Source organism: Moschus berezovskii, chromosome 21, assembly GCF_049115385.1.
Source record: "Moschus berezovskii isolate FMDL1 chromosome 21, NW_MosBer_1.0, whole genome shotgun sequence".
Classification (NCBI taxonomy): domain Eukaryota; kingdom Metazoa; phylum Chordata; class Mammalia; order Artiodactyla; family Moschidae; genus Moschus; species Moschus berezovskii.
Genome location: NC_142480.1, coordinates 33,793,261 through 33,865,349, shown reverse-complemented (window position 1 = coordinate 33,865,349; position 72,089 = coordinate 33,793,261).

Sequence of the window (72,089 nt, the reverse complement as noted above, 5' to 3'; positions counted from 1 at the left end):
CAAGCTAGAATCAAGATTCCTGGGAGAAACATCAATAACCTCAGATATGCAGATGACACCATCCTAATGGCAAAAGCCGAGAGGAATTAAAGAGCCTCTTAATGAAGGTGAAAGAGGAGAGTGAAAAAGCTGGCTTAAAACTCAGCATTTGAAAAACTAAGATCATGGCATCCAGTCCTATCACTTCATGGCAAAATACAGGGAAAACAATAAAAACAGTGACAGATTTTATTTTCTTGGGCTTCAAAACCACTGTGGATGGTGACTGAAGTCATGAAGTTAAAAGATGTTTACTCCTTGGAAGAAAAACTATGACAAAACTAGACAGTGTATTAAAAAGCAGAGACATCACTTTGCCTACAAAGATTCGTATAGTCAAAGCTATGGTTTTTCCAGTAGTCATGTATAGATGTGAGTGTTGGACCATAAAGAAGGATAAGTGTCAAAGAATTGATGCTTTTGAACTGTGGTGCTAGAGAAGACCTTTGAGAGTCCCTTGGATACCAAGGAGATCAAACCTGTCAATCCTAAAGGAAATCAACCCTGAATACTCATTGGAAGGACTGATGCTGAAGCTCCATTTTGGCCATCTGATGCGAAGAGCCAACTCACTGGAAAAGACCCTGATGCTGGGAAAGATTGAGGGCAGCAGAAGGGTGCAACAGAGAATGAGATGTTTTGATGGCATCATTGACTCAACGCACATGAGTTTAAGCAAACTCCAGGAGATAGTGAAGGACAGGGAAGCCTGGAGTGCTGCGGCCCATGGGGTTATAGAGTCAGATACAACTGAGTAACTGAACAACAACAACTTGATGGCATGATGGGACCTGACCACTTAATGGGATCACAGCTGCACCATCTCCTGTATCTCAGACTGACATTGGAGTTGGTCATCAGCTACATACAGCCACTCCGGGGTCAGAGGCTATGAAAGCAAGGGGAAAGGAAGGTCTACCTGTTAAGTTCCTACTATGCCAGGTACTGTGATATCTGTTTTATATCTAATTTGGTATTTACTCTTTTTGTAATATGTTTAAAGTTAGATTATACTCATAGATGATTAAATTCAAGATCATGTTGTGTATGTGATATAAAGCGTGTAGCATGAAGCCACTAGCTGAGGCTCAGAAAGGGGATATTATGGACTGAATATTGTATTCCCCCAATATTCACATGTTGAAGCCCTAACGGTATTTAAAGGTAGGACCACTGGGTGGAAATTAGGGCTTGACGAGGTCATGATGGGATTAGTACCCTTATAAGAAAGCCCTTTCTCTCTCCCCTCACCACCCCATCCACCTCATGTTCCCACAAAGATGAGATCATATGGGCACACAGTGAGAGGCACCATCCATATCTCAAGGGGATTCACCTCGCCAAAAACAAACAATGTTGGTATCCTGATCTCGGACTTCCAGCCTCTAGGACTGTGAGGAAATAAACTTCTGCTGTTTGAGCCATCCAGCATTTTTGTCATATCAGACTGAGCTGACAGAGGATTTAGTTAGCAATATATTTAGAGACAGTTAGAAATAATCTGTGGGACTTGAATTCTATTCCACAAAATATGGAAGATGGTAGAGAGTAGGAAAAAAAATGTGAAAGAAAAAAATTAATAATTTTAATTCATTGATTTGATGCCAAGAAATTAAGAGAAATCCATAGACATTAGAAATCTTAAAGGGCGAATCTTGAGAGATGTGAAAGCACTGAAGGAGGATTTGGCCATCTGGCATCTGCCAATTGTTCATGGCCTACAAAATTTTAACTTACTGAAAAAGTTGAATGTAGACCAGGGCATATCAAAGAAGGAAGGTCAGATCAGAGACTCATCCAAAAAAATTCAAGGCCCTAGAAAGGAAGTAGTTACGGAGTGTAAACCTAACACACACACACACACACACACACAGAGGAGACCATGGTGATAATCACCTTGGCTCTAGGGAAAAATGGGGAAAATATTTTGTCTCTCCTGAAATTTCATGAACACCTTTGTGCAGGTGAAGGCCAAAAATCATATGTGCATTCTTTACCTCCACTGCCCAACAAACACACAAACTAGAAATTGACTTTAAAATAGTTCTGAGTCATGCCTTAGACAATTTGTGTAGCTGTTATCATGGTTCCGCATGTGAACCCCTGGAAAGCTGAGATAAGGGCAAAGAACCATGCTGGGCACTTGAGAGAATGAGAGTGAAGAAAAGATGAAGTAAAAATTAATGATCTCAGTAATGTGCCAGATGCTCTATGCTCACCATTCTATTTAATTCTCACATCTACCTGAGGGATAAACAGTGCCTTTTCCACTTAAAGATTAGGTCACTGACATTCAGAGAGGGTAGGTAACCTGCTAAGGTACACACAGCAAGAGCATGGTAAGCCACAGAGATAGTCCAGTTCTATGCCCTTCAGAGTCTTTCATTTATAGCAAAAACCATATATCATGATAACAGTTATAGTGTGTACACTAAAACTTAATGAATGAAGAGTGTGTATGCCACACAGATATCATTAAGATCTAAGTGGGCTTTTGTTTGTTTGTTTTACTGCCATATTGTCCTCGGGCAACACTGGAAAAATCTTTAAAAATTCCAGGTCGTCAGGAGGTCATTTTAGTGGTTCTGGAAATTGTAAAACAAATGGTTGTGAACAGGCTTTTTAAACTGTTTCTTGGCAGGAATTGAATAATCAAGTGCAATGGATTTAATTGATTACAGAAGCATGTTCCTTTGAGCTGATGCAGCAACTGCTTTTGGTTTGTTTGTGGCTTGAAATGTGAATTGATGCAATAGGTCTAGCCATGCTAGGGTGTTCCTGTTGGAAAAGTCTTCAGTGAGAAAAACTGGAAATATTTAAAGTAAAGTGAATTGTTTCTTAAGGGATACCTTCCTAGTATGTAAAAGTGACTGCTTTCCATAGCCTCCTTGCTTAAGTCTTACCCTGATTCTTTTTTTCCCTGTCTTAGGACTTGATTCTCTGAGTAGAGAATGAAGACCAGACAACTGCTTATGATTCTCAGGTCTGCACTAACTACAGCCAACCCTTGAACAACTCAGAGGGGAGGGAATTATACTGCCTGGTGTATAATGCCCCAGGCAGTATAATTCCCATGCATTGGAAAATGCATGTATAATTCACCCAGCCCTCCAAACCCATGGGTCCTGTGTGTCTGATTCCACATCCACAAAACCAACCATGGATCAGGTAATAGTGTAGTATTTACTACTGAAAAAAATACCCAGATAAGTGGACCCCTGCAGTTCAAATCCAGGTTGTTCAAGGGTCAATTGTAGTTGTGCGAGTTTGGTCAAGTGGTTGAACCTCCTGCCTCAGTCTTCTACTTTCTAAAATGGAGGAAATAATAGTACCTACCACCTTATGTAACGTAATGATTGAAGAAGTTGATATCTCAGTATATTACCTGGAACTTCCCTGGTGATACAGTGGATAAAAATGTGTCTGCTAATGCAAGGGACACAGGTTTGATCCCTGGTCCAAGAAGATTCCACATGCAAGGGAGCCACCAAAACTGCTAAGCCTGTGCTCTAGAGCCCATGAGCTACAACTATTAAGCCCATGTACGGACAACTACTAAAGCCCATGCACCTAGAGTCTGTGCTCTACAACAAGAAAAACCACTACAATGAGAAGTCCATGTACCACAGTGAAGAGCAGTCCCTGCTCGCTGCAACTAAAGAAAGCCCACATGCAGCAACGAAGACCCAGCACAAACAAAATAAGTTAATCAATTTAAAATATATATGTGTGTGTATACATATACATATAAAACCTGGAACAAGGCAGATGGTCAATAAATATTGATATTTTTAGTAATAATAAAAATAACAGTTTCTCTTGAATGTGATGATAACACCTCACATTACTGAAAATTTGTGTCCATAACCCAGTTGGGACTGGCTGTTGGCAATTCTTTGGGATTTATAAAGAATGTGAGAAATCAGAAAAACTTTTGGGAGAAAAGGGACTCAGGAAACTATCTTCTGGGACCACGGATGTGCATGTCTAGAAGACATCTGGGGCAATGACTGAGGCTGATGTGCTATTTGTTGGCTCCATATATTCCAGTCTGACCTGTGCTAGTCTGCTGTAGGCTATCATAACAAACTGTGGCTTAAGCAACAAAGACGTATTGCCTCACCATTCTGGAGGCTAGAAATACGAAGTCAAATGTTGGTAGGGTTGATTCCTTCCAAGAGCAAGAAGGGAAGGGTCTGCTTCAGGATCCTGTCCTTGACATCCAGGTGACTGTCTTCAAATTCACATGGTGCTCTCTTTGCATCTTCATATTGTCCTCCCCCCATGCATGTCTCTGTGTACAAATTTCCCCTCTTTATAAGGACATTGTCCTATTGGACTAGGGACAACCCTTGTGTGCTAAGTCACTTCAGTTGTGTCCGACTTTTTGCAACCCGATGGACTGTAGCCCACCAGGGTCCTTGGTCCATGGGATTCTCCAGGCAAGAATACTAGAGTGGGTTCCCATGCCATCCTCCAGGGGATCTTCCCGATGTAGGGATCAAACCTCTGTCTCTCATGTCTCCTGAATTGGTAGGTTGGGTTCCTTACCACTAGCACGACCTGGGAAACCCCTCATTTTAGCTCAATTACCTCTGTGAAGACTCTATTCAAATAAGGTAGTATTTTGAAGTGCTGGAGAGTTGGACTTCAACATATTAATTTGATGTAGACATAATTCAACCCTTGGCCCTCAATGTTCTTATCACATGCAAATATATTCATCAAACCCAATATCCCCTCAAACCCTAACCTATTCCAGCAACAACTCAATATTATCTAAATATCTTAATCTGGAAGGACTGATGCTAAAGCTGAAACTCCAATACTTTGGCCACCTCATGCAACGAGTTGACTCACTGGAAAAGACTCTGATGCTGGGAGAGATTGGGGGCGGGAGGAGAAGGGGACGACAAGAGAATGAGATGGCTGGATGGCATCACCAACTCAATGGACATGAGTTTGAGTGAACTCCGGGAGTTGGTGATGGACGGGGAGGCCTGGCGTGCTGTGATTCATGGGGTCGCAGAGAGTCGGACACGACTGAGCGGATGAACTGAACTGAACTGAACTGAACTGAATATTACTTAATATTAATATTACTTAACATCACTTATCTTCCCTGGTGGCTCAGAGGTTAAAGCATCTGCCTGCAATATGGGAGACCTGGGTTCTATCCCTGGGTCGGGAAGATCCCCTGGAGAAGGAAATGGCAACCCACTCCAGTATTCTTGCCTGGAGAATCCCATGGACGGAGGAGCCTGGTGTGCCACGGGGTTGCAAAGTGTCGGACACAACTGAGCAACTTAACATCACTTAATATTATCTAAATCAGATAAGGGCAAAACTCAAGGTGTGATTTATCCTGAGGCAAAATTCCTCTCCAAATGTGAACTTGTGAGGCAAACACCAAGTTATAAGGTCAGGGGTCAGAGTACATGTATAAAAACTAACAGGTGCAAACACTGGCCCATAGGAAGTCATGTGGAATGATTCCTAGGTCAGATTTGGGGAATAGATTGAATTTACTACTCTTTTCCCCTTAAGACTTTCACTACAAACATTGAAGGTAGGAGTTCAAAAGAGAGATACAGGAAACTATATACTGAAAAGCTTGATGCGTATATATAGAATAATTTTCCTACTATGGAATGTGGAGCCTCAGAAAAAGTAACTCACAAAAGACTGGATGACAAAATTATGGACCACTGTAGATAAAGGGTTTATTTCTGCAATGAACAGAAGGAATGATCATGTAATTGTGAAGTACCTAAAACCTCAAAGTCCAACTCACAGCCTTTCTTTCTAAACAACACAATTTCTTACAGAAACCACCAAAACTACCTAATATACAATTTTGCCCACATAATCACTCTGAAAGCATTTATGTAATCAAAAGCAACCTCTGGGAATGGAAACTGGAATCTGGAAGTGAAACTCAAGAAAGATTTCATCATTGCACAAACAATTTCAAATTAAGCACTAATCAGAGGGGAAAATTAGGTTTATTCACAGGGGCCACTCAAAATAACCCTCTTAATAATGTAGAAATTGGCTGTAGCTAAAGTCCCACAAGTCTAGACACAAATGCATTTAAAATACAGCAAAGCCAGTCAATAAAAAATGTAGCAAATACAAGAAGTCAATGTAAAATAGATTTCCCAGATATGAGGAACACGATTCCGGGATTGTAAGCAAACTGCTCAGAAAAAAAAAAAGAAAATCTGTGATTTAGCAGAATTTCAGATTTATAAGAAATGTCTTTGCTTTTATTAGTGTCTTGGTCTTAAAATGTCATTTCATATTCTTCCTCTACTAATCAGGTAGATGCTGAAACATCTATCAAAAACAAAAGGATGATTAGGAACTGAGGACATATTTATCAAACTAAAAATATTTTTTAAAAGAAGAAAGGGAAAAAGAGGGCACAAAATAGTAGCCAATCTATCTAAGGTGTTGTTAAACTCACTTGGAGTTGAATTCAGATAGGCTAGAAAAGTATAAACAGAATTAGCAGACTGCCCCCACCCACAACTGCCCACAAGCTCAAGACAAATTTTGAGACAAAGTATTTGTGACTGATTCAAGTACAGGTTTTCTGGTAAGAGGGTCTGGCTTCCTGGGTGTAGACAGTCAGAGATAGAGCTGCGACTAAGATCCCTGTGAGTAGCATTCTCACTCGTCACTTGAGTATTCTGACTCTGTCCTTTGCTTTTTTAATCTTCCTTCTCCTTCTCTACCAACTGTTTTTCCCTCCTTTGCCTTATCCTCATGCCTCCTTGGCTCAAGACCCTTGTGCCAACACTGTTTATTCCTGCAGATGGTCAAAGAGGTTGCTGACCTCTGCCTTTTCTCATGAAATTTTCAAACACACCTGCTCCTGTGCCTTGCAAATGAGCCCTATCTGAACCTTCAATTACACCAAAGTGCCCGGCATCCCTAGCTGGACAATATCTGGTCTCCAGGCAACCAAAGAGGAGCATTCTGTCTTCAGAAAAACTACTAAGTGCTCTCTTGCCCTGAGAGTCCTCTTACATTGAGGAAAAGGGTTTGGACAAGATGCAAACCAAACTTCATACACTGGACCGACTCTCCCTGGTAGTAAGTGATTTTGAAAAAAGAAAAAAAGAAGAGAGTAGTTAGAGAGGGCTTCAACTCTCATTCATCAACACATGAGTAATACAGATTGTGTTAGAGATAAATAATTGGTCGAACTAAAGCTGCTGTGGCTAACTTAATAGTCATTAGCCTCACATGGCCATTCAAATTTACATTTAAGTTCTATTTCTCAGCCACAACAGTCACATTTCAAGTTCTCAGTAGCCAATGTGGGCTGGTGGCTACTGCATTGGATAGTGCACGTAGCATTTCCAGCACCATGGAAAGCTCTACTGGACAGCACTGGAAAGGCCTGCAGATGCCGGAAAAAGAGGAACAGAGAGACAGAGAGGAAAAAAACAAAGGATGCTTTGCCTGATCATCCCTTCTATTCACTGCAGAAATAAACCCTGTATCTACAGCGGTCCATACTTTTGTCGAGCCTTTTGCAATTCACTTTTTTTGAGACTCCACATTTACTCTTTTTGAGACATCAACATTACTTACTTCCTTTGGGGAAAAGAGGAGAAAAAGAGAAGGAAAGACAATGATAAAAAAGAGGAAAGAAAAAAAATAAATAACTGAAAGAGTAAAACTGCAGGTCTGAGATTGAGACTTTTTCCTCCAGGCTTCAGACACTCTGAGAGTCATGTGAATATGTTTAGAGAAGCACATTTTCCTAAACACTTGATTTTAAGAGGCTGTCTTGGGCGTAAGTAAAGTCAGTATGGAGACTCACCTACATGGGAAGTTAAGAGTTTTTGCAACCAATTAGTTGCTTTGAACTGAATCTACTCATTTTCATTTAGATGTTTCCTTACAGCCTACCAATAAGCATCCTATACCACTTCACTCTAAATTCCCCTAAATCTGCGAATGACCATGGAAATGAGGCTGGAACAGCACATGTACTAGAAATGAAGAGCATCACTGAGAATTGAGAGACTGTATCTAGTTTGGAAGAACCCAAGGGAACTTCACGAAAAGTAATCAGAGTGAGTAGGGAAGAATACATAATGCAAAGTGTTCCCTCCAGGAACCTTACTTCTGCAAGAACAAGAGCATTTCCCCGAAGGACATGAGCAATGTTGATTAACTGTTCACCATGCTTCTCCAAGGCACCAACCGGCTTTTAAGTCACACATTCCTGTGGGTTTAACAGTGGATTCGAAATAGGAACTATGAATCTTCTCTCAGGCTTTCTAAATTTGTAATGAGATGCAGACAATATTACGGTTGTTGTATGACCTGACTCTCGTAGCTCAGTTGATAAAGAATCTGCCTGCAACGCAGAAGACCTGGGTTCAATTCCTGGGTCAGGAAGATCCCCTGGAGAAGAGAATGGCAACCCACTCCACTATTCCTGCCTGGGAAATCCCATGGACAGAGAGCCTGGTGGGCTACAGTTTATGGCGTCATAAGAGTCAGACATGACTGAGCAACTAAACCACCATCATGGCTGGTGATATCTGCTTATAATTCAATGAGAGGTTTGTCAAAAGTGGATTGGTTAGCATCTCAGGGGTCTCAGCATTTTTGACCCTCTATTTTATGTAGTCAACCACAAGACCGACCAAGAGCAAAACTTCTGGCAGCCTTTGAAAATATTTGCTGAAGTTAGTTGCAGAGCATAGGCCTGGCTTATGAATAAACAGTAATAATAAAGATATAATATTCATTTATAATACCTTAAAATTAATGAACCTTTGTCTTAGCTATTTCCTCAGAGGGCAGAAGAGGTCAAAGATTTCCTGTTTCATAAAATGGAGAGAACCACTCCTATTATACCTCAACCGTGATGGAAGGAGAGGAGGCCTCTATCCTTCACCTCTGTACCTTCAGTTCCAAAATCCATTTTGCATCAGCCTGTCCCTTCCCTGTGGCTTTCCAAAGAGAAGCTCTGGGATTTCTCAATTACCAACAGATGCCTTTGATATAGACATTCCCAGTCAAAATGATTTGTCCTGCTCCCTATTATTACTGGGGCTTCCCTGGTGGCTCAGACAGTAAAGAATCTGCCTGCAATGCAGGAGACCTGGGTTCAATCCCTGGATCAGGAAGATCCCCTTGAGAAGGTAATGGCTACCCACTCAGTATTCTTGCCTGGAAAATCCCAAGGACAGAGGAGCCTGGTGGGCTACAGTCCATGGGGTCACCAAGAGTCAGACAGGACAACCATTATTATTAGCCCTGATATCTTAACATCTTTCAGGAAGATTGTCCCAATGTTGAATGTCCAGTCCAGGAGAGGCACAGGACACTGAGGTTAGAGGAGGGACCCTGCAGCCACACTTGATGTGTGAATTCTCTGACCTCTTTTCATGTGTGGGGCCTTCAGTAAGTCATTTAGTCTCTCTGAACTTCAAGCTCCTTCTCTGAAGAAGAATGTTGTTAGGAGAACTGAAAAAGTATCCCTAAAGTACTTAGAACGGGATAGAGAGAAAGTTAAACAGACAGACAGATAGATATAGATAAATGTAAGTAGGTAGAAAGATACAGCTAGACAGACAGTTGAGGAGTGTAGTCAAAGTCTGGCATTTATCCTTCATTTATTCATCTCCCCCAACATGAGCAGCGCTAAGGGTACAAAGACAGCGAAGACATAACCCATGCACTTAGGCAACTCAAAGAGTAATGGGAGACAGACATTTATAACACATTACAGTGGCTGTGATCGAGTCAGAAACTAATTACTTTAGGAGCACATAAGAAGAAGTAATTAATTCTCCCTGAGGCTTTACGGAAAGATTCATGGACGAACCTGTGCTGCCGTGCAATGCCACTAAACATCCAGAAGCCTCTGGGAGTGAAGTCAAGGGCAAGGTGAGCAAGGACCAGATACAATAAGCTCATAAAGGACACCTCTCCTAGTACAGTACACCCAACGAAGTTATCTGCTCACACATATCCTCCCCAACTGAACCACCCCTTTGCCTTGTTTCTGCCACCAGCACTTCAAGAGTTAAAGCTCCTCTCCAGGACTGTTGCTTTGAAAGCAGCCTTTATTCCTCTACTGAGCAGTCAGTTGTTAGACGCACAAGAGGCCATACATTCAAGTACACACACACACCCCTAAACGAATGTACAGATGCATGCATGTATGTACACAAACATGTGTATATTAACTAAATAATATACATATATATTAAGTAAGTTTACATAGTATGTATTAAGCACCTGAGTGGGTCGCTCTTTGCTAAGGCTCAACAGATAAAGATCAGTATAAGACAAGTGTCCACATAAAGTCTATCCTACAGTGAGATATACGGCCCGCCACACACGTGCACCGCTGGTACAAACGGGAAAGAGGAAGGCATTCTGCAATATCGTCTAAGCTGCTACTTACAAAGTTGGGAAATAGACTGAGATATTTCAGTGTTCTCTACCTGTGAGCACTATCAGCACCAACTAACAGCCATGACATTAAAAGACGCTTACTCCTTGGAAGGAAAGTTATGACCAACCTAGACAGCATATTGAAAGGCAGAGACATGGCTTTGCCAACCAAGGTCCATCTAGTCAAAGCTATGGTTTTCCCAGTGGTCGTGTATGGATGTGAGAGTTGGACGGTGAAGAAAGCTGAGCGCCAAAGAATTGATGCTTTTGAACTGTGGTGCTGGAGAAGACTCTTGAGAGTCCCTTGGACTGCAAGGAGATCCAACCAGTCCATTCTAAAGGAGATCAGTCCTGGGTGTTCATTGGAAGGACTGATGCTGAAGCTGAAACTCCAGTACTTTGGCCACCTCCGAAGAGTTGACTCACTGGAAAAGACTCTGATGCTGGGAGGGATTGGGGGTGGGAGGAGAAGGGGACAACAGAAAATGAGATGGCTGGATGGCATCACCGACTCTATGGATATGAGTTTGGGTAGACTCCGGGAGTTGGTGATGGACAGGGAGGCCTGGCGTGCTGTGATTCATGAGGTCACAAAGAGTCGGACACAACTGAGCGACTGAACTGAACAAACAAAAAGGTAAAATAAAAAAGGAACCACTATTAGATAGTTTGTATCCAATACAAAATCCCTGGTGACTCAGACGGTAAAGAATCTACCTGCATTGCGGGAGACCCGGGTTCAATCCCTGGGTTTGGAAGATCCCCCAGAGGGCATGGCTACCCACTCCAATATTCTTACCTGAAGAACTTCCATGGACAGAGGAGCCTAGCAGGCTACAGTCCATGGGGTCGCAAAGAGTTGGATACAACTGAGCGACTAAGTACAGAACATCCAAAACATACATTCTGTGACCATCAGGAAGCCACTTTCTCTCAGCAGGGCCTCACTGAAGATGGATACTGTCTTCCCAGCCACATGTGCCACTCTAAGAGAGCAATGCTCCCTTTAGGGCCCATGATTATAGAGTGGCATCCTCGTTCAGGGATCAGGAAAGCCACATTCTAAACCAAACATGGCTATAGAAATAGCTGAATGCCTTCTGCCATTTCACACCTTTTTGTTTCCCCATCTAAACATGAAGAGACTATCCTAAATGATCAGTAAAATGATTTCCAATTGTGACATCATTCTAAAGACAGAGGCAACCATTCCTGAAAGCCCACTAAAATGGCACCTTCTTTGCTTCTGTGTTCCTCTTTTCCCCAGCCCAAGTATCCTCATTTTATTGCAGAGCCAGAGAATTCAAACTGCAGATCCCCTTGGGAATGCAGAGTCATCCTCAGACTTCTATGCTTTGGCTGATTCGAAATCTCTTCATCAGTTTATTTTCAAATGTATTTGGCCTGTGAGAAAGACATGAATTTGAGGGGACCAGTGCACAGAATATTATGGGCTGAATGATATTCATATTCATATGTTGAAGTCCTAAACCCCAATACTTCAGAATGTAATCATACTTGGAGCTACGGTCTTTAAATGGGTAATTAGGTTAAAAATAAGGCTTTTAGTGTGGAGCACTAATCCAATATGACTAGCGTCCCTATAGGAAGTGGGAGAGACAACATGAAATGCACAAGCATAGAGAAAAGGCTACATGAGGACGCAGAGAGAAAGCAGTCATCTGCAAGACAAAGAGAGGGACCTCAAGAAAAACAAAACCTTCCAACACCTTGTTCTTGAACTTCTAGCCACTACATTGTGAATTCTAACAATCACTTTTGAGGGGCCAAAACATCTGAATCAATTGTCCCGCATAGACATTTCCCAAATGTATGAATCCTCTTGATGTAAGAAGTGGTGCCTTTGTAAGTTACACTGAACTAAAGCAAAATATTGTATCAGAAGATAATTAGATTCAGTGTGTTCTGAAATCCTCTAAGAAAAGCTGTCCTCCACAGTACATTTTTTTTCCTCTTCTGGGAAACTTTGTTTTAGCAAGTTTTATTCAGACCATCTGAGCTAAAGCACAATTGTGACTTGATTAATACTTACTTCCAAGTGGAAACCACTGCAAAGTTTCTTCTACATTGATTGGTGTCTTCCAGCTGCCTAAACACCCACAATGAATTCACAGAGCATTAGGGATCGCATCGGGGGTTATTTATGGGTGAGGAGCATGCTTATCACCCTCTCTATTGTGCTATCTATATGTCAGAGGATCAGAGACTTATTATTGGGTCCTTTTCAGGCATTATTCCCACCCAGAGTGAATGACTGTTTCTGATTAGTCTTAAATTAGCTTATCTGCAATTTATTTTTTACATGGGATGCATTCATTTGCTTTTGTATGAATAAGAGTCTATACTTATCCATCACCATGTCTTGCCATAAATCTAGACAGAACTGCCTGTGGGCCTGAGCTAGAGCTTAGTCACCAGCACTAATGGGTTACCCAATATGCTCACCACTGAGCGTGAACTCAGTCTCTTATCTGGCTCCACCATGAAAGTAAATAAATAAGCAAAATGCTAAAAATAAATGCAGCCCTATCTTATTCAAAACGTTATCTGCATCAGCTGAAGAAGAATCCAGGGGAATCAGCTCTGTCGTGGAGTTGTTCTGTGGTGTGAAAATCTGTAGGGCATTATGCCTGAGGAGACAATGAGGTACAGAACTGAGATTCCCCGGTATCTGATTAGAATTTACACAATATGAAGTAAATAATGAGCTCCAGAGTCTTAGCTAGACAGGCAACAGACCTAAGTTTTATCATGGGCATGCTGATTTTTAATGAATGGGAATGGACAGATGAAATCAAAATGCAGGGGGAAACATGAAGCTCAGTTAAACTGAGTATCTATTCTCTGAAAGAAGTTACTCTATTTTCCCCAAACCAAGATCTGTAGCTTAGTCTATGAGTGCTACTGAGTAATCAATAATCAAAGACAGGAATGTTTTCAATACCAAAAGCTTCTAAACTAACAAGAAAAAAGTGGATGGATAGAAGAAAATAAATAGAGAAATAGAGTGGCCAATTCTATCTTAAAATGGTTCTTAAATGCAGCCTTACCTAATGCGGCTTGAATGCCATGGCAAAAGAAAAAAGAGAAAAATAACAATAACAACCAAAACAAACAAAAAAATTCTTTTGATTACATTTTCTAAAACATGCAGCTTTTCAAGCTCCTTTCTCTTTGAAATAGCTAGAGTGTTTCTGAGTATACACATGCAATCTAGTGCATGCATTTTAGTTATTCTGTGTCTTTTGTTTCTGTTAGCCTTAGGGTTGTACAGATATCCCTCTAGGTTAATATCTCACTGTCAAGGATGGTGCCCCATTGGGAAGTTCAGTCGCTTCTTTCAGAAGTTCTTTCAGATCTTACCCCTCACTGTCAAAACTTCTGGCATCTTCTATTGCTTTTTCATTCCCTTTAATGTATCTTCTTTTTATTGTTTTTTTCTTCTTCTTTATATGTTTTCCTCTCTTTCCTCCTGCTGTTCTTATTATCTCTAGTCGCAATGGCTCTCATCTTTAGTTTTCTTTGTTTTCTATGTTTCACTGGAAGTTTCTTTGACTCCATCTCAGTTATCTCTAGGATTCTCTTTCAGCACTAGTTTCCCCTCCAATCAATGCCTTTGTTGTTTAAAGCTACAGTGGTCTTCAGTTAGTCTCATGGGCTATTTGCCTTACCATGACAAGAAGGATGACTTGTCTTCTTTTCCAGCAGACCTAACATGCTGCTATCCATCAATCTGGAGATTATTTCATGTATTTATTATGTCAGGGGTCTGTATGATACTAAATAAACAATACTTGACTGAAAAAATCCCAAGGAGATTACTCTCATTCTCTGTGGGGCTCCTATTCCTGGTCAGCAGTATCTGCCAACAGAGAAATCAAGTACTGATCAATTTTATTGTTATTAACTTAAACTGTCAGCATTCATAGAGAATGTGGATCTGCCAATGGGTTTCAAAGCATCAACAGGAAATAGATGTGGATACATAGTGTTTGCTTTTATGTACTACTGACTAGTCATGTGTATGTCTGTAATTGGTGGGACTAAGAATTCTCTACACAGATGAATATACCATGAACTGATTTTATTCTCAAAACTATACAATACTGTTATGACCCCTGAACAGCTCTGAACATACCCAAATTGCTGAGATGAGCTATTTTACTTATTTGGTTGGATGTGAGAGTTGGACTGTGAAGAAAGCTGATCGCCGAAGAATTGATGCTTTTGAACTGTGGTGCTGGAGAAGACTCTTGAGAGTCCCTCGGACTGCAAGGAGATCCAACCAGTCCATTCTGGAGGAGATCAATCCTGGGTGTTCATTGGAAGGACTTATGCTAAAGCTGAAACTCCAATACTTTGGCCACCTCATGCGACGAGTTGACTCACTGGAAAAGACTCTGATGCTGGGAGCGATTGGGGGTAGGAGGAGACGGGGACGACAGAGAATGAGGTGGCTGGATGGCATCACCGACTCTGTGGACATGAGTTTGAGTGAACCCCGGGAGTTTGTGATGGACAGGGAGGACTGGCGTGCTGTGGTTCATGGGATCGTTAAGAGTCGGACACGACTGAGCGACTGAACTGAACTGAACTGAACTGAACTAAGTAAACATTCATCTAAGCTGTTGATTTCTGCAATATAACATAGTTCTGAATGTCCTATTTTTTTTCCTGAATAAGTATTCAGTCAATTTGAATTATAATCATTGTTCAGTCAATGATCACAATCCATGGCCCTCTTTCTGAATTCCCCCTCTTGCCTCTGTCTGAACCTAAAATCCTTAAGCAGCCTTCCTTGTTCTCATTCCTCCAGAAGCAAGAGCAGCAAAGGTGGAAAAACTCTCCTTGAATTAATAACACTGGTGATAGAGGGGCATCCCAATCTTGGTCTAGATCACTTAATAACTCTCATTTCTCAAAGGTGAGCCATGCCCTGTTCCCATCACTGTTGTCCACATCTTATGACATGAGAAAACCTCAAGTTAGGCACATGACTTTGTCCTCTTTTTTGACCTCCTCTTCTATAAATTCTGAGAGCCAAGAGGTAAGCTTTCCCCCCATTATTTTGGGGGGAACAGTACCTCCTATTGAGGAGGAGTATATTTTCCTCTACCTTTCCAATTTCTTCTGAATGCTCTAAGAATTAAATTGACATGAGACAGAATAACAGGAGGAAATCAAATAAAAGTTTAATAACACATATACAAAGGACAGACCCAGGGAAATGAATAACTCACCAAAATGGCTGAAACCCTCACCTTTAAATACTATCTTCAGCTAAAGACAAAAGAGGATGTTGGGCATAGTAGTATTTTGGGACTTTAATGGGGAGGAAGGCAATTCATAGGAAGATGAAAACACAAATGTTTGGTAAACATTTACTGGGACACGCAGAGAAATGGAACACAGAGAAATTTTAATAAACAGGCTTTACTAGGTTCTTCCCTGTCTATCCCACTTAGTACACACTACCATTTTCTATGATGACATCTCCCTTTCTAGAACAAGTCCTCTATCTAAATTCTTTTAGGCAGGTAATGAGAAGGTTAAAGTTTCTTCTTGAGTCACCTTTCGGACCTTGATAGTTTCAAAATGACCTACGTGTCGAAGAGACTTTGGGGATGGCAGATTGTACTCCGCCCTACAGCTCCTTCATGCCCTACTCATCAGTAGAAGCTGGTGAGTCTCCAGCCTTCAGACAAGAAGCAAACATTGGTCTCTCTGTTCAAGAGCTCTCAACTGTAAGAACGTATGTCCAGAGAGTCAGTGCAAAATGAAAATGCAGGACGTCTTGTTTAAAAATTACTAAGAACATTCATGCAGCTACCACAGATTAAACCAAGTTTCCTCTGAGTGCTGGGCCCTGTGTGACTGTACTGGTAGCAACTGATTCACGAGCCCTACCAGCACCTCACTTTCTGTACTAAAATTTCCTCCAATTACTTGTTCTAAGAACAGACCTTCACATGCTCTTTTCCAACTCTTTCATTATACCTCTAACTGAAAAACTGGTTCAGTCTCTCCTAAACTTGAAGTTTATCTGAGAACATCAAATTAAGAACTAAATTTTCTTTGAATTTGGATGGTGGGAATTAATGAAACTTGCATAAAAATGCACAGTATTGTGGGTATGTTTTAAATACTTGCTGATTGCTGTTCTTCAGTCACTAAGTCATGTCTGACTTTTTGTGAACCCATGGACTGCATGCAGCATGCATGCCAGACTTCCCTGTCCTTCACTGTATCTCAGAGTTTGCACAAATCCATATCCATCGAGTCGGTAATGCTCTCTAACCATCTCATCCTCTGCCACTCTCTTCTCCTTTTGCCTTCAATCTTTCCTAGCATCAAGGTCTTTTTCAATGAGTCTGCTCTTTGCATCAGGTGGCTTACGTATTAGAGCTTCAGCTTCAGCATCAGTCTTCCCAATGAATATTCAGGACTGATTTCCTTTAGGATTGACTGGTTGTATCTCCTTGCAGTCCAAGGGACTCTCAAGAGTCTTCTCCAGCACTTGATGATTAGTTTTTACTATGTGATAAGCTACATTTTCTCCATACTCCCTGGCTACCATTACAATCTCAGGGAAAAGGGGGTGGGGGCAGATGCCATCTCAATAAGCAGTACAATATTAGGTGAACAACCCTGCATTTAGCCAAAACAAAAAGAAGGGGACAAACTACCTTTTCTAGTGCAATAGTTCTGGGACTAAAATGGATATAGAATGATGGGCACAATCACACGCACATTCTGATTTTCCCTTTCCAGTTTTCTTTGGAGAGACTCTTGACCTCCTCTCTGTCTGGGACTCATAAGCATGACTGTTGCATATGACAACCCTACATATCCTAGTATAGTTAAGAGAGAGCACAGAGGTAAAATGGAGAGATAGTCCAATTTTACATACCTTGTCAAACATGGCTTTGAGGTGGTATGCACTTGAAGAGTCAGGGAACCTTTTTTGCGGCCAGCTGATGAGTGTGTATATGTCGGGGGGAATGGTGAGGTGATTCTGTGGTAGAGACTATGAGGTGGACAGGCTAAGCCTTGTGCCAGACAGACGACATGAAAGAGACTCAAAGGGGTTTGTGGAGGCCATAGAGAATAGAAAAGGTTAAATAAGCAAGGTGTGAGTCATTAGGCCCTGTCCAAGACAAGAAGGTCAAGAGTTGACTATCCTTAAAAGTCACTGGTGGATGGCAACAAAAGAAGAGGAAAAATAACTTTTCCTCTTCCCTTCTGAGTTCTTGTCTGAAAGTCCTATAATAAAAGACATTTTAACAAGAGAAAAGAAAATAGAAGTTTATGAACATGCATACCTCATATATACATGGAAATTCCCTGAGCTGGCTCAAACCACCAGCTTACATACTTTTATTTTCAGTGGAAAACAGATGAAAGAAAAGATGTGGCAAGGTCAGTCATGGGGAAATGACCAGGGAAAGTATGGCAAACAAGAATAAGTTTTGTTATACAGATTTAAGTCTGCACCTTCTCCATTGAAAAGATTCTCTTGTTATTTAGAGTCATCCTTCTTTTTGGTACAACAAAGGAGATACCCAAACAGATGGAGATGTCCTTTACAAATGCAAATATGCTGTACAAAAGGGTAACTTCTGTTATCAGGGATTCTTTGGTATCTACTCTTTCTCAAAATAATCAGCTCAAAATAACTCCTATGCCAAAGAGGTCTGTGTATTTTGAGATGGCATAATCTGCTACCCTTCATTACAATATCCCATGTACTAAAGTTACAACTCCACAGAAAAATGTGGGCACAGCTAGAAGTACATCTCATGAATACCACCAGTTAGAGGGTCAACTTCTGCTACTTCCACAAGCTCATATAATCTTCTTCCCCAGGAATTCAGATGTTGTTTTTGCAGAGAAGGGATTCAGAATTTGAAATACACCATTTTGCCTAAAGAACCCGAGTTATTCAAAAGAGACGCATTAGTGTAGCCATGATAGAAAGCTAAAATTTAAATAGGGTAAATGCTGAAATAAACAGAAGCTCATTTAAGTCAGCACAGGGGATATTCCTAATAAAAGCCTCAGTGAAAAAGTATGTTTGAGCAAAGAACTAAGCAAGCTGAGGAACTGAGACATGAAAATAAGTATGGGAGGAATATTCCAAAGAGACATAAAAGTAAGTGCAAAGGCCCAAGGTGGGGGAAAATGACTGAAAAGGTCCAGAAAGAGCAAGGAGACCAGGGCAACTAGAGTGGCCTGAAGGGAGGGGGTGAAAAATAAGAGTTAAGGTCATAGCAACAATAGAGGAATCAGCTCTTTTTGCCTCTGGGGCCATTACAAGGACAGTGGTTTCAATACTAAGTAAGAGTACATCATGAGAAATGCCAGGTTGGATGAAGCACAAGCTGGAATCAAGATTTCCAGGAGAAATTTCAATATCAGATATGCAGATGACACCACCCTTATGGCAGAAAGTGAAGAAAAACTAAAGAGACTCTTGATGAAAGTGGAAGAGAGTGAAAAAGTTGGCTTAAAACTCAACATTCAGAAAACAAAGATCATGACATCCAGTCACATCAATTCATGGCAAATAGACGGGGAAACAATGGAAACAGTGAGAGATTTTATTTTGGAGGGCTCCAAAATCACTGCAGGTGGTGCCTACAGTCATGAAATTAAGACACTTGCTCCTTGGAAGAAAAGTTATGACCAACCTAGACAGCATATTAAAAAGCAGATATATTACCTTGCCGACAAACATCTGTCTAGTCAAGGCTATGGTTTTTTCAGTAGTCATGTATGGATGTGAGAGCTGGACTATAAAGAAAGCTGAGTGCCAAAGAATTGATGCTTTTGAACTGTGGTGTTGGAGAAGACTCTTGAGAGTCCCTTGGACTGCAAGGAGATCCAACCAGTTTATCCTAAAGGAAATCAGTCCTGAATATTCATTGGAAGGGCTGATGCTGAAGCTGAAACTCCAACACTTTGGCCACCTGATGATAAGAACTGACTTATTGGAAAAGACCCTGATGCTGGGAAGGATTGAGGGCAGGAGGAGAAAGGGATGACAGAGGATGAGATGGTTGGATGGCATCATCAACTTAATGGACAAGAGTTTGAGTAAGCTCCGAGAGTTGGTGATGGACAGGGAGGCCTGGTGTGCTGCAGTCCATGGGGTTGCAAAGAGTCGGACACAACTGAGCGACTGAAGTGAACTGAAGAAGGAAGCCCTTTAGACGGATGGACTATAGGAGTGATATAATCTGACTTCCACGATGATCATTATAGACTGTAAGAATTAAAGAAGAGGCAAAGAGATTGTTTAGGAAGATACTGTGATAATCCAAATAAGAGATGGTGGAGGCTTGAATCAGGATAGTTATGGTGGAGAAGTAAGAACTTTAATTTGGGACATTTTTACCTGGAGGTGCTGATCATGTATTCCAGTACAATTTGGACCTTCAGCTTCTAGATGGTACATATTTGAAGCTACCTGACTGTGTGAGCTCATCAAAGCAGTGAGTGTAAAGGGAGAAAATAAAGTTAATCTAAGGATTAAGCCCTGAAGTAATTCTCTACTTAGAGGCTAGAGAGAAGAAGAAAAAACAAGACAAAAACAAACACAAAAATGCTATCCAGCAAAGTGGAAAGCAAGCCAGGTAAGTGCTGCTGTTGTGGAAACCAAGTAAAGAAAGACTTTCAAGAAGGAGAAAGATAGTATGATGTCAAATCATACTGGTATATCTAATAAGATGAAGACCATGAATTGATGGGATTTGGCTATTAAGAAGTCATAGATGAATTTAGCAAGATCAGTTTTGCTGCAGTGATGGAGGTGACTGATTGGATGGAATTCAGGAAGAAGTGGAGGATAACTGGAAAAGGCAAATATACACCACTCAAAATATTTTGCTGTAAAAAGTAGGGAAATGAGGAAATAGTCAATTAGGTATCTGGAGTCAAGTGTTTTTATCTTCATGACTAGACAAATGGCAGCATATTGTACATTGATGAAAATTTCGCCAAAAAAAAAAAAAGGTGGAGAGAATTGCTGGACAGGGTAAGAGGAGACGGCAGATACTGTACAAGTAGAGGAGTTAGCCATAAAAAGATGCCCCAACAGAAAGCAGGCAAGTCCTGACATGCTCACAAAATCTCATGAGATATAAAAGGGATACAAACACTGTCACTTTAGTAATGAAATTGAAGAAAATTATTAGAGATTTCCAAAAGCCAAGGAGGCAATGAAGCAAAGGGGCTTAAAGCACAGACTAAGTCAAAAGAATGAGTCCAGCTCTACCATTCTAAACTCAGGCTTCTTTATTGTGAGAACTAAGCATGATACTTAGCTAATTACAGTGTTACAGAGCTTGGCTGCAGTGACTCAGCACCACCCATGCCGTCTCTTCCTTGGCCCATGTTTTTCCATAATTTCTAGCTTTGGTTGCAAACAGGTATGGCTACGTGACTGAGCTCTGTATGTGTGAAAATGGACAGAGTGATAAACGTCACTTCCAGGCCTGGCCCGCTCTAACTTCTGTAACATTCTTCGTCTCTTCTGCTTCCCTCGTCATTCTGTCAGCAAGGGATGCAATGGAGGATTCTGAGGCCCTAGAAGATGGCGGAGGCATTAACTAGAATGAGAGCGGATCCCTTCTGATCTGATATGAGCAAGAAACAAGCCTGAATTACATTAAGGCACTAAGATTCTTGGCTTGTTGATTAGAGGTACAAGAATTAATTAGCTAATACAATGAGTCCTTAATAAATGTTAAGTCTCAATATTAATGTGGTTAGCCTCAGACAACAGTGTTAATTGATGACAGAGGTCAGCAAACATTCCGGTTTTTAAGTTCCTAATGCTCTTCCACACTATGCACAAAATTATCTAATTTTTGTCCACTGTACATAAGCCATTATCCCTTTCAGAGCATAAATCCTATCAGCTAGAAAAGGAGGAAGAGAGTTAGATCTTGTCAGAACTCCATCCATAAGCCATCTTATAATTACCTTAAGCAGCAAACTCTGCTGCTTTGGCTTTCTCCTTTTAAGCTGAAATGTAACCAAAAATAAATAATTGAGATTATGTATCACTGAATAAATCAGATTATGAGTATCTGATCTGTTGATGCAGAATACCTCATACTCTACGGTTTATATCACAACTAGGTCACAAGAGAAAACTCTCCCAGCTACCATCTCTAAACTTTATATGGACAGACACTGGTTGACATTTTTCAATTAGAAATATGATAATTGCTATGCTAGAATTTGCTTAATTCAAAATGAATCCAATTTTCTTTCTTATACCTTTCCACTTGTTTAATTGGAACATAACATTAGGAAAAAACTCTTTAATATTCAAGAAGTATATCTCAAATAGCATCATGTCATGAATATTCCCCACTGTAAAGTCATATTTCTGCTTTGACCTTGTTGTCATTGTTTTGTTACATAAATTATTCAGCCTGGTAGGTCTCACAGATTAAATACTCTAGAAACAAATTAAAACGCATCCCAGTAGCTTAAAAATGTCAAGGAAGTCTTCTTTTCTCCGAATACCTCTTGTCATACGGGGTAGTGAACAATAACCCCACAAAATAGGCAAGATGATTTGTTTAGAGATCAAATTGCCAAGTGAAATAAGCATCTCTCTTTAAAAAAAAAATAACTTATAATTCATTTCTCATTGTTGAATTCAGTCAGGCATATGCAGCTTGCCCACTGATGTGCAGAAGAGAGAAACCAACACTCCTTGTCCTGCCCAACACCACAGGCTTTTTATAGTCAGGGCATGCAGGCTTAAAGAAGACATATTTTCCTCAGAAGATAGCCTGCTCGAGTTTTCTTTGCCCATAGAAGAGAGGTGCCAGAAAGACAACAGAGTTCCTGAGCAGAGCTTTCCAGAAATATAATGGGCTGCTATGCCATGAGTCCTGTCACTGGAAGTTCTCACCTAGAAGCAGGATGCCCAATCACAGAAGAAAATAAAGAGTCCTTTAATTGAATCAAAGACTCATTCAGTCATTACTTCAAGAAACTTCTATTAAGCAACTAATTTGAGGATAAGCACTAATAATACAATAATAAAAAGGCAATATCCCTTAAGAAGCTACTGGCACTCCATAAAATTTTGACTGTGCCAGGAGCTGTTCTGAGTAAGTCTGAGCTTTACAGGTATTAACCCATCTAATTCTAACACCACTTCTATGAAGGTGGCCTTCTTATCATACTTATTTTATAGACGGTAAACTGAGATCCAGAAAGATTCAGAAACTTAGCCAAGTTCATGGAGGACAAAAGAGAATGGGCTGGAACACAGGCATCCTGACTCCGGATTCATGCTCCATCTCCTGTATGCTCTTCCTTACACTCTGAGGCCCAGCATCTACCAGGAGAGACCACCTGAGACCCTGGGTGGTCTCAGGGTGATCCCTGGGTCAGGAATAGCCCCTGGAGAAGGAAATGCCAACCTACCCCAGTACTCTTGCCTGGGAAATCCCATGGACAGAGGACCCTGGTGGGCTACAGTCCATGGGGTCTCTAAAGAGTCGGCCACGACTGAGTGACTAAATAACAGCAATGATTGCTCTTATATGGAGTAGAGCCCATACACTTGTGAAGAAGGGTATCTGGCCTTCCCACTTCATAGCACCACTTTTACACCTTGCAGAAGTGCTCTACAGTGCTAAAGTCATCTCTGAACTCTGGTGCTATGTCTAGTCAGGCCTCTTTCCACTCAAATCAGGAGAAATAGATTCATGAGGCCATGAGTTCAGGTTTTAAAAAATTTAAAAATAGTTAATTTAAGCTCAGAGTCATTTTGACATTAAAATGAACTAACCTCAAGACCACTATGATCAGCCATATAGGAAACAATATATCAGATTCTCTAACAAATTGATTCCCCTTAAATACAGTTGATTCTGAGGTTCTTTATATTGTCAGCCTACCTGCAAAAGGTATAAATGGTAAAGCCCTCCAATGAGGCTTCAGTAAATATCCCTCATATATTCACGGTCCATCTTTCTCTTTTGCAAGGCTGTCACATATTCTGATAAAAATTGATCTGCATTATTCAATTCTTTCAAAAGTTCACTCCTCCTTAAAGATGACTGCGAGTAGTGATTTAGAGACACAGGCAACAAGTTTGCTGGTCTTTCTGCTTCACAAATAAACCTCTCCACTTAAGAATAATAATTACCATGGTAACCCTAACAGCTTAGGAATCATTCAAGCAAGCAGTTTCTAGGGAGAAAAAAATCTCGCCATTTCTGAAGTTCCTTTAACCCTTCAAGATTCAGTGTCCATTTTCTCATGGCAGGGTCAATTTGATTTAACTTTTTAAATCAAAATAGATACAACACCTTTTCACTGGAGGCATCAGGAGGAGACGGACACAAACAGAAATACTATTTTTAATAGTAACCTGATCACGTTTAAAGAAGTATAAGCCAAATACGGCATTTGAAATGACATTTGCCTCACACACAGGGACGCTTGCACATCTTAGCTCTGAGATGAGGGTCTAAGTGATAAACAGCACTGTCGGTCTGCAGTCAATTGGGAGGTTGCACCTCAAGCCCTTCAGCCTCCTGTTCTTTTCTTTGTGGAGCATAAAACTCAGATTATTAGGAAATGAACAATCCAGGTAGCATAACTGGGCTGTAACTGTACCTCTGGACTGGAAGTTGAGGCTAGACCAGGGTCTCACGACTTCTCTGTGTGCTTTTTCCTCTTTCCTTTGCCTAACATGGCATTTTGCCAAATGTGAGAGTCAATGAAAGCCTGAAAATTTGCTGCACGTGCAGTGTAATAGTAGCAAATGCATACCTCCCAGCAAAGTACAATTCCTACTGAACTAACACCAAACTGGATTTATACAACCACATCAGAATAATGGACTCTCAGCAAATCTCATGGATTATGCACAAAATCTTAAAAATATCATATATTCTTTCTAGCACTGCTTATTAGTGGTTAGAGAAGAAGGAATTCTCATTCTGAATCCCTCTCCAGTAAAATCTGCATTCTGTCAGTGTATTTGAAAAGCCAGTTAGAGTACTATCAGAGGAAGAAATGGAAAATTATACTGTCCACATATAAGTGCGTTCATCTTTCTCTAAGAAGACCTAAGCTTGATTTGTGAGCCTCCTTCCTTAATATCTCAGATTATATTTTTTTCTCACTTATTTTACTTCATTGTTTGCAATTTCATTATATAATTTAAATTGCATTGTCTCTGAACAGTATAGTTCATCTGGTGAATTTGTTCTGTCAGTAAGCTTACTTCTTTCTGTGTGTCTATTAAAATTTTAATAAAAGTTTCACTAGTAGGCAAGTCAGCAGTACTTTCAGAGAATTATCAATATTTCGTACATGCTCTTTATGACAATGAAGATGGAGAAGAGGAAGGTAAAAGATGGAGGGATATGATTAGCACAATTTTCTAACAAAGATTTGATGATGATGATTAACATTATGATTATTATTTTATGAGCATTTCCTTCTTCAAGGTAACCTCTGCAGAAGAAAAAGAAAATGTATTGAGAGGAACAGCCAGGTAATTTTTCCCTCAGAACCCCTTTATCTTCCCATCAAATCTTGATGCACATACAGTGCAATGAGCCTCTGAAAATAATGGTTTGTGGCCTTGGTAACTGAAGGCAAGAGGCAATATAACCATTGCCGAATCTCATGATGGGAATGAAATAAACTTCTGTCACTACATTTTATCTCTTTCCCAATCCTTTCTCACCTTCAAATCATTCTTCATTTTCAGCCTTTAGTATTACACTTCATTATTTCTTCTTTCCAAGGTCTACAGCCAGAGGAAGAGCTTCACGTGGACTAAACAAGATTCTCTTCAAAACTGCTTTAGGCAGTTTTTGAGTTCCCCTGGTTCAGATCTTGGAAGCTTAAATGACACCGAATTCATGACACTAACCCAGACAGTTTTAATTTTCATGTTGAGATAAAGACAGTGGAATAGCATCACCTTCTCCAAATGCCCTGAAAGTCCCTGAGATTGGCATCCAATCCTCCTTATTGTCATCTCCTAGTCCTCCCCTACCCTCTAATATCATGTTTTTCTTTATTCATAAATATTATTATCTCTGCTATCTTGAATGTAGTGAACTAAAGTGATTTCAAACTCTCACAAAAAGCTGGATGTCTTTTCAGTGTCTTCAGCAGCCCTCACTTGTAGAAGTACCAAGGAAGTTTATGCTTTCAGATCTCTTTTCCTTCTCTCTGCCAGAGTGCCTAAACTTCTAAATGAGAGGTCATTCTTGGGTATGATACTTTTTTTTAACAGTAAGGCTTTCTCTCTTAAAATGTAACTGACTCAGGGAGGAAAAAGGCATTAAGTTAGCTATCTATAATAGTCTAGGTAAATACCTGCATTTGAACTCATTGTTTTCCCCTGGCATGTAGCTTAAATAGAGTATCAAGGGAAGAGTATTTATTATTGGTAAAAATTAATAAGGCTATTATGCCTATTTCAGAGCACTGAACGTTCTCAGGGGAAAACACTATTAGGGGAAAAACCTCCATGAGAACTGCAGAGGGATTATGGAGATAATTTTTCAAGCAAAGAGAAAAAAGACCCACGATGGACATGAGATGGAGATGAAACTAAAGAAGCTCAGTTCCTCTTTTTATCACCCAGGACCATGAGGGTACACCAGGACACTACATAAAGCCCCTGTGGCCATACCCTTCAGCTAAACCTTCTATCCTGGGACCTGTAAATCCTATATCCTAATTATCACATCGCTGAAATGATTTCCAAATTATTAGAACCACCAGGCTTATTGTTAGGTGTCACCTAACAATATATGTACAAAATATATACAATATACATCTGTAAATATATATGCAAATACATATAATAAGTGCACCATCAGACTGGCATTGGCATGGGGCTCTTATTAACCGTTTTCTTTTGCCTTCACCTGACTGGCTTCCCCCGAGGTTAGAGGCCTTATTATTCCAAAGTTTTCTGCATCCAAAAAGAAAGTCAGTAATCATACTCAGATTATTTATGAGTATAAATAATTATATATTATAATCATACTCAGCTTGTGTCATGAAGGGATGAAGAAAGTACAAATGAAGAGAGTGATGCAACCTTACACTAGGGTACAATCTATATTTAACATAGATGAAAACATGTATTCAAATAAAGCTGAAGAAAAATGAATTTAAAAAAGAAAACCTGGGAAACTATGTGAGGGGTATATACAGACTCTTCATACTATCTTTGCATCTTTTCTGTAAATTTATAATTATTTCAAAATAAAATTATATTAAAAAACAGAAGAAGAAAAAAAGAGAGAGAAACGAGATGTAGAGGAGAAAGAAAAGGAGAAAGAGAAAGACCGTAATATTAAGATTGGATGATAAGTAAGGAGAGACAGCTAACTTTTGAAGAGTTCTCACTCTCTCCAGACACTGAGGTAGGCGCCTTCTTTGTTGTTGTTCATTAATTCTGACATCATTCTTATGAGGTAAATATTATTATTCTCATTTTAAGATGAAGCATGTTATGACTCTAGAAGATAAAAATGTATCAAGATCACACAGGAAGCAACCCAACTAGAATTTGATTCACTGTGTCGTAGATTTAGAATTCTCTTCTAATATAACATTGTATGTCAATTACACTTCAATAAAAATAAAACATTCAAAAAAGAAATCTGAACTTTTCCTCAGGTCCACTTTCACCTCTTAATGTTCCCTGCAGTCTTTGCCTTTGCTAGACAACTATCTGATAGACAGGTATCCAATCAAACCTCCCTCCTATTCAGTTGATGTTATTTTTTGCTTCAGCATAAGATAAGCTGTCCTTGTGAAACACCCAGGTCCATGTTTAACTTTGTAAGGCAAGGAGTTCAAGGAAAACCCAGCTGAGGTACCCAACCCTCAGTGCTGTGATAGTTGCATTTTATATCAAATAGTCTTCTAATATTCTCTTTGACAAGTAGAATCCACACTCCCTCCTGTTAAATTGTTAATGGCTTCCCTTGTGGTTGGCTTCTGGTTCTGATTTCATCATAATTTAGACTCCTTATTTTATGTCAGTAAAATTGTCTAGAATAACATCACGGCCCTTGGCTAGAAGCCCTTGATGTACCCAAAAAACAAGGTGTGTGCTCATGTAAGAGTATCACTGTCTCTCTTGCTCTTTCATTTCTATTTCTCTCTCTCCCTGGCTGTTTTTGTTTTTACTTGTTTTTTCCTCTTTTTTTTTCCCCAGTCTGCTTGTAATATTTCTATTGCTTCTTAAAACACACTTGAAAAGAATCCATAATGGATTCATGTTATTTGTTGGGTGATATTCCAAAAGGATGAATCTGATCTCAAAATCTTGAGTTGCAATTCTGTGATGCATTTTATTATAGATTTGTGCGTTGATGTTCTATAAATGTTAAGTTATCTCAATCTCTGGGAAAGAGAGAAAATATTCAGCACCACACATCATACGTTTTCCTTCTGGTGCTTTAAGTACTTTTTTGGTTTGTTTGTTATATATATATATATTAATGCTTGAAGGAGTCTGCTCAGACAATGACCTTATTTCAATTTAAGCACACAAATTCCTCCAGTTTTCATAAAAAGCATCCATATTTGGGAGTGACCTTCTATAAAATACAGCACAGGAATTCTTCATTTCTCTCAACATTCTCTCAAAGACTGAAGTTATTTAACAGGAAAGATTTTATTCTTCAGATATCCTGGTAACTACTAGAGTTGATGCAGGATACTCAAAAAAATCTGTTCCTCTAAAACACAGATTAACCGTACTCTTCTCAGACTCAAGATGTCTAAACCCATAATGCCATACTCTGAGACAAAACAAAAATCATAAAATTAATGTATAATTTGTCCTTGCTTCTTTCCACCAGTCTGTCTGTAATAGGCATATTTGCCCCACAAGGTTCCTCACATATAGTTTGCCACCGAAGTTCATGTTCTGGAGTTCTCTTTGATTACAAGTATAGATGGGTGCAAGACAAGGCCATCATTAATTAGTCTCATATACAGGGTGACCATACAGCTGGTCCTCTAAATCAGGATATTTCTGACAGTGAAACTATAAGCTATTAATAATATATACTAGGAAAACTTGTACAAACTAACATTGTCCTAGGTTGAGATGTAATGTCATTTTGTTCTCTGGTATAATTATTAATAGTATCTTCTTTCACTCTCAAAGTGTCACCATTTGAAGCAAGAGATTAAATTAGTGGTTCTCAAGCTTTTTGGTCTCGAGTACTTAACCGTATTAAAAATTAATTAGGACCCACCCCAAATAGCTTCTGTTTATGTGGACTATATCTCTCAACATTTACATTATTAAAACTGAGACATTTAAAAATATATAGATATTTTTACAAACTCTATTTTCCAAAATCAATTAGGGAGAAGGTGCATTGTTTCACATTTTTGGAAATCTCTTTAATGTCTGGCCTAACAGAAGACAGCTGGATTCTCAGAGTTGCTTCAAGATTCAATCTGCTGTAATAGCACATGTGATATAGCTTCTGGAACTCTCATGAGAAAATGAGAGGGAAAAAAAAAAGATCTTGGTATTATTATGAAAATAATTTTGTCCTTGCAGACTCCCTGTTTACACTGTGAGAACTGCTAGATTATGTCATCTCTTTACTTTTAGGCAGGAGAAAGCTACTTCACAGAGCTTCCTAAAACTGGCAAAACCACACATTCCTTTTCTTCTTGTTTTCTCAGCCTCGACACAAGTCCCATTAGTTTCCAGTTACTCACTTTCTCTATACCGTTTACGTTTCCCCTTTAATGTAGTTTTCTGCAGAAAGTCTCTCCTGGTCTCCAAGAGACTAAGCTAGAATCTCTGCTAAATAGTTTTGAAGGAACAGTGTGCTTTCTTCCTCCAAGTATTTACTGTCATTTCACGTCACTGCTGATGGAAATAACCGTCTACGTCACAGACTGTAAGTCTCAAGATGGTGATGGCTGCGTCTCTGTCCTTCTCAACACAGTGCCTTAGGCTACTTGGGCATCCTGACCTCTCTCCATCCTTCTCAATGCTGTGCTCCTTCCACCAGAACAGTGCCTGACACAGAATAATAGCTTACTGAATATTTCATAAAATTACTTGTTGAATGAACCAATTAAGGGTATGCCTAACATTCATATCCTAAAAGCCAGAGCATCCATTTGTGATTGGGCAGAGATGAGGTTACTGCCTGTGACAGAAGAAAACTAAATGGCTGTATTTCAATAATTAATTAATTAATTTAAAAACCTTAAATTTCTGACATAAATCTCATAAGTTTGGCGTAAGTTTTACTAAACACTGAGATACAGACCTAATTATGATAAGGGCAAAGTAAAGGTAAAACAGAAGGGAAGGGGAATGAAACAGCAGGGAAGTGGGCAGGGTACAAACTTTATAAAAGACTAGATTAGCCGTGTTGTTTGCTGTTGTTTAGTCACTAAGTCACATCCAACTCTTCATAACCCCGTGGACAGTAGCCCGGCAGGCTCCTCTGTCCATGGGATTCTCCAGGCAAGAATACTAAAGTGGGTTGCCATTTCCTTCTCCAGGGGATCTTCCTGACCCAAGGACTGAACTTGGGTCTCCTGCACTGGCAGGTATTTTCTTTCTCATTGAGTCACCAGGGAAGCTCGACATAGCCGTGAGACAAGACAAAAACTGGTTAGAACTAACTAGCTCCAAGATGGCAGACTATTTGGCTTTTAGTAGACCTTGGTGCCTCAGTCATCTCTGACTCTTTATGTCCCCATGGACTGTATCCTGCTGGGTTCCTCTGTTCAAGGACTTTTCCAGCGAAGAATATTGGAGTGGGTTGCCATTTCCTACCCCAGGGGAATTTTCCACACCTTGAGCTTTATTACATGCTCGTGCATATGTTCTAAGTCTCTTCAGTTATGTCCGACTCTTTCTGAGTCCATGGACTGTAGCCCTCTAGGCCCCTCTGTCTATGGAATTTCCCAGGCAAGAATACAGAGTGGGTTGCCATACCCTCCCCAAGGGATCTTCCCAACCCAGGGACTGAACCCACATCTCTGACCAATAGCTAAATGACATATTCACCAGCACCATGACAGTTCAGAGTTAATCATCAAAGGCCAAAAAGTGGATGGTGGCCCAATTCCTAGAAATCCTCACTCTTTCCCCAAAAATAGCTGGAATAATCCTCACACTCATTAGTCTATGAAATTGCCCAAGCCATAAAAACTAACTGTGCCATATTTTGGTGCCTTTCATCTGAGATGGCCCACATTTTTGCTGTGGAGTGTGTTTCTCCCAAGGCCTCTCTCCTTCTGAGATGGCTCACACTTCATCTGTGGAGTGCATGCTCTCTTAAAAAAAAAAAAAAATCCACTTCTTACCTATCACTTTGTTTCTCACTGAATTCTTTCTGTGATGAGACATGAAGAACCCGAACTTCATTAAGTCCTGAGACCAGGTATGTGATCTCAATTAAATGACAGTGGGTTCAAGTCCCAGTCTGAGTTGCATGGTTTCAAAGACAGACTAAAGTTTGGAAAAGTGATAAGACTTAGCTACTCCAAAAGCTTTTATGAATATAAAGCAGCTCAGTTGCAGCATGAACTCAGTACTTATCTTGCTTATATTACACAGTCCTTTGCTATCTCATCCTCAGGGAACTCCCTCTCTTCTGAATTTCTAAAAGTACCAGGTGTTTTATATCCTATGATCCCTTTCACATAAAGCCCGTATATTTCCACTTTTAATGAGCTCTGTCATATTCTTTACTGGATGATAAGTTTGAGAGTTTATTCTATGTATCTTATGATTTTTTTATCTACCCAAAATACCTGTATAGGAAAACTTCTTGCACACAGTAGGCACTGACAAGTAGGTATGCAGGATGCAGAGGTATACCTTCAGTTCAGTTCAGGTCAGTTCAGTCACTCAGTTGTGACCGACTCTTTGCGACCCCATGAATCACAGCATGCCAGGCCTCCCTGTCCATCACCAACTCCCGGAGTTCACTCAAACTCACGTCCATCGAGTCAATGATGCCATCCAGCCATCTCCTTCTCTGTCGTCCCCTTCTCCTCCTACCCCCAATCCCTCCCAACATCAGAGTCTTTTCCAGTGAGTCAACTCATCGCATGAGGTGGCCAGAGTATTGGAGTTTCAGCTTTAGCATCAGTCCTTCCAATGAACACCCAGGACTGATCTCCTTTAGAATGGACTGGTTGGATCTCCTTGCAGTCCAAGGGACTCTCAAGAGTCTTCTCCAGCACCATGGTTCAAAAGCATCAATTCTTTGGCGATCAGCTTTCTTCACAGTCCAACTCTCACATCCACACATGACCACGGGAAAAACCATAACCTTGACTAGATGGACCTTGGTTGGCAAAGTAATGTCTCTGCTTTTTAATATGCTATCTAGGTTGGTCATAACTTTCCTTCCAAGGAGTAAATGTCTTTTAATTTCATGGCTGCAATCAGCATCCACAGTGATTTTGGAGCCCCAAAAAATAAAGTCTGACACTGTTTCCACTGTTTCCCCATCTATTTTCCATGAAGTGATGGGACCAGATGCCATGATCTTTGTTTTCTGAATGTTGAGCTTCAAGCCAACCTTTCACTCTCCTCTTTCACTTTCATCAAGAGGCTTTTTAGTTCCTCTTCACTTTCTACCATAAGGTATATATAGAACATAAATTGTATCAAGCCTACCTTATTTTTTAAAAAGAAAAGACAAAAAAATTGTTATGTGAACTACACAAAAGTCTGAAGATTAAAAAAAAAAAAGAAAAAAAAGTATTCTTAGAACCCTGCTATGTATCCTGACTGGGACCCTTTGTGATGAATACTAACCTTTAGCAACTTTGATACCCATGGGTATTCATGAGGAAACAGAGCTCCAATTCCACAGTACATTCTCAGCCTCAGGGTTTAGGCCATCTCATCCTCTTTGAGTTATGGGTCCCTGTTCTTTTACTCAGATTTATGAATTCAGACAGCATCACAGGAGGCAGGTACAACACATAAATCAAACAGCACAGGCACATGGGACAAGCTGCAAAATTATCATTGTCCCTTTGCACACCTCACAATGTCAGAGTGAGGATATGTCTAACAGTTTAGAAGCTTGAAACAATTAATGTGACTCATTAAGTGCCTAGCTTTTTTTTATGTGGATCTCATTTAGGCACATGAAAAAGACTGATCATATATTTCTGCACTCAATAAATTTACAGCCTAACTGCATACTGTGGTTATGTTTGTTAGAAAATAGTGTTGAATGGATCATTCTCCAAATTTCCTTCCATTTCTAACACTGTACAATTCAGTAAGATAATATTTTAAATGCTTGATACTGTTTGATAACAGTGACCTTGAGGACATTAAAAAACAATTTTCCCATCAAAAAATAATAACATTCAGTAGTTTTCAATGGATCTCCACTGTTTAGACAACAAACAGTGATAAGTGTCAGCAAAGAAAAGTATTATCTTTACACTAACAGATTTTGAATGATCTGAACTCCATATAAGTAAGGTACAGTTAACTGGTTTTCCATCAGTGGCTCATTTTCCCACTTGTTTTTTGTTGTTTTGATTTTTCTTGTTTTATTTAAACTTTTTATTTTATATTGGAGTATAGCAGATTAACAATGGAGTATATTATTAATATAAACAAGTATTTTTCTTGTTTTATTTAAACTTTTTATTTTATATTGGAGTATAGCAGATTAACAATGTTGTAATAGTTTCGGGTGCATAGCGAAGCAACACAGCCATATACACATATGGTTTTAAAGCTGTACTTGAGAACTAATTGCCCAGACAGTAGGTATTTACAAGTCCAAATTCCCCTTACATTTATGTGGCCAAGAGGATAAAGCCATTCAACTGTGGCCAATGAAATTAGAGCACAAAGGACATATATCGCTTCTAGTATTACTTCATGGCAAATAGATGGGGAAAAATGGAAACAGTGGCATATTTAATTTACTTGGGTTCCAAAATCACTGAGGATGGTGACTGCAGCTATGAAATTAAAAGACACTTGTTCCTTGGAAGAAAAGCTATGACAAACCTAGACAGTGTATTAAAAAGCAGAGACATCACCTTGCCAGCAAAGTCGGTCTAGTCAAAGCTTCAGTTTTTCCAGTAGTCACGTACAAATATGAGAGTTGGACCATAAAGAAGGCTGAGTGCTGAAAAATTGATGCTTTCAAATTGTGATGCTGGAGAAGACTCTTGAGAGTCCCTTGGACTGCAAGGAGATCCAATCAGTCAATCCTAAAGGAAATCAACCTTGAACATTCATTGGAAGGACTGATGCTGAAGCTGAAGCTCCAATATTTGACCACCTGATGCGAACAGTCAACTCATTGGAAAAGACCGTGATGCTGGGAAAGATGGAAGCCAGGAGGAGAAGGGGACAATATAGGATGAGATGGTTGGATGGCATCACCAATTCAATGGGCATGAGTTTGAGCAAATTCCGGGCTATCGTGAAGGACAGGGAAGCCCGGAATGCTGCAGTTCATGGGGTTGCAAATAGTAGGACAGGACTTAGTGACTGAACAACAGCAATAACAATCCTTAACGCTGTCTTTCTTGACACTCAGAGCAATCTCAGAAACCACGTAATGCAGACCCTCCATCTGCCTGGGGCCCAGAATGACTCTACCAGGCAGAGCTCCCTTCCCACTCCCGAATAACCTGCTGCTGCTGCTGCTAAGTCACTTCAGTCGTGTCCGACTCTGTGTGACCCCATAGACGGCAGTCCACCAGGCTCCCCCGTCCCTGGGATTCTCCAGGCAAGAACACTGGAGTGGGTTGCCATTTCCTTCTCCAATGTGTGAAAGTGAAAGTGAAGTCGCTCAGTCATGTCTGACTTGTAGAGACTCCATGTACTGCAGCCCATCAGGCTCCTCCGTCCATGGGATTTTCTAGGCAAGAGTACTGGAGTGGCTTGCCATTGCCTTCTCCGCTGAATAACCTACCTCACCCCAATCACTAATTACTAAACTTTGAATGAGAAACATGCTTCTATTTATAAGCAGTTGACATTTTGGAGTTTTGTAAGTTATACAGCAGCTACTACTACTGCAGCCAGTGTAATTGAGCTTGCATTATTTCTTTCAAAATGAACCACACAGTATTATTTTCTTTAGAACTGTTAAGCATGTTTCCTCTTTCTTCCTCTGAATCTTAACATAGGTGCACGCTTGTGAAAAGCAAAAGAATGTGTTTTGGTTCAAGGTTAAACTTTGTTATAAGTGCCTAGATACTTAAATATTAAATTCTAAAAAGAATTTAATATTGACAGAGAATGAAGTCATGCAGAAGAGATTTCTACTGCCTCCATGATAATTAAAAAAAAAAAAAAATCCCTAGAAGGGTTAGACACAGAGTAGATCTCATGCAATTTGAAGTAACTACATTTTCCACCAGCATCTTCCTGTCATTTCAATTAAACTGACTGTTCATGTTGGTAAAAATGAAATTTGGGGTAACAACCTCCCCTTGTCATTTCTATTATTCTGAAAGGTGAAAAATAACTTTTGGAATGCTCTATTTTTCAACTAAAATAGTTTTCACAGCTCTCCAGAAAAATGAGTGCCTCTCAGCTCTACAGCAGTTTCAGTACCTGCAACCAGTACCCACCACTCTTTCCCTCTCTGGCTGAGTAGTTTAAACACGTTCACATAGCCCTATCAGTAGTTCTGTTTTCATCTTCTTATTCTCACTCATAATTTGCCCATAAGGATTCAGTTTCAGGTTTGTACCTTTTTTCTAAACTCATACTGCTTCTCTGCCTTTCCTTCTAAAATGCCTGAAATTTGGGGATTTAGTACCTCCTTGAGTTATTTCTGTCGCAGAATGTTACCAAGCTTCAGTTTTACTTATGCTATCACACTCTATTACTTTACCATCTCACGTTCAACTTTCTTTTTCGGCTATACTTTGTGCTATAATTTACAAACATCAGAGTCACTAAATATTGCTTTCCTTCTTTATACCAATTATATTCTCTTGTAATCCCTTTCTGTTATTATTACACTCTATCATATGATAGTACTGAACTATACAGTTTCTTCAAAGAATTCATGGGAGATTTGGCCAATTGTTTGAAGAAATTAATTATTCTACATTTTTTCCAGAAATGTCTATCTACTAATTATCTCTTGAAAAGAAACTCTAGTTGTTCTAACTCAAACTAAGTCTGAGATTCAACTATTATGTCTTAGACTCAAGCGTCTGCCCGCAATGTCGGAGACCTGGGTTCGATCCCTGGGTTGGAAAGATCCCCTGGAGGAGGGTATGACAATCCACTCTGGTATTCTTGCCTGGGAAATCCCATGGACAGAGGAACCTGGTGGGCTACAGTCCATGGGGTTGCAAAGAGTTGGACACGACTGAGTGACTTCACTTTCACTTTACCCCTAAATGATCATCATATACTTTTATGAAAGCTATTTGGTACCCAATTGATATTAAATTTATGTTCTTGAGTTTCTAATTTTTACTTTTTTTGAAGATTTGGATATTTTTCCATTTCTAGCCATGTGACACCAATTCCATCTTTCAATTCTCTCCGGGCTTAACTGTTCAGTTCAGTTCAGATCAGTCGCTCAGTCGTGTCCGACTCTTTGTGATCCCACGAACCACAGCATGCCAGGCCTCCCTATGCACTGTGAAATAATACAGAAATTCCTGGCATAAATTCATCTGAGTTCAGTGCTTTCTTCCTATATCCTAACATTATCTGATCAAAAATTTGAAGGTCATTTTCTTAAATGAAAGTAAAAAGAGCTGAGTGAGTTGTCTGTCCCCCTGTTGTTTTGTTTTTTTAAAGGTTCAGTTTATGTGAAAGAATTTGATTATCATCATATGGATTCAACGAAGTCTAGTCTTTTTTAAGTCTAGAAGTTAAATCACAAAAGAATGAGACAAGGAAAGATACATGTTTATAAAGCCAAAGAAGGAGAATATTTTAAAACCCTTTCTCATCACCCTTGTCTGGGTTTTACTCATAGTTCTTCCAAGGCAATCTCACTAACAAGATACTCCATGTGCATGCCCACAGCTGTGCATCCTTAGGACTCTCAGGAGTAAAGGTCAGTGAACTTCAATTACACTTGTACTCAATTAGCACCTGCCTACTTGCATTTTATTTTGCTTGCTTTTATCAGTTTCAGTGAAATTTCTATCTCAAGAGGTTTAACTGATTTTAGATCAAAACTTTGAAAAAGGTTGATGTTGTAATGCTTCTGAGGATAGCTTAAGGTCTTTAAATTTGATATCTTTCAAAGATTTTCCTGGGATCTAGAATTTCTCTTCAATGTGAAAGATGTATTCCATAAACAGAGGAGTTTTCAACTTTATGGCTTGCAGTTCCTTTAGAACTACATCATGTTCAAAAGCACATTTTGATTTTGGTTTTACATTTCAGCCAGGCTCACTGCTCTCTATTACACCCCATACTCTGTGCAAGCTACTTCAAAGTGTCTATGGGAAGGGAGAAAGCCTTTCATACTCTCTTTAAGAAATTAATTCATAAGGGAAAATGAACACTGAAGCCTATGAATACAATGAGTAGGAAAGAAGTTTTCCAGTTGCTGCTCCAGGCTATCATAAAATAACACTGGCCTTTGTGATCTCAGTGATCTTGTTTTTCATTACTTCCTACTGCTGTTTACACACCTGTTTTCACTTGTTTTGTCATCCTTTTCAGAACAACAAAAATATACTGTTTTCCTCATTTCACCCAATATGTTAAATAGAGGATGTGTTTCAGCAGTTCACAGGAAAACAAGAATGACTTTCTACATTTCTTCCTAAACAGGGTCCTAAAGCAGCTTTAAGCATGGCAATAATTTACTCAGTGATTACATATTAACTGTGAAAGCAATTATTAAAGATTTCATTTCTCAAAAACAGACTGCTTCTAGGCTTGCAATTTATTTTAATTGAAGGCTGAGAGACTCGCTGGCTGGAAAACAGAGGAAAACAGTTCATTTGGGTCTAAAAAATGAATGCAAACCCAAATGCTCACAGAGGTCAGGCAGGGAACAGAAACAAGTGAAGCAGACAGGGTGAATTCGGCAGTAAGCTGAGCAGTAAGGCTGAGGCCTTATCTAAGGAGGTGCTCCGGCTGCTGAGATCTGGCTAGCCCATGGATGCCTTAAGGGATTTAGATTTCTGTTTCCGGATCTTCCAGCATTTTAAAAGATGCCAGCAACTTGGATTTTATGTGAAACATTTTGCTTTTCAAACGCTGGCAACCAACTCAAAATATTTTTAAAACCTTCTGCTCACCAAAAGAAAAAAAAAAAAAAGGAACAGAAACATACTGGAGGACAGATTGGGCCTGGACATTACCATTTCACAACCTGTGTTCTAAGTGAAAAAATGAGTCTTCTTTATGTAGAAACAAGCTTTTGCTTTTTTGTTATGCTTTCATTCTCTTTTATTGCATCGTTCTTCCATTCCATTCCCCAGTGTGTCACTCCTGAAAAAATTCAAGATAATAGGAAACCAAGAGATTATCTCTATACATAATTACATGTATACGTGCATATACAGTTTTAGAGTCCAGAGAGGGGAGAAAAGCAAGTGTTTACTTTTTCAGAAATTCTGAGGTAAGAAAACTGCCTGAACTTCTAGAAAGAGACACTGAGGAGACACGTGAGCATAAAGTGCAGCACACTCCTTTGACATAGGCTGGAATCTGGAGTCACTGCCAGACAACTGCCCCTGGACAAGCCTCTGTGAACAAACAGGAAAATGACTCACCACAGACAACCTGGAGTGGAAACTTCCTCGAAGACAACTTGTGTCCAGAGAACGGCAGCTTTTCACACATGCTCAAAAAGGGCGATTTTGACGTCCCACGTACCTCCTGGGGTGGCAGGACTGAGCATGCCCACCATCTTCGAAGTGCTGGGTGCAAAGGTGTAGGTGGGCGGGGCAGACGGACTGCACATGATCCCTGCGCACCCAGGCTGGCAGGGTCTTCCACGAGACACCTCGCGTCTCACTGCTGGATCCCAATCCTCTCCACATTTTAGGGTCCAGCTCCCACTCCTGGGGAGCTAACTTTGGCTTCTGACTCTTGCTTCAGCTTCCCTTTGCTGCAGCATAAGCCCCAGTAAAGCTTTGCCTGAAATTCTGGGACAGCCCTTCCTCAATTTCTATTGATTGAAGAGTCCAAGAGCACAGGTCACTAAGACTTTCCTTTTGAAGGAAGGCCATACAGGGTGAGTATGGGTGGATCTGTGTGTTTATAGTAGTTTACAGCATTCACTGTGTTCTGATTACCTTGCACGGTCAGTCAGTTCAGTTCAGTGGCTCAGTCGTGGGAGTTTTTGTGACCCCATGGACTGCAGCACACCAGGTCTCCCTGTCCATCACCAACTCTCCGAGCTTGCTCAAACACGTCCATGGAGTCGGTGATGCCATCCAATCATCTCCTCCTCTGTTGTCCCCTTCTCCTCCCGCCTTCAATCTTTCCCATCATCAAGGTCTTTTCCAATGAGTCCATTCTTTGCACAGTACCTGAGACAATTTATTCCGTTGTGGAATTCAAAAAAAATTCTGACTTTTTCCCCCTCTGTGGAATTCAAAAACTCTTCTGACTTTTTTTCCCTGTACCTTTTAAATCTCCATTTCAGAGATGTCCTAATTATATGACAGTGGCATTATTTCCTGTATGTGTGAAAATTTTCACAAAGCCCATAAAGAATGAACGGTGGTGGTTTAGTCGCTAAGTTGTGTCCGGCTCTTGCGACCCCATGGACTGTAGCCTGCCAGGCTCCTCTGTCCGTGGGATTTTCCAAGCAAGAATACTGGAGTGGATTGCCACTTCCTTCTCCAGGCAATCTTCCCAACCCAGAAATCGAACCCTGGGCCTCCTGCATTGCAGGCAGATTCTTTACCAACTGAGCTATGAGGAAAGCGTGAAAGAATGACTAAATAGTCACAACTCTAGTTGATTCTCCTTATTCTCAGGCATTAGAAATTATATATGGTATTTACTAGATGCCACTTATATGATACAAAATAGAGTTATACTAAATTAACATACTATTTTTCTTTATATTCCTGTCAGGTTTTTTTCTCTTAACATAAGAAAAAAATAAGAATAATAACATCAGTTAATTAAATGTGTTTACTCCTGCATGCACATGCATTCTCAGTAGTATCCAACTATTTGCAACCTGGTGGACTGTAGCCCGCCAGGCTCCTCTGTCCATGGGATTTCCCAGGCAAGAATACTGGAGTGGGTTGCCATTTTCTCCTTCAGGGGATCTTCCCCACCCAGGAAATAATCTTTGGGGAAAATATCTTTGTAAGCTTTTTTTGGGTACCTACTAAGATGGGGAAACAGGTGAAACAGTGTCAGACTTTATTTTTCTGGGCTCCAAAATCACTGCAGATGCTGATTGCAGCCAGGAAATTAAAAGACACTTACTCCTTGGAAGGAAAGTTATGACCAACCTAGATAGCATATTAAAAAGCAGAGACATTACTTTGCCAACCAAGGTCTGTCTAGTCAAGGCTATGGTTTTTCCCATGGTCATGTATGGATGTGAGAGTTGGACTGTGAAGAAAGCTGATCACCGAAGAATTGATGCTTTTGAACTGTGGTGCTGGAGAAGACTCTTGAGAGTCCCTTGGACTGCAAGGAGATCCAACCAGTCCATTCTAAAGGAGATCAATCCTGGGTGTTCATTGGAAGGACTGATGCTAAAGCTGAAACTCCCAATACTTTGGCCACCTCATGCGATGAGTTGACTCACTGGAAAAGATATTATATTCTGCCGGCCGCCCCCCCCGTAAGTATTTTGGGTAGTGTAAGGACATCTTTACGTGTGAAATGACCAGCTAGCCGACACACAATAGTTTGTACTTCCCGTTTCCCAACTTCTATGTTGCCCCACCCTCCTCAGGAAGTTTTTAAATTACTAATCTAATTATTTTACAGATCTGTTCAGATTTTCTATTTCTTTTGTGTCAGTTTCAGTCATTTATGTCTTTCTATGGTTTTGTCTAGTTCATCCACATTATCTAATTTGTTAGTATTCAGTTGTTTGAAGTTCCTTATAATCCTTTTCGATTCTTTTTGATTGAATTGATGCTTTTGAACTGTGGTGTTGGAGAAGACTTTTGAGAGTCCCTTGCACTGCAAGGAGATCAAACAAGTCGTTCCTAAAGGAAATCAGTCCATAATATTCTTTGGACGAACTGGTGCTGGGAAGCTGAAGCTCCAATACTTTCGCCACCTGGTGCGAAGAACTGACTCATTGGAAAAGACCCTGATGCTGGGAAGGATTGAAGGTGGGAGGAGAAGGGGACGACAGAGGATGAGATGGTTGGATGGCATCACCGACTCGATGGACATGAATTTGAGCAAGCTCAGGAAGTTGGTGATGGACAGGGAAGCCTGGTGTGCTGTAGTCCATGGGGTCGCAAAGAGTGGGACATGACTGTGTGACCGAACTGAATAATCCTTTTTATTTCTGAAAAGTTGATCATGATATACCCCCTTTTAGCCCGGATTTTAATCATTTGAGTTATCTCCTTATTTTCTTAGCCAATATTTTTTTAATACATTAAAAAACTTTTGATTTTATTGAGTTTTCTACTCTTCTACACACACTCTCCCAGTAAAGCAAAAGGGCAAAAATACTTCCCAATGTATTCTATAAGGCCAGCATTATTCTGATGTCAAACACACAAAAATATTTCAGGGAAATAAAATTTTCCTCATAAACAAAAATGCAAAAAATCTTTTAAAAATTACAAATCAATACAATAGTATATATAAAGATAACATACAGTGGTCAAATGTGATTTATCCCAGGAGTGAAATGTTGAATTTACATTAGAAAATCAATCAGTGTAATTTACTGTATTAACAGACTAAAAAAGTAAAACCATATGATCATCTCAATAGAAGCTAAATAAGCTTCTGACAACATTCCACATCTATCCCCAATAAAAACTCTTGGCAGACTGAGAAGAGAACTTGTTCAGCCTGATGAAGGGCATTATGAAAAACCTACAGATAACCTGTATGCAGGTCAGGAAGCAACAGTTAGAACTGAACATGGAACAACAGACTGGTTCCAAATAGGAAAAGGAGTATGTCAAGGTTGTATATTGTCACCCTGCTTATTTAACTTATATGCAGAGTACATCATGAGAAATGCTGGGCTGGAAGAAGCACAAGCTGGAATCAAGATTGCCGGGAGAAATATCAATAATCTCAGATATGTAGATGACACCACCCTTATGGCAGAAAGTGAAGAGGAACTCAAAACCCTCTTGATGAAAGTGAAAGAGGAGAGTGAAAAGGTTGGCTTGAAGCTCAACATTCAGAAAACGAAGATCATGGCATCTGGTCCCATCACTTCATGGGAAATAGATGGGGAAACAGTGTCAGACTTTATTTTTTTTGGGCTCCAAAATCACTGCAGATGCTGATTGCAGCCATGAAATTAAAAGACGCTTACTCCTTGGAAGGAAAGTTATGACCAACCTAGATAGCATATTTAAAAGCAGAGACATTTGCCAACCAAGGTCCGTCTAGTCAAGGCTATGGTTTTTCCCGTGGTCATGTATGGATGTGAGAGTTGGACTGTGAAGAAAGCTGATCACCGAAGAATTGATGCTTTTGAACTGTGGTGCTGGAGAAGACTCTTGAGAGTCCCTTGGACTGCAAGGAGATCCAAGCAGTCCACTCTAAAGGAGATCAATCCTGGGTGTTCATTGGAAGGACTGATGCTAAAGCTGAAACTGCAATACTTTGGCCACCTCATGCGACAAGTTGACTCATTGGAAAACACTCTGATGCTCACTGGAAAACACTGGGGGCGGGAGGAGACGGGGACGACAGAGAATGAGATGGCTGGATGGCATCACCGACTCGATGGACATGAGTTTGAGTGAACTCCGGGAGTTGGTGTTGGACAGGGAAGCCTGGCATGCTGTGATTCATGGGGTCGCAAAGAGTCGGACACGACTGAGCAACTGAACTGAACTGAACTGAATATTAATACCATACTTAAAGATGAAAGACAGTGCTTTCACCCTGAGATCAGGAGTAATGCAAGGATGTCTGCCCTTATCACTACTATCAAACATTGTACTTGCTGTTCTAATCAATTAATGGGTAAGCCTAATGAGTAGATGTCACCAAGATTTGAAAGACTAAACTCATCTTTTTCTCAGATGATATGACCATCTACATAGGAGATCCAGTTAAATTTACTAAAAGACCTGTTGGAACTAATAAAAGACTTTTAACAAGACTGTACATTATGAGATCTATGTACCAAAAATCAATGAAAAATTAAAATGTTTAAATACCACTTACAGTAGTTTTAGGGCTTCCCAGGTGGTGCTTGTGGTAAATACAGGAGACATAAGTGATGCAGGTTCGATCCCTGGGTCAGAAAGATCCCCTGGAGGGTATGGCAGTCCACTCAAGTATTCTTGCCCGAAGCATCCCCGTGGACAGAGGAGTCTGGTGGCCTGAAGTCCATCAGTTCAGTTCAGTTCAGTTCAGTCGCTCAGTCATGTCCAACTCTTTGCGACCCCATGAATCACAGCACACCAGGAAGGCCAACTCTCGGAATTCACTCATGTCCATCGAGTCGGTGATGCCATCCAGCCATCTCATTCTCTGTCGTCCCCTTCTCCTCCTGCCCCCAATCCCTCCCATCATCAGAGTCTTTTCCAGTGAGTCATCTCATCGCATGAGGTGGCCAAAGTATTGGAGTTTCAGCTTGCTGCTGCTGCTGCTAAGTCGCATCAGTTGCGTCTGACTCTGTGCGACCCCATAGACGGCAGCCCACCAGGCTCCCCTGTCCCTGGGATTCTCCAGGCAAGAACACTGGAGTGGGTTGCCATTTCCTTCTCCAATGCATGAAAGTGAGAAGTGAAAGTGAAGTCGCTCAGTCGTGTCCGACTCTTAGCGACCCCATGGACTGCAGCCCATCAGGCTCCTCCATCCATGGGATTTTCTAGGCAAGAGTACTGGAGTGGGGTGCCATTGCCTTCTCCCAGTTTCAGCTTAGAGTCACACAAATTCAGACACGACTGAAGCGACTTAGCACGCATACACACACAATAGTTTTAAAACATTCAGTTCTCCGGTTAAAAGACTAATGAAAGATGTATAAGATTTATATGCTGAAAATGACAAAACGTTGCTGAGAGAAATTGAAGTTGACATAACTAGAGAATATACTGTGTTCATTAATTCAAAAACTCAGTGTTGTTAAGATGTTAATTCTCCCTGATTTGATCTATAGATTAATCGCTTTCTGAATAAAATTGCAGCGCATTTTTCTTAGATACAAACTTTTCTAAAATTCACATAGAAAAGCAAAGGAACTAAAATAGACAACTTTGAGAAAGAAAAGCAAAATGAGAGAAGTTATACTACCTGACTCCATAAATTATTGTAAAGTTACAGTATTAAGACAGGGTGGTACCCAACGTCATCAAAGGCAATAGATGAAGGGAACCAAATAAAAAGTGCAAAAGCAGACCCACACTTATGTTGTCAATTGACTTTCAAATAAGCTGAAAGGTGTTGCAGTGAAAAAATATAGTCTTTTTCATCAAATGGGGCTAGGATAACTGTATACCCATATACAAAACCAAACTTTGATTATTACCTCATGTCATCTACAAAAAGAAATTCAAAATGGATCATAGACATACTTGAAAAACTTTATAAGACTTCTAGAATAAAGCACAGGAAAGGATGTTTGTGACCTTGAGTTAGAAATTTCTTAGATAGAAGCATAATCTTTGAAAAAAAAATTAGAAAATGGCTTCATCAAAATTAAGGACTTCTGCTTTCAAGAGACTCAAGGGAATAAAATGACAAACTCTATACTGGGACAATATATTTTAAAACCATGTGTCTGATACGGACTTACATAAATAATATATAAAGCAATCCCGAAGCTCAATAATAAGAAAAAAATGACCCAGTAAAAAATAGGCAAATGATATGAGCAGTCCAAAGAAAGTAAAATAATTGCAGATAAGCCCACAAAAATTGCTCATCATTACTCATTAGGGAAATTCAAATTTGAAACATAATAAGATTTCTCTACACATCTGTTAATATATTTATAGTTTAAAAAAACTAACCATGCCAAATGCTGGCAAAAGGATGGAGAAACTAGAACTCACATACTTACTATTAAGTTCTTTGAGGTAGTCTATGACTCTAATTCAGCTCATTGTTTCTATTAAGAACAAGTTAATAAATATTTATAAAACTTAACAGTAAAAAGTTTATAATTTGTTAATAACAAACCAATTCTGAGAAACTCAACCAATATATATCTCTAATCACTGTACTAGCATAAAAATTCTCAAACTAAATGACATGTCTAAATCACTCTGTCATTTATTATAATCCTAATATATATAAACTTGTACTTATCAAAAATATTATATTATTAATAGATGCCAATTTGGTCTACTTTCCCCCAAAATTCTATAATTTCATGGTAATAAAATTCTGTTCCTCACGTCATTTTCCTGTTTGGAGATATCCAATTAAAATATGTGAATTCTTAAAGATAGACTAAAAGATAATGAGACACAAGAGGGAAAATGTGAAAAACAAGTCCCCTGCCCCCAAATAAATAGCTTATTTAAAACAAAGTCCTTTGGCCATTTCTTTCCTTATAGCTCTTGGGCTGTGCTGCCAGTTCTGATACCTCAATTGCTTTTCATCATATATGTATAGAATGTTTCTACCAGAGGGAACTAGCAAACAAGCCCAGAGTCATGAGGTTAATAATTCTAAGCATCTTCCAGTTGTGGATAAGAGTATCCTTTACTTAAATGTGGCCTATTAGCTAAGACTTGAAAAACTTTTAGTAGGCTTTTTGAGTCTCTTTTCCAGTTAAGAAGCTCAGAATGCCTATGCTAGAGCAGTAAATATTCCTTGTGGAACATAATTTCAAATTCTATTATCAGGATGGTGCATATACCGGGGTGATGCTCACATGATTATTTTCTATAATCTGTGCAGGCAAAGAAGCTCTCTTTGCCTCAGGACCAAGACAAACACATGCATCTTCCATTAGTTCCTTCTCTCTCTGAACTTAAGATGGGATAAAATTGATAATTTTTCACTTTACTGGGTATTTCGCTACAAAAACTATTTATCATTCCGTAAATACGTTTGGTGAATCTCTGAACTTATTGCCATCTGAGAGCTGCACATAGAAAATTAAACAGCTCTGGTTCCTACCCACTAAGAGATTATAATCAGCTACTGATATGAGAGTAGGCATTAAATTTACTGTAGAATTGGAATGTCAAGTATGAGGTATAGATTGCAGAACTTCACCTAGCTGTCTGGCAGAATTAAAGCTCTTAAAATAATGGAAAATATTGGTGAAAAATCACCAAGTAAAAAATTGTAAAATGGGTTCCTGATTCTTACTTTATGTTAGTTAGAAGACATTTGATGTTTGAAATAAATCTGGGAAGATGATATAAATAAGAAGCAATAAACATAAAGATGCATGCAGATGGACCTTCTTAAAGAGGTGAAACACACCTATTAGTAATATGATGCTTTTAAGAATAGGATGAAAAGTTTTGTCTAATCTTGAGATTTTGCATAGGGGTAATTAGCATAGCAATGACATTTTCTACTTCTATTCACATGTGAATTCCCTGCAAAGCATTGTTTTGGAACAGTAGTAATCATACTTTCAAATAAGCTGCAAAAAAGGGACAGAAGGGCTTCCCAGGTGGCTCAGTGGGTAAAGAATCCACCTACAGTGCAGAAAACACAGGAGACATGGGTTCAATTCCTGGATCGGGAAGATTTCCTGGAGGAGGGCATGGCAAACCACTCCAGTATTCTTGCCTGGAGAAACCCATGGACAGAGGAGCCTGGCAGGTTACAGTCCATGGGGTCACAAAGAGTCAGACACGACAGAAGCAATTGAACATGCATGCACAAAGGGACAGAAACAAATAATGGTAATCAATTATAGTGAGTAAGAAACATGAGTAACTTCACTTGAAACCCCTCGTGTGCTAACGATTTCCACTATGGGGTAAATAGGTTGCTAACATTTTGCATGTCTACTCCGTATATATTACTGGAAATAATTGTTAAGATGTCTAAGTTGTTAAAATAGATTTGTGGTTCAAGGAGCCAAATTTTAGAATCAAGTAGTAGACACTGAACTGCCATTGAGATCACTATGGTGGGCAAACTGCTCAAGTTCAAATACTCACAGTTGTTTAGTCTCATGATGATAAAATGTTCCACTGAGCAACTAAAAGTCATCTACTTGACTCCAAATGTGAGAGACAAAAGACCTAATTTCTGAAATCTGAAAACTGGAAATCAAGTTTTAAAGAGAGGCAGACTTGAATGAGCTTGCATCACTCAGAAAGAGAAAGACAAAAAAAATCAGAGTTAGAACTTGGCAAGACTTGCCAAACTGAGATGCCACTGGCTGAACTTTCAAAACTCATATAATTCCCCATTTAGCATGAGGAAGGGTTAGGATTCAAGTGCAATTAACAGAGGTGGGGAGGGGTAGACGGGATAGAAGGTTCATATATTAAGTTGGGAATTAGATTAAATCCCCAAGTTCATCAGGGAAAAGTGACAAAGCTGTATTTAAAATTCGCTAAACTCTTGGGAAGATAAAGCCCTTTGAAAAAGATAAAAGAAATATGAAGGATATGTTTCCTCTTCCCTTTCCTTTAGGAAAAGGTTGAATGTGGTTTATCACCCTTAATTATTAGGGCTCCCTTGATTCACCTGGCAACAAATTGGCTTATCAGTCAGGGACTATTAGTTGTGCATTAGCATCAAGTTAGACACTGTATCAGTTTTCAATAAACTCAATGAATAATAACTTGACATTTGAACAGAGCTTTATAATTTGAAAACTATTTTTCACAATATTCTTTCTCTTCATGTTTAAACCCTGGAGCAGGGGTTGACAGATTACAGCCACAGAACAAATCTGGCCAGCCACTAGTTTTCATAAATATTTATTGGGACACAGCCATGTTCCTTCTTTTACATACCATCTGTGGTTGCTTTTGTGCTACAAAAGCAGAATTAGGTAGTTACGACAGATATTGTATAGTCCACAAGACTAAAATATTTACTATCTTGTCCTTTACAGTAAATGATAGCTAAGCCTTGCCCTGCAGCTCCATGTTGGTACCCTCTTTAAGTCAGTTATCTTAACAGCCTTTGTTTCACAGTGATATTTGTAATTGTACTGTTGTTTTCTAAAGTACAAGCTACGTGAAGTCTAGAGCTGTGTTTGACTTATTTTTTTATTCACTGAAATAATTAAAATAATAGGTGATGAAAACATTAATAAATTCATTTTATCTGATTCTCTTAAAATTCCTACATACAAAGATTACATACAATCTTTACCTTTCACATCTGGAAATGAAGTAAAATAAAGTGATGGTTTGTCTTATTCTACTGTGTAGCTGATTTTAGAATGCTGTTCAAATACGCTAAAAAGTATGTATTTTTCCTTTGTTTTCACACATCATTGAACACAATATTTCCTTTGTATGTTAAGAAAATTTGTTGATGGCATTTTACTAATTTACATTTGCAACCAGGGCTTACCAAGTCAATGTGTAATCAATATTTTATTGCTCACTATGTACCTGGACAGTTTCTTTGGTTTACAGTTGCAGTAATTGTTTTCAAGACCTTTCTCTATCCATAAAACTAGTTAGACTCTTCAGAACAAACATGTTACATGTTGAGCCATTACTAGTAACTATCAATAGACCATAACAGCACCAACATAGCCACTATGAGGTCTTCTCATTATGGCTAATAATCCCATCTGAGGATTACCTGTGCCTACAAGTCTCAAGTTGATCTATAGAGCAGTTTACAGAGACATCATGCAGAAAATAGAGAGTTCCTGTATACCTCTCAGCCCCATAATATCTCCTGTTATTAACATCTTACATTAATGTTATGTAGCCACCATTACAATACTTTATAGTTTTACTACACTGATACCACACATCTGTGAAAACCCAGTGAACTGTACAAGACAAAACGTGAACCCTAATATAATCTGTGGTCATTAGTTAATAGCATCAATTAATTTATCAATTGTACAAATATACCACATTAATGCAAGATGTTAATAATAGTAGAAACGAAGGGGAAAGGGGGTATATAGGAATTCTCTATTTTCTGCACAGTGTCTCTGTAAATTTCTCAAAAAACTAAAATTTATTTTTAAAAATAGAGAAGTTTCTTTTGTAAGATCAGATGTTAACTTGCAATAAAAATTATTCTCCTGGCCTGACTTTCCAAATTCTGTCCTTGACAACGTCTACCTTTGTTTCTGTACAAACTTCTTCAGAAATGGATATTTTTCTTGACAGCTCTGGGGACTTTCCAGCCCTTTCCCACATGGCCAAACATCAGTCTTGGTCTTGGGCTCTCCTGTCCAAATTTGTCTGGATGATAAATAGTCATGAACATCTCACCAGAGCTCAAAGTGATGGCAAGTAAGAATGATCTGTGATTTTGCCTTTTTGACACTCATATTACTGGGCACTCAGAGATGTCACTGAACATATAGAAAGAATTATTATTATCCAGGGTCTCTGACCTAGAAACAGTGAGGCCTAATGCTTTCTTCCCTATCCAGGGCTGCAAAGAGTTTCTCCTTGGCTCCAGAAAATCTTGAACCTGTAGCTAGCCTGTTGCCTAGCCTATCTTGGCCCAGACCTTCAGACAACATTGCCTAAGAAGTGACAAGACACATATATACAATGGAATATTACTCAGCCATAAAAAGGAACAAAATTGGGTCATTTGTAGAGATGTTGATGGACATGGAGACTGTCGTAAGATGAAATAAGTCAGAAAATAAATATATATTAACACATATATGTGGAATCTAGAAAAATGACACAGATGATCCTATTTGCAAAGCAGAAGTAGAGACACAGGCATCGGGAATAAATGTATGGATACCAAGGGGAAAAGGGACGGTGGTATGAGGAATTGGGAGATTTGACATATATACACTGTGGGGCTTCCTAGGTGGCACTAGTGGTAAAGAACGCACCTGCCAATGCAGGAGATGTAAGAGACTCCAGGATTGAATCCAGGGTTCAATCCCTGGATCAGGAAGATCCCCTGAGGGAGGGCATGGCAACCCACTCCAGTATTCTTGCCTGAAGAATCCCATGGACAAGGAGCCTGGCAAGCTACAGTCCATGGGGTCGCAGAGAGTCAGACACGACTGAAGTGACTTAGCATATGTATAAAAATAACTAATGAGAACCTACTGTATAGCACAGACAGCTTACTGGATACTTTGTGGTGACCTAAATTGGAAGGAAATCCAAAAAAGAGTGGATATATGTATATGTGTAGCTGATTCACTTTGCTGTACAGTAGAAACTAACACAACATTATTAAATGACCAAAGTGAAGTGAAAGTTAGTCGCTCAGTCATGTCTGACTCTTTGCGATGCTATATAGACTGTAGACCGCCAGGCTCCTCTGTCAGTGGAATTCTTCAGGCAAGAATACTGGAGTTGGGTTGTCATGCCATCCTCCAGGGGATCTTCCCAACCCAAGGATCAAACCCAGGTCTCCTGCATTGCAGGTGGATTCTTTACCATCTGAGCCACCACGGAACCCCATAAAACAACTAAACTCCAATAAAATTTCATTAAAAGGGTAAGTAAATGTTTAAAAAGAAGAAAAAAAGTCAGTTGGGAGTAAATAGAAGAAAACGACACTGGTATTCAAGAAACCCTTTCCATGATTAGTGCTGTACTACCTATCTGGTCTTTCTTGAGCAAACTGTGTTACCTTGTCTAAGTTTCAATCTCCAAGATCCCTTTCAGCTACTGTTTTTCTGCAAGTAGCAGCAGAAAGAGGTTCATTTTCTCTCTTCCCACCCCAGCCTTATTGAGATGTGATTCACTGACATGTAACAAATACATGAAAAGGTGCTCAACATCACTAATCATCTGGGAAATGAGAATCAGATCAGCAATGAGATATTATATTAGACCCGTTAGAATGACTGTTATCAAAAAGATAGAGAAATGCTGATGAGGATGTGGAGAAAAGGGAACGCTGGTACTCTGTTGGTGAAAATGTATATTGGTACAGTCACTATGGAACACAGTATGGAGATTCCTTTAAAAGTTAAAAATAGAACTACTATATATGATCCATCAATCCCATTTTGGGTATATATCTGAAAAAAGTAAAATTACTATTTCAAAGAGAAATCTACACTGAATGTTCATTACAGCATTATTCATAATAGCCAAGACATGAAAACAAACTATCAGTGAATGAATATATTAAGGAAATGAGATTTGTGTGTGTGTTTAGCCATAAAATACAAAGGAAATCCTGCCGTTTGCAACATGGATGAACCTTGAGGGTATCCTGCTAAGTGAAATAAGTTCTGCATCGTCTGAAAGCGTTTACTCTGTCAGCCCCTGGTACAACTACTTATTTTAGCCTGGTTTGGTGAGCTTTCCTAAACAGCTTCTTATCATCTACCCTTTTCAGAGGCCTGCCCAGTTGGAGTTCAGATAAGGGGAGTGTCACACCATTGCTCATGTGGGTACTAGCACAACTTTCACTCAGAGCTTGCCTGTTCATTTAATGTTAAGTGACTTCAATTTAAATGCATTTGTTCACCACCTCCTTTCAGAAAGGATTTAAGCTAGTTTCTAAAATGACAAATATAAAAAAAGTAGTAAAATATAACTTAATACAGAAACATAGCTAAGGAGAGAAAACAGAGGCACCAATAAGAAAGCTCAATACAGTTTTTGGGATTCAGCATAAGAACTATGTAAGTTTCTTTGTATCCAAGTCAAGGATGTATACAAGAGTAGAATACATATAATTTCTTATGGAAACCAAAAGTTTTTCTCCCTTCAAACTTTTAAAGAAATGTCTAATGTTAGGTTACGGTATGGCAGACATTGAGTGATATGATATACAACATCCTCCATAGAAATTTCATAGTAAATGCAAAAGTTGTGCAACTATTTGTCTATATTTACCTTACAAAAATTAAAGACATAACAATTCATTAAATATTATTTTGAGGGAAAATAAAGCTCAATGATTTAGCTCTCTTATTTTCTCAGATTTTTCTAGGAAAATCTATAAGACTTGAATTATCTTCCAGCCATTTGAGCTACTGACTATAAATAGCTGTAAGATAGTCTTAGATTAAAATCTCTAGAAAAAGTCTGGGGTAGTGATAACTTAGAGTAGATCTAAATAGCTTGAATCAAAGTAGAATAAATGATAGACTTAATATCCTATTATTCACATTAGACATTTTAAGTTATTATTCTTATTCATCTAGAAATCGATTTTACTTCTATGTGTGATTGTGGCTACAAGGGAATTATCAGGTAAAACCACCTTTCGCCTCAAGAAGAGGCTTTGCAAATATTTTAGCACTCCAATCAGTGTTTGCTTAGACTATTATCAGCAATGGCAAATGAATACTGTATTGACAGTCTGTTTTGCCCAGAACGTTCAGTTGTGTGTTGAGAATAGCAAAAATAGAAATAGCAAAACTGTACTTACAGTGGGGTTTACAACCTAGTTAGGCAGAAAGATAAGAATCAAAAAGCCAATGGAAAAATATGTTAAATATACAAGTTAAATGTCAAATGATTGTCAGTTGTTACTGGGAAACAGTGACCAGGTTACTCATCTATGATTAAAATTTGTCTTCAGTGCAAAAATACATACATCTATTACTTACTACATAAGGATACAGGTGCTGCAGTAATTAGCTGAGTTCTGGTTGGTGCCTCGGACCTCTTGGCCCCATTCAGTCACTTTTCCTGAGGCAACAGATAGTAAACAACTTGCAGGAGGGTGATCGCACTTAATATGAGAGTGCCATCCTTTTGGAATGCTGCCCACTTTGACATATTCTTCTAGGAACTCCTACTATACCCAACATTTTATAACTTAAAATCAATAATTCTTACATCATATATAACCAAAAACAGCTGTAAGCAGAGACACACAAAATATATTTCTGAGATTCATGTGTAGTTAGCTGTCTGAATTGGTGGCTTCCTAGAAATTAATTTTAAGTCATCTTCTAATTTCCCAGTAAAGTGAAAGACAGTAAGTTAAATAAGAGTGAAGATAAGGGAACAATCTCTGAGGGCTATAGGAGTTGAACAAAGTTTATGAGGGAAGGGGAGCTTGAGACAGACTTGGAAAGAAGGAAGGGATTTAGTTAAGCAGGGAGAAGGAGGCACTGGGGAGAAATCAATACTGTAAGTTTGATGAGGCTCTAGAACTGCAGCCTCCAGAAGGACATGGACTGTGGTGATCCACTTTCCCTACTTGCATTAAGTTAGCAGAAAACTCATTAGAATCATGTAGTTCATCTCAGGTTCTCCTTCAACCAAATGATGATAGCTCAGAATGTGCATATCCTACCTTGCCCCCTGATGAGTCCCAGTTGTGCCAAGGAGTATGTGACCTGCAGTGGCTTGGGATTTTGTCAAAATCCTCTGTCCTCAACAAATCAGCAGCTCATAAGCTTCATGGGCACAGTCTTTACTTCCTGCAGTAGATGAGAAGTTTTCATGTGAAGAGCAGCGGAAGCCCTCACTATAAAATGGAGTAAATTTTATATTAACGCATCAGGTTGGATGGGCTGCTCAGTTTGGCACAGGGACTTCAAATTTTATTTTCAGTAGTCCTCTCCAAGTTGCTGCAGTCTGTAATAATATGCGTGCCTTCTAGTTCATTTCCTTCAAGGTCAATCATCAGTCCACACTGGAAATGAACTCAGAGAATATTGAGGAAACCATCGAGTTTAGATTTTCAGAATTCCAATACTGTACAGCTAGTAGTAATCATGCTGCACTTGAAAGAGGAATTGGAACTTCAGTCTGTTTTAGTCCGACTCTTTGTGACCCCGTGGACTGTAGCCCACCAGGCTCCTCCATCCATTGGATTCTCCAGGCAAGAATACTGGAGTGGCTTGCCATTTCCTTCTCCAGGGGATCTTCCCAACCCAGGGATTGAACCCAGGTCTCCCGCACTGCAGGCAGACACTTTAACCTCTGAGCCACCAGGGAAGCCCAACATAAAGTCTATGCTACATTAAAAAAATCCAAAGCATTTTATTAACATGGGTTTAGAGCAGGGCTGATTCTATAGAAGGGAAAAACATGTGTGGGTGATACGCTTGTGTGTGTGTGTGTGTGTGCTTAGTCAACCAGTCATGTCCAGCTCTTTGTAACTGCATGGGCTGCATGAACTGTAGCTCGCCAGGCTCTGTCCATGGGGATTCTCCAAGCAAGAATACTGGAGTTGGTTGCAATGCCCTTCTCCAGGGAATCTTTCTGACCCAGGAATCGAACCAGGGTCCCCTATATTGCAGGCAGATTCGTTACCAGCTGAGCTACCAGGGAAGCCCAAAGAGTGATCTGTTTCTGCCTGGTAGGTGATACACTTACAGGCATCATTCAGTTCAGTTCAGTTCAGTTCAGTCGCTCAGTTGTGTCCGACTCTTTGCGACCCCATGAATCACAGCACGCCAGGCCTCCCTGTCCATCACCAACTCCCGGAGTTCACTCAAACTCATGTCCATCAGGTCGGTGATGCCATCTAGCCATCTCATTCTCTGTCGTCCCCTTCTCCTCCTGCCCCCAATCCCTTCCAGCATGAAGACTAAACATCAGTCTCAGGAAAGTCATCCAAGGAAGGGATAGAAGGTGGAGGGGGGAACCAGGAGTTAAGGTGGTGGCCTTTGGAGACCTGGCTTGCAACCCTGTCTCGACTACCCACCATGCTGTGACCTTGCGCATCCATGACTATTATTATACCCTCAAGGAACAGATGACTTCAGGATCTTGGGGAACTTCTTACAGTTTCTAAACTTTCTAGACTGTCTGCACCTGTTCTAGATATAATTTCAAAAATGGCCTGTCATTGTCTTTTGCAAATTCAAATACCTTTTCTTCAATAAATCATAACTGAAAAGGTCTTAGTTGTGACAATTCCAATGAGGTGGTTAGTATTTTATCTTCCAACAAAGAATGTTGAATTTGTAGGATTTTAGACATTGGTAAATAAACAGATTAAGGACAGAGGAGGTATCCCTGAAGTCTTTGAAATCACATTATGGTTTTATTATTACTTAAACAAGAATTTTAACAGTTTAGGGGTAAATACTGAAAGCATTTACCAATGAAATAACATGATGCCTGGAATTTTCTCAAAAATAAACCTTGACAGAGAGACAGGAAGTGGGTGCACGCATAGATGAAACAGGACTTGCCAAATATTGATGATCACTGAAGTTTCTGATGGGGATACATTTTACTGTTCTATCTAGGTTTTATTTGAAAATATCCATAAGAAACATTTTTTTCAAAATTGTCCCTTACAGTGGACAGTACAGAAACAGAGAATGAAGTTTAGCCTGTAAATACATTTCTACATCTCCTCCTGTCCTCATTGCACCTTATACACATAGACAGATTTAATCAATTAGTGGTGAATTGGGCTTCAGGTCTTAAAATTTGTTGCAAAAGTTTTATAATAGCTTTTGGTTCAAATGTTAGAGTTGAAAGTCAATCAGCCATATTCATTTTTTTGTGTGTGGACCACAGTAACCAGCAGCAACAAGAATAATGTCCACCTAGGAAATAAAGTTACCACATTGGATGCTGAGCAACAAAAACCTTTGTCTATTAAAACAAAATATAAATTCATCAGGCTTAGTAGTAGTAGTAGTAATAGCATCATCAATTTTTGTGCTCTGATACTGGCATGGATTTCTTAGTTCACCTGACATTCCCATTCAACTACCCAGATTCCCTAGGTTCAACTCATCTTATGGTATTAAAAATCTTGGAGATGATCCCAGCTATAGGCAAAACATCAATCTGAGCCCAATTTACCAATTTTGGGGAGCCGCAATTAGTCAGGACCCTCCTTCTGTGTGTTGGGGATCAAGTTGTTTACTAAGATAACAGTGGGAACACTTTGTACATTAGCTCCTTGTCAAAGCAAGTCTTTTGACTGGATGACTGTCCTTATACAAGTATTGAGACTGTTGCTGGCTCCTTATTTCTCTACCCATTTCTTTCCAAAGGATGGCTCAAGTTTCACCTTTTCTATTTGAGCATTCAGTGACAACTTTAGCCTATAGTTAACTTTCCTTGAATTTTTTGCATATTTATTCACTTAAAAAACATTGATAAATTATGAAAACACTACACACATATAAGTACACACACAATAAGTACAATGACTACGTGGTCAATGTTCAATAAATACGTTTTGACTGAGTATATAGATTTTTTTAGTGGGATAAATGTTGCAACCAAAATTTACTGCACAAAATTAGCTATTTTTATCTAATAAATTAATGCTGGCTACATGTGAATCATTTTAGTAGTCCTTGTGTAGAAACAATGATAAAAGAATTCTTCTAAGAGCTTAATATTCAGGGGTCTAAGCAAAAATATGTATACTGATAACTAAAGTGAAGTCAGTTAATGGCCAAGTGAATTTTGAGTAACAAACTAGGTAAATTCCAGATTCCCTCCAGGATGTTGCTATCCTGACCTCAGTTCAGTCTCATGGGTCCCAGGAACACCTAATGACAAATTCTTCACCTCCTGTTATCAACTCTACTAACCTGATGAGTAATAATGATGTCATACAGCCAAATTCCAATCTCATCTTTCATCAGGAAGCTGGGGAATAGCTGTTTTAGAACTGAATCAGTATCTGTTTTGTCCCTGATTCCCAGTCACCATTTTTTCCCCCAACAAAGCATTTATTTAAATCTGTTAATCACAACTTAATGATTATAATCCAGGATCATAACAGGGATCCTGGAAGTGGTATATCATCACTTGACACAAGTTTATAATGTTCCTGCCAAGTCTACAATAAAAAGTGGCTTCCTCATGTAAAATGCAAATTTGTTTGCCATGACACGTAGTTAACAGTCTCAATTAATTGGTTAAGAAAATCTCTCATCTTCCAGAAGAGGTGAATACTTGAAAGATAAATTCCTTTGCACAGGATTTACTTAGAGCTGATCTCTATCTCCTTCCACTACTTTTAATGGACTCATAGCTTACTTACTTAAATTTTTTTCTTAAGAATAAAATCCAAATGAACTTTTTAATCTGTTCTATAATAGAGGAACTGTAGAGATCTACTAAAATTACATAAAAAATAGACTACATGCAAGTGGTATCTGTGTTCATTTCTATGTATAGAAACATAACTGAAGTCACTGATATATGAGCAGAATTTATAAAGTGCTATTTACCTCTTTCTTCTGGGCTCCAAGTTCAAATATCCAACTGCACCTTGAAATCTCCCACTGGAAGGCTTACCGTAACCTTCACCACACAGATTGAAATGGATTCCTTGATTCCCACCTACCCTCACACTGATTCTTTCCCAGCTCTTATCGTTCCACTATAGGGCATCTACCCAATTGCTCGAGCAAGAAGGCTACAGATACTCCTAAAGCCTCCCTCTATACCATTCTGTGTTTCCAACTGTCAGCAAATATTGGCATTTCTTCCTCCAAAATGTTTTAAAATCTATTTGCCTGCCTTGATCGCCACTCTATTTCTAGTCCAATTTCTCATCACGACTTGCCCGGACAGTTTCCCCCACTGTATCTCCCTGCCTATATTCTTACCCTTCTGTAATTCATTCTCCCCACAACAGCCAGATCAATTGTTGTAAACGTAAATCACCCCCTCTTACTTTCCTGCTATATACCCATCAGTGGTTTTCTATTTTACTTGAATAAAATCCAGATCTTTTTACATAGCTGAAGCTGTTTTATCTGCTTGCAACACTCTTTGTCCCCAATTCTCATTTTGTAGACCTGGACAATTGACTTCCTCAGAGAAGACATCCTTTATTACCTATATAAATTTCTAGGTATGAGGGCTTTTATTTCTTTCATGGAACTCACTACAATGAATGGCAGCTTGTATTAAAACATGGAGACTATTTATTTGGATTCATCCAAAACCAAGACTCTTAGGCTACTACCATTCTACTTCCTATCTATACTGTATGAAGTGACTTAATGGTTTAGCAAACATTTCTTTTTAAACTCATTGTAATATTCCACTTGTGCCCTTCTGGTTTTGATTGATGGAAGAAAGGCGAAGATGCTAAAATGGGTTAGCCTGTCTGTCAATATAAACTATATTCATCCTTCTGCTGCTGCTGCTGCTAAGTCACTTCAGTCGTGTCCGACTCTGTGTGACCCCATAGACGGAAGCCCATCAGGCTCCCCCGTCCCTGGGATTCTCCAGGCAAGAACACTGGAGTGGGTTGCCATTTCCTTCTCCAATGTGTGAAAGTGAAAAGTGAAAGTGAAGTCACTCAGTCATGTCTGACTCGTAGCGACCCCACGGACTGCAGCCTACCAGGCTCCTCCACCCATGGGATTTTCTAGGCAAGAGTACTGGAGTGGCCTGCCATTGCCTTCTCCGATTCATCCTTCTAGGCACATTCTTTTCTTCATGGAAGTGCCATCATTTCTTGGGACACCTTTTTGTTTGCCTGAATAGCACAATCATGATAGTTACATAGTAGTCATATGGCAATTCTGTATAATGGTTGAGGTTTGAAACCATGCAGTTATACTTTCATCTTTTAAAGAGCAATATATATATATATATATATATATATATATATATATATAAAGCTAAATTTATCTTACCATATTGGCAGCCTTATATTTCTAGTCCACAATTCTATGCAGGACCATAGTTGTATCTTTTCGAATTCAGTAAATTTGCTAATTAAATGTAAACTGGGAAGGATAGAACTATATAATCAAGGAAATATTTTCATTTTTAACATATTCTTTGACTATATTTTCTACCTTTCTTTGTAACTAATGGAAATTTCAACTGTGAGCCAATGGCATAAACATAGGATATTTCTAGCATATATTTTTTTCACAAACATTTTTATACCTTATGAATCCTTATGAACCTACCATAATCAGAATTCCTGCTGAGTATGGAAGAGAGTAGGAAGGGTTGAAATTGCATCAGCTGTAGTATGCCTGGACTCTGCTGAAATCAAAAGCAGTTGAATCTTTTCTTCCATACTGGCTGATTTCTGAACAATAGATTGGATCCCAGCTTTGGATTCTAAATCTTTTTGATGTCTATCGTGAAAATACTTTCTACCATCATTGGATCTAATAGCTGCTCTCCCTCCTGGAAGGCATCACAGTCTGGTAGCACTCAGAGCTTTTAGCTTGTTAGTGCAAATCAACTTTTATTACCTGCATTTGAGAGAAAAGGACAGTAAAATCGCACATCCATACATAATTTTGGTTATTTGTAAAAGGTTAAAAAAGAAGAATGGTGGCAAAAGCTGCAGCACTTTCTGAAGGCTTAAGAAATTACACTGAAGCACACACGCACACACAGCAGCCGCAGCTACTGGTTCCTGATAGTGCACAAAAGACAAACTAAATGTTAGCCAAGTGATTTACTGTCAACATGGGATGACATTTTGACATGCACTGTTTTTATGTTTTCCCATTTCCAGTATGAAATTTGTGGAACTTTTAAAGCTGTTTGACTCTAGAAGCCTGCTTAGCAGCTCTGAGTACTCAAACCCTGGAGACAGTAAGTGGCAAGGGGAGGTAAAGAATTACCAATAAATTGGGAGCTGAGAAGCAAGAGTGATGAGTGAGGCAAGTGCTGATATTAGAAACTTTGATTTGGGGGTTTATAAAGGTAACTGAATGTGACATTCAGTCATCTGGATTCTGAAATGGGTGAGTGCAAGGATTACAGATGATGGCTTTTAGTGAAGGGCAGAATCTTTTAAATCTTTTATGGCTGAAGTTTCAAGGCAAAGTCAAAACTAGATTAGAAGATAATCAATACTCAGGCTTACCAGGAGGTTTTGAACGTTTTTCCTCTGAGTCCCTAACTTAGGAAATGGTTTTGGAAAACAGTTTTCAAGTAGAACCAGTAAAGGGGGCTTTTTTAAGGTGATCACAGAAAAAGATATTTTAAAAATACAGATTAAGTAGTATAACCATCTCATTTATCCATATAAAACATCCAAAATGGTTATCTGCATATGATTATGGCATTTCTGATATGCAAACATCCAAAACTTCTGAGCAAAACCTTTAACCTCACAACTTTTTTCACACAAAGCAGAGGACTGGGGGCAATTAGAAGTGTATAATGATGACTGTTTTCTTCTAATTTGGAGTCTTGATGACATATTCTCTAGGCCATGGATGGAGCAAATTGACAAGTGTACTATACTGTTGAACCTTTGAGAGATTTTTGCAAAAAGTGTTTTTGGACTCAGTCTGGTATATGTTTAAAAATTGTCTTTGGTTTCCATCTGAAAATTAACTGTGAATGTGTTCTTAAAACAAAAATGCCATACTTTAATCTATTTGTCAACATATATCAAGCCTCTATCAAATATTAGGAACACCCATATGTGTAAATACTTTCTAAATGTTCCTACAGCTTGCTAGACATTTCTCCTCTGTCAAAATTCCTGCCCTACACTTTCCCTACTTCTCAGGTCATGATTCTGCATCATATTTAAATGATAAATCTATATGTCTTCATCTTCCACTTTTCTGCATCTGTATCCATTTTTACCTGGTCCCATATTTATTGAAGAAATCCCTCTATTTATGCCTGGAAAGCATAAATATGCTTTCAGATATGCCAGCAAATCTGGAAAGCATAACAGTGGCCACAGTACTGGAAAAGTTCAGTTTTTATTCTAATACCAAAGAAAGGCAATGCCAAGGACTATTCAAACTATCATACAATTGTACTCATTTCACATGCTAGAAGGGTAATGCTCAAAATCCTTCAAGTTAGGCTTCAGCAGTAGATGAACCAAGAACTTCCAGGTGTACAAGCTAGATTTAGAAAAGGCAGAGGAAGCAGACTGCCAGTGTTCATTGTTTCACAGAGAAAGCAAGGGAATTCCAGAAAAAATATCTACTTTTGCTTCATTGACTATGCTAAAACCTTTGACTGTGTGGATCACAAACTGTGGAAAATTCTTAAGGAGATGAGATAACCAGACCACCTTACATGCCTCCTGAGAAACCTCTATGCAGGACAAGAATCAACAGTTAGAACTTTACATGTAACAACTGACTGGTTCAAAATTGGGAAAGGAGTACATCAAGGCTGTATATTGTCACCCTGCTTATTTAACTTATATGAAGAGTACATCATGCTAAATGCTGGCCTGGATGACTCATAAGCTGGAATCAACATTGCTGGGAGAAATATCAACAACTTAAGATATGCAGATAATGTGAATGTTGAACTCTAGTGGACAGTTTTTGAGGATAATGCAATAAAAATAATGCATTAAAAAGCCAAAAAAAAAAAAAAGATATGCAGATAATACCTCTCTAATGGCAGAAGTGAAGAGGAACTAAAGAGCCTCTTGATGACGGTGAGAGACGATAGTGAAAAAGCTGGCTTAAAACTCAGCATTCAGAAAACTAAGATAATGGCATCTGTTGCCATTGACTCATGGCAAATAGATGGAGAAAAAGTGGAAACAGTAACAGATTTCATTTTCTTGGGTTCTAAAATCGCTTCAGACGGTGACTACAGCCTTGAAAATAAAACACACTTGCTCCTTGGAAGAAAAACTATGACAAACATAGACAATGTATTAAAAAGCAGAGTTATCACTTTGTTGACCAAGGTCCATATAGTCAAAGCTATGGTTTTTTCAGTAGTCTTGCATGGATGTGAGTTGGGCCATAATGAAGGCTGAGCACCGAAGAATTGATGCTTTCAAATTATCATGCTGGAGAAGACCCTTGAGAGTCCCTTGGAGAGCACAGAGACCAAATCAGTCAGCACTAAAGGAAATCGACCGTGAGTATTCACTGGAAGTTCTGATGCTGAAGCTCCCATACTTTGGCCACCTGATGCCAAGAGCCAACTTGTTGGAAAAGATCCTGATGCTGGGAAAGATTGAGGGCAGAAGGAAAAGGGGGTAACAGAGGATGGGATGGTTGGATGGCATCATCAACTCAATGGACATGAGTTTGAGCAAATTCTGGGAGATAGTGAAGGACAGGGAAGCCTGGTGTGCTGCAGTTCATGGGGTCTCAAAGAGTCAGACATGACTTAGCAACTGAATTACAACATTGAAGATCAAACTGCCCACCTGCTGAGCCTTCTCATAGGCTTCAGTTCAGTTCAGTCACTCAGTCGTGTCTGACTCTTTGCGACCCCATGAATCAAAGCATGCCAGGCCTCCCTGTCCATCACCAACTCCCAGAGTTCACTCAAACTCATGTCCGTCGAGTCGGTGATGCCATCCAGCCACCTCATTCTCTGTCGTCCCCTTCTTCTCCCGCCCCCAATCCTTCCCAGTATCAGAGTCTTTTCCAGTGAGAGAACTTGTCTCATGAAGTGGCCAAAGTATTGGAGTTTCAGCTTTAGCATCAGTCCTTCCAATGAACACCCAGGACTGATCTCCTTTAGAATGGACTGGTTGGATCTCCTTGCAGTCCAAGGGACTCTCAAGAGTCTTCTCCAATACCACAGTTCAAAAGCATCAATTCTTCAGCGATCAGCTTTCTTCACAGTCCAACTCTCACATCCATACATGACCACTGGAAAAACAATAGCCTTGACTAGACGGACCTTTGTTGGCAAAGTAATGTCTCTGCTTTTTAATATACTATCTAGGTTGGTCATAACTTTCCTTCCAAGGAGTAAGCGTCTTTTAATTTCATGGCTGCAGTCAGCATCCGCAGTGATTTTGGAGCCCCAGAAAATAGTCTGACACTGTTTTATCTTTATTAATTCCACTGTCAAAGTCTTTCTCTGCCTTACTTTTCCCATTAGCAACGGATGTATTTAGTCTCTAGTCTTCAGGAAGAGCCCTCTTTGAGTCTCAGATTCCTATCCAGATATCCCCTTTTATATATTCCTCTTTACAGAATGACTTTTCATGAATTGTTTATACCTACTGTTTCCATTGCCTCTCATCATATTTACTCCTTATTCCACTCCAGATTGGGCTATATCTTCCCATCCTCACTCCACTTAAAAGCTATTTATTCCAAGGTTCCTAATGATGTCTCCACTGTTAAAAAGAAGGCTTCTTTTCTGTTCTCATTTCATCTGCCTCTTATATCTGCCTCTTTCATCACCACTTTATATTCAGTGGTGTAGGTCACACCCTCCTTGAAATACTGTCCACCTTCGATTTCCAGGACACTATTTTCTTCTGGTTTGTCTCTGAAATTTTTTACCACACCTTCTCAGGTTTTTTTGTTTGTTCGTTTTCTTGATGACTCCAGAGATTGTTTCAGATTCAACCTTTTATTTATTTTTTTAAATCAATGAACTCTATCCCTGTGACTTTAAATATGTTTTATCTCAAAACTTTCTTCTGGGCTCCATGTTCAAATATCTAACTGGAAATCACCTATTGGCAGGCTTACCATAACCTCCACTACACAAATTGAAATAGGCTCCTTGATTGCCACCTACCCACCCACTGATTTCTTCCCCAGCTCTCATCTTTTCATTATAAGGCACTATCTATCCAACTGCTCAAGCAAGAAGCCTACAGATACTCCTAAATCCTCCCTTGCATCATTCTTTATATTCAGCTATCAGCAAACACTTCATTTCTTCCTCCAAAATGTATTTAAAATCCATTTGCCTGCCTTTATCTCCACTCTCACTATTTCTAGCTCAATTTCTCATGTCTTGCCTGGACCAGTGCAGTTTCCCCCACTGTATCTCCCTGCCTATATTCTCACCCTTCTATAATTTATTCTCCTCGTAACAGCTAGATCAATTGTTTTAAACATAAATCATCTCCTCTGACTTCCCTGCCTACCAACTCATCAATGGCTTTCCATTGCACTTGAATAAAATCCGAATCCTTTACATGGCTAAAGCTGATTTCTCTGCTTGCAACACAGGTTGTCCCCAATTCTCATTCTTTAGAGCTTGACACCTGACTTCCTCAGAGAAGACATCCTTCACTACCTATGTAGATTTCTAGGTATCAGGGCTTTATTTCTTTCATAGAACCCATCACATCAATTTGTTCATTTTTTCTTTGTTAGTTGATTCCAAACTACTGAGAACAGGGCCCATGATTGTTTTATTCATACATTATCCAATGCCTACTTCTTCCTCTTAAATATTTGTAGTTTTATCCTTATATTTCAATCAATGAAGGTTTGATTTTTAACAAATTCACCAAGACTTGACTTAAATCACTCAAAATTCAAAATTCAGACTACATAGCAGCAGCAAGTTATTGATCTGATGGCACATTTCACTGAAGCAAGAGCTGTGTGTAGTTCACATCCCCTTCTAGTACTGTTCCTTCAATAATAACACAGGGTCACCCTATATACCTAACACTTTTAAAATCTACTTAATCAGCTTCTCAAAATAGTCATTCAATTTCCTCTCCTAGAAGAAGCCTGAATTTTACTTGCAATTTTAGTTTCAAGCAAAGTATAAGGACTATATTATACTTAATTTTAAAAACTTTCCTTCATTAAGGAATGAATCTTTGTACTTTGCATTCAGTTTTAAGAGCTCATCAAATGTTAAACACGGTAATGAAAGTTTTGCAAATTCCACCATTTTCACAGATTCTATCTTTCCTTAGCAGTTGAATTATTTATATGATACACTTACTGACAATATAAATTCTAAGGATGACTAAACTGAATCACAAGTTTTCAGACAAGTTAACAATCAGCCCCTTTGGGCAACTGAATATTATCAGCTATTATTTGATGTTAGAGGCATTTCATATTAAATGAAATTAGATGAAAATTCTCAGATGAGGTTTAGACTTGAATGTGTGATATGCATCCATATAGAACTGGATGAACTGGTACAAAAACCTGAGCGAAAAGCAAATGAACACTGGCCTAATGAAGGTCAGGGAGAGACCTCATGAGAATTTTAACATGCTTCCACTTCTTTGCCCTTTTCATTTGGTTTTTAAGGACATCTATAATTATTGGATGACCAAGAGGTTGTATTGATATGTGACTATTGTATCAATCATTTTTTTCCATTAGAGTTTTTCTTCCTGTGATCCTAATGGTCAATATCTGCATAATCAATTGAATTGTACATTTAGTCAATATGGTCTGGTAATGGAGAAGTCACTATCCCTCTAATCCACATTTCTAAACCCTAATTTGTACCATGAAATCTGACTTAAATTGGTTTTCTTTTGGCAAATATCTGCCTTCACTCAGTATGAGAAAAACAGAAACATTTACCAACAGAACACATATTTGCAATGTTTACTAGGAAGCAAGGTGATGAACCTTAATAAATGCTAATACAGAACACTGCTTGTTGCATGCCCTGTAGCACTTCTGTGTCATAACTTTCAGCTTTCCATCTAGACTATAAGTTCCCTTAGGCAGTGTTGTAAATCATATCATTGTCAAAAATATTCCATGCCCCTCATTTCCAGGCCTTCTTGACAGAAGGATTATTCTTTCCACCTCATTGACAATTGGCTTGTAGATGTGACCTAATTTGGCCAATGAAATATGAGTTAATGTAACATATGCCACTTCCAAGCAGAAATTTTAAAAGCTACCACATGATTCTGCCATTGCTATTTCCCCACTACCATAAGACCAGCATGAATAGGCAGGAGTCGCTCCTTCAGCCTAAATTGCAAAATGATCATTGACATGGAACACAGGCAAAGCCAAGCTTTAAAAACATATCAGCAACAAATAAGTCTTTGTCATTAAAGGCATCTAGGATTCTTGGTGGTTCATTGTTATTAGAGAGAAACCTACCTTAAACTAGCTAAGGTAAACTATATAACCTCAAATCCCGGCAGAATGTGTGGTGCAAAGATGATTGATAATTTGTAGAATGAACGAATGAACCAGAAAAAGAGACAGTAGAATGCATTTCCATTCGCTGCAAGATTTTATTCCTTTCCAAACCATATCTGTTACAGAAATAAAATGTATTCTAGTCACTAAGATAAAGAATCCAGTTCCAAGGCAGAAATCTATTTAGGGATAAGTTGTTACTACCATTGGTACTCTAAGAAAACTAGAAGCAATCTTTATACTAGGAGATTTCAAGGTTTTAAGTATAGCAAACTATTCAAGTACGTAAATTATAAGTACTACTGAAAAAAAGATCCCAGTTCTTGCAGATTAAATGGTAATCCCTATCTCTTAATTTTCCCTGCCTGGGGAGCTTTGATAAAAATAAGTGATGTTGTGCTGCCTATGCTTATCAGACATGACCACACATTTCCTAAGGAGAACATCCATCAGGCACCCCTACTGCCTGCAGGGGTTATATCCAGAGTCAGAGGAAATTATAGCAGTCAAGCTAGCCTTAATTAGCCCTGCACTTAATTTTGGTAAGAGCTTTGAGTAATTTTTTATTCTCCCCAATTTAAAAATATCAAACTATTAGTATTTCACAACACATCACAAGCACTATCCTGAGGAACTTTGTGCTCTGTGATCTTTGCAGCCTCCTTTGTTGTCTCCATAGGACTAATTATTGGCCTCATAGGCTTGCCTATTTCACCTTGGAGTCCAATGTGGAACAATAATGTACTTTAGTCAAATGTGATACAAAAGTTTAAGTCTGGATTTAAATAGCAAGGATAAAGAAGAAATCTGGCAATCATATATGAAGTTCATCTGTATGTGCAAATATATTTGGATCTAAGTTGAGTTGTCTACACGATTGGCCGCTGCAGTTTTCACACATGGTTATATAGATTGGCCATCTGAAAGATGACTGCATGGTCACAGACAGCCATCAATAGATGGTGATTTTTACTGTCTTCCAAGAGCCCTCTGGATCCATGACCAAGGATGGTAATAGGAAGCAGAAATCTATCTTTTGGTTCTCCCTGACAGGTCAGAAACAGAGTTAACCACTAGGAACACTTTCTCTCCCCGCCCCTACCTTTAATCTTTAACAACAGAAGGTTGAAACAAAAGTAGGGCCTAGGTAAGACGCAAATGAAGATACTTCTCAGGTCATAGTGTAATATGAGTTATTGTTCTAGATAAGACTGTATGTCTTAGGCTCTCATTTATTAAAAAAAATAAATAATAAGAAAAAGGAAGAAGCCAGTTTGGTTTCAGATAATACCAAGGTTCCAGTCACCAACTAAACATTTGAATTCAAAATGTAACATGGGTGCACAGTGCTCCTATTTTTGTGCCCTAACAAAGTACCTTCTTTGGTATTTTTCCTTTCCCTAAACCCTACTCACGATTGAAAGCAAATAATTTATAATGAATGATGCCTTCAAGGTAGAGTGAAATTGCTACCTGCTTTTATAACTGGTAATGGAAAACCTGTAGACATGGTGGCTAATAACTTACCTCATTAATTTCCCCAGACTTGTTTTAGGCAATAAACACCTGATGTGAAATGTTGAGGTGCACAGAAACACCTTGGCCTTTAATGGAACGTATTTGGTCCCATAATATCCCAACTTTGGACAACTTTATCCAATTTTTTAATCTAGTGAACTAGGATATTCTGAATGTGGATTTACTTTTTTTGTGGGTTAATATATATATGCTACTTTGCCTTTCTCTCATCGTGGAATTACATTTAATAAGAAAAATACATTTATGTGGTTTGTGAATGGAGCACAAAAGTAATTTCAGAGTATTTGTCTATAATTGGAGGGACCCTGCTCATGAAGTTACAAAGACAGAGTGACCCTGCAGACTCTTGTTTTGATAAAGTAACTAAAGTGCTTACATTCAGGCGGTGTCAATATTTGAAAGTTTGCTCTGATGGGTGATTCAGAGAATAGCAATAATGATGATAATGACAAGGATGATCATAATGAAAGTGGGAGTATTTTTGGAAAACAATGTTCTGCCTCATTCAAAGCCAACAAAACAGGGACACTGGGGAGCCTGTTGGGCATACAAAGTGCCTACAATGAGTCTCAGCTCCTGCTGCCCTTTTCAGATGACCTCGCTGCTGTAGCTGAGCTCCTTGAACCATCTTTCCAATATTTTCAGTGCCCAAAATCCTTATTTTTATCAAAAAGAAAGAAAAACAAAGCCACCAAGACCTTCCTACTATTAGCACTATCTTGACTGAAGAGAAAATGCATTATGAGGGTTGCCCTCACCTAGTCACCTTCTAAGTTGTTTTCTATACTAGAAAAGCAGTAACTTCAGAAGATTCTTTTTCTGGATTCCCAAGGGTGCCACAGTTTCTCTTATATTCTCAAGGCTGTAACGCTGAAGGGTCTACCTATTGCTGAGAAGGTAATTCTATATTCACAGCAGGTACTAGGAGCTCAATAAGGGAGTTCAAGTTGACTAGAGAAGCAAAGAAATCATTTGAACATCCTCAGATTTAGGTAGGAAAGTGGTTTTATGCCTTACAAAAAGAACTCCAAATTGTCAGCTAATTTTTTTCAGCCTTCTACATCCCTCCTTTATTCTTTCTCTTTGCAAAGTAATACTCTTCACCTGGCTTATCCTGCTACCCATACTAGGAGGACCATGCTCTCATTCAGCGTTCAGTACAAGAAAATAAAATCCAGACAGGGGTATTGATTCATAAAGCCATGTTGATAAGTGTTTCATATATAGCCTGGATAGTGTGTGCATGCGTGCTAAGTTGCTTCAGTCATGTCCAACTCTGTGCGACCCTGTGGACTGCAGCCTGCTAGGCTTCTCTGTCTATGGGATTCTCTAGGCAAGACTACTGGAGTGGGTTGCCATGCCCTCCTCCAGAGGATCTTCCTGACCCACGGTGGAACCTATGCCTCTTATGTCTACCTCCATTGGCAGGTGGGTTCTTTACCACTAGTGCCACCTGGGAAGCCCCATAAGCCTGGACAGTACTTCCAACAAAGCTCTAGAACATGCTCATGATGTCAGAGGCAGTATTCCTCTGCTTTCTTTTTTCTTTACTCTAGAAAAACAAAAACATAAGAAATGAATGTCTTAAAACTCTGATTATCCCCCAGATGACCTGGCAAATTTATTTCTACTCTATCAAGTTATTTACTCCTACAACAGTTACTCCTCATGAGCTATCAGATTAACACTAGATGCTAAGAAAGTGGCATGCCCATGTTTTTGTCCTCCTGGGATTTATAATATAGTTAAGGAGGCAGGAGGTAAAGGCATGGATAGTTGCATGACAATGCAAGCCACCAGCCAAAGTCATGCACATGATTCTGATTAAGTGAATAAGGGGTTGGATATCATGTATTCAGGAGATCAAAGAAGGCTTAGATGAGACTAGAGCGTGACAAACATGACTAGGAGTAGGTAGTTTTGGAAAGAGTACACAAGGGTTAGGTACTGTTATAGGAAAAGCACTATAACGTGGAGAAACTGGAAGATTGTCCTGTTGTGATGAGACAGTGCACTCAAAGTTGAAGATTTATATAGAAAAGTAGCAGCATTTAGTTGGAAAGATTTATTTGGACTAGACTGTTTAAGGACTTAAACTGCATGTCTTGAGTTATCCTAAAATTTCACTCTCAGTACAGCTGACAAAAAGGAACAAAGGAAGGAAAAGTAAAATATACATTATCTACCCAGATATAGATAGATATAGATGAATACACATATGTACATTTATATGACCCTTTGTCCTTTAATAAAAGCTGAATTATCATGGTATAAGTACAATGCAGTCTAAAAAAATCACCTATCTTCCAATTTATGACATAAGTTTATTATTAATTTATGAAAGTGAAAGAAAGTGAAGTCACTCAGTCGTGTCCGACTCTTTGTGACCCCATAGACTGTAGCCTGCCAGGCTCCTCTGTCCATGGAATTTTCCAGGCAAGAGTACTGGAGTGGGTTGCCATTTCCTTCTCCAGGGGATCTTCCCAACCCAGGGATTGAACCTGGGTCTCCCACGTTGTAGGCAGACGCTTTACCATCTGAACCACCAGGGAAGCCCATTAATTTATGATATAAGATTAAATATGTAAATTAACTTACTATCATATAAAAATTGCATACATTTTATTTCTTTGAATGCTTAAAAGTTTTAAGAAGCATAAACATGGATGAAGCCTTTGTAAGACTGCTGCACATGTGCCCAGTTGCTCAGTCATGTCCGACTCTTTGTGATCCCATGGACTGTAGCCTACTAGGCTTCTCTGTCCATGGGATTTCCCAGGCAAGAAGTAAGTCAGAGAAGAAGAAATATCATATGATATCCCTTATATGTGATATATAAAATCTAAAAAGAAATGATACAAGTGAACATATTTTCAAAACAGAAAGAGATTCACTGACTTAGAAAACAAACTTATGGTTGCCAGGGGGAAGGGATAGTTAGGGACTTTAGAATCATCATGAAGACACTACTATATTTTAGATGGATAAACAACAAAGATCTATTGTATAGCAATGGAACTCTGCTCCATATTATGTGCTAGCCAGGTTGGGAGGGGGATTGTGAGAAAAATGGATACATATATATGCATGGCTGAGACCCTTCGGTGTTCACCTGAAACTTCTACATCATTTTTAATGGACTATACGCCAATACAAAATGAAAACTTTAAAGTTACAAAAAAGAAAGAATACTGGAGTGAGTTGCCATTTCCTTTTCCAGGGATCTTCCCAACTCAGGGGTTGAACCCACATATCCTGCTTTTCCTGAACTAGCAGGCAGATTCTTTACCATTTGAGCCACATGGGAAGATTGTAAGGCTGTTGAGAAATCATGTAACTGAATGGATCTAGTTAGTGTAGATAAGCACCAAGCTGCAATATATATGGAAGAGTGAACTGGAAATATGTGTTTTAGTTGAGGCACTGCCATATACATTTTATGAAGGGTTGGATAATTGATCTCTTGTCTTATCTGAAAAGAAAGTATTTTTTATAATGAAAAATGCATATATATATATGAATTAATGCTGTATTTATAATGATTGAGATCTGCTAGAATGGCATATGTTATACTAGCTATAACTGTTTAATATTTTAGGAAGCTAAAGTGTAGATAGTTGTCAATAAACTTTTTATATCATGATGTTTAAATTTGGTTGGTCATCAACTTTTAATGTGTCCAGTGATTTGGTGGAGTTGTCCTGCAACGTGAAAGCCTTTAAGCAATGGGGACTCACAGGAAATTTTAAGCAAAAAGTGATATGGATAAAGCTGGACTTTAAGAAGATTAACTTGACAACAGGATGTTGTATAAATTGCAAATAGAAGTGACTACATTCTCCCTGGGCTGAAACCACCCTCATTAGCCAACCCTTGGCATTTTCTTATCATTTCCATAAGCATTCCGGTGACATTCCAATTCTTTTGTTTTGTTCTACCTAACTTTGTGTTTACCCCATCCTACTGGGGAGCAGCAATTTGTATAGCTAGTTGTAAAGAACTTCACTAAGAAACCGTCCTGATTTTTTTTTTTTTTTCACTTCTGCTCCTGACTTTTCCAGAAGATATATGAACGTGAGGTTTAAAGTTGCTCTCCAGCTCTCCCCGATAGTAACTACATTCCCTATTACTGACACTATCTCAGCATCAGTGGAGAATATACAAGGCTGCCAGCTCTTTCTTCTCTTGTGTCTTTGATCACTGCTCCTCTAAATAATATAAGAGATTTTCAGGATTGGGCTTTAGTGTCAATTTATCACAAAGAAAGCACTGTTGCTTGTTATTGGTTCAAGCTGCATTCCTATGGAGGCCTATTTTTGTATCAAAATTATTACCAAGGTGGTAAATGATGAGGCTTCAGTGTATTCAGATGATGTTGTATCATCAGGAAAAATCCATCCAAAAGAATACATTTAGGTATCAAGCCTTTGAAAGTTCTCTAGACTAAGCAGTCTATTTCCCACCTCCAAATTGAATGAGAGAAGATTCTTTTAATTTAGATTTTAAAGTTTCTATTCAGTTCCCTAAGCAAAAGGAGGAAAGAAAAACACAAGCTTTCAGGGAGATCTGTATCTCTTTTGCATAAGGTGAACCAATCAGTAGTATTAGTTTTAAACTGCAGTAGCTTTACAAACTAGTCAATTTAAGATATTTCAAACTAACTTCTAATGACACCTGAGTTCCCTGAAACTTTTAAACAATAGCATTAACATGAAAATGAAACTGACTAAATACTGGAGATTTCCAGTTGTTAATGACACAGGTAACAATCCTTTTCTACCTGAAAGATGCAGAGGAACAAACTATATTAGGATTTTTTATTTTTTTTTTAATGATTCCCTCCCTCCCCCTTCTCTTTGTCTCTTGGGCTCTCCTCCTTCCTGTCTATCTATCTTCCTTCTTCAGTTCAGTTCAGTTCAGTCGCTCAGTTGTGTCCAACTCTTTGCGACTCCATGAATCACAGCACGCCAGGCCTCCCTGTCCATCACCAACTCCCGGAGTTCACTCAAACTCATGTCCATCGAGTCGGTGATGCCTCCAGCCATCTCATCCTCTGTCGTTCCTTCCTAACTTCTGCTAAAAGAG